This window comes from Strix uralensis, chromosome 13 (genome assembly GCF_047716275.1).
Source record: "Strix uralensis isolate ZFMK-TIS-50842 chromosome 13, bStrUra1, whole genome shotgun sequence".
NCBI classification, from domain to species: Eukaryota; Metazoa; Chordata; class Aves; order Strigiformes; family Strigidae; genus Strix; species Strix uralensis.
Window position 1 is genome coordinate 8,263,253 of NC_133984.1, and position 72,089 is coordinate 8,335,341.

At 41.8% G+C, this 72,089-nt stretch overlaps 1 long non-coding RNA gene across 1 annotated transcript; it reads right to left on the reverse strand.

The window, feature by feature from the left end:
- Positions 1 to 21,251: 21,251 nt before the first annotated feature.
- Positions 21,252 to 41,461, reverse strand: LOC141949468 (uncharacterized). The gene is made up of 3 exons (XR_012630783.1): positions 40,747 to 41,461; positions 23,002 to 23,154; positions 21,252 to 21,335 (listed from the first exon to the last, which is right to left on the reverse strand). It is a non-coding gene; the product is annotated as an uncharacterized LOC141949468 (long non-coding RNA).
- Positions 41,462 to 72,089: the final 30,628 nt, after the last annotated feature.

Consider the following 72,089-nt stretch of genomic DNA (forward strand, 5'->3'; position numbering starts at 1 on the left):
GCAATTCAATCAAAGAGGAATGAATGTCTGTTTATTAGTGTATTTTTAAAATGCATTTAGAGCATAGGTTGGGCACTTATTGAATAAAACTAATAAATAAGATTACAAGAATCAAATCACTGCTCTTCAAAAACAGCACTTTCTGTGGCAAGGAGCGATTTACAATCATTACTGATTTGAAAAGGAATGAAAAGATGAAAGAAAAACATCAGCAGCAAAAGGGGCAGAGTAAGCCATTTATTTTTATTTTTTTAAGAGGATTTGCTATCAGTGTATAAACATCACACAGGATCCCAGAATGGTATTATTTCTCACTGCAGATGTGTACCACAAGACTGGTCCCCTCAGCCTCCAAAACTGGTTCTAATATTTTTCTTGCTTGGGTTGCAACTTGACCCACACCTTCAATTCATGTTTTGTTCATGTATACCTTTCATGCTGGATGACTTTACTTGTCTTCACCACCTCAGCAAGTCAGAAGGGAAACATTTTTAAAAGCTGTGGCATTACTCAAGCTGTGAGGTGGGTGACTCAAGAGAAGTGACATCTTAAAACATTCTGCACAGGGGCAAGTAAAAAGTCAATAAGGAAATACCATAGTTAGGCTCTTTTTAACTTGCTGAAAGTGTGAGACAGCAGTTCATTTCCTGATCACTCATGTGGAAATGGTAAAAAATAATTAAGAGCAATGACTAATCACCAAATCAAAGCAAATATTAAATAAGCAAACTTGCTTTCTACCATCAAGCTCTGTCTGCAAATGAGCAATGGCATTCAAAAGTTTAGCCTTTAGACCAATTAAAAAGGGTACATTAAAGGAAAAAAAAGATCCGGTTTATAGCTGCATCATGTTAGAACATCAGCAACAGGAGTTATGGGAGCTGCTGGAGTCATGTGGTCAAGACCGGAACAAAACACAAGTAATTGCTTTAAAGTCAGAAATAAATACTATACGAAAACAAAAAGGGAGTGTACGTGGGAAAGGAAAATTCTCCCCTTTGCTCATATCCTATCCCAACTACATTTCACTGCTGCTTCTGAACTGGCCGTACTGCAATGACAATAATTGGATATAAGGTCCTGACTGGCCTGCGAAAGCTTTCGCTCTATTTCCTGTCCTCCACGTAGAGCTTGATTGGTTTCAGGGCTATCCAGGGGGGCATTAAAGCTGCAGATTAGGGAAATACATTGTCCCCACTTTAGTAATGAGGTGTGCAGTCCATCTGGGAAGAGGCACCCAAGCTGCTCACGGGAAACAGTTTGCCACAACACCAGGGAGGCACATTACTGAAGCAAATGAAATGAGCAGGACAAGCAATGCCTAGACTCGGGAAGCTCTGTTAGATGCACCCCTCTTTTTTTCCCCATGTCCATTTTAGTTCTCCATTGTATATTTTCAGATCTGCCTTAGGACATTGGTATTCACCAGCTCCTGAGCTGCCAGTTAAGCTGCACTCATCTTTGTTAAAAAGATGACCAATTCCACCCTGCCAAGGGCTTGCATGCACTTTGCAGGCACAACCTGCCTCAAAAGGGCTCCACTGAAACCCATCATGAGCTCCCACCACTGTCTATCAGCCCCCATGTGCTACACATGCACTCCAGAGCAAACAAAAGCTTGGTCTGCCAATATCTTGAGGTTTTGGGGCTCAGAGTTTAGTCTAGTAACTTTTATGAAGGCTTTCTCCATCATCATATAGTTTGGCCCCTGAATGTTTTTTTGTAAGCACTATAGGAACATAATCGGGGGGGGGGGGGGGGGGGGGAATAAATGAGCACTACATTGATACAGAAAACAATGTCCTACTTGCCCTGTTGGTGGAGCCTGAACTCAAAATATTTACCTCTGAGCCTACCTGGATTCACAACTCCATTTCCACTTTCTTTTTCTCCTTGGAGCCTGCTCCTCACCTCAAAACAGGTCCTTACCACTCCCCTTCTCCCTAACATAACCTAAATATGAGGATTCAGCCCCTTGTTGCTGAGCATGATTTGGACCTAAATTCATTTTGCCACAGCTAACTATGATTTGGACATTCCAAACAGCAGCTGTTGCACTACCCCTTCACAACACACTGTCTTTGGTAAATCTGTTTACTGAATTCTGTCTCTTTATTTCACTAATAATATCATACTTACCACTAAGATGGAATAATACAGTTCTTGATTTTTAAAGAGAACTGCCACAAGTTTGCAATTCCTGTCTGCTCAGCATAATCCTTTAAAACAATGCATGAAAGACCCACATAGTAGCTTAGTGTCAGACAGGAAAACAGTAGTGGTTCTTACAAGCAAATCCTGTGGGTAGAAGATAAAAACCATACGGATTATGATGGAATCTCTTTTCCCAGATTTGCAAAGTACTTTTTCTAGGGAGATCCTCAGCAAAGACTAGCATCATGCACTGGACTATATTCAACCTTGATATAAGTTAATTGAATTTAAAGAGGGATGAGTGCAGTCTATTAGATGTAAAATTCTCAGAACATAATTTGAAAAGAGAAATCATGTGATTAAAACTTCAGGGGGTTAAGATGAGGCAGAGGAGGGCAAAGATAGGCAAGAAACCAGAACAAGTCACCATGCAAAGGAAAGCTCAGTACAATTGTTTCCAGGCATTGTAAGCCTCCTCCTGCAACTGCTGTTCAAGAAGCCAACCATCTGGTTGTCTTTATGCTGATCCAAAATATATATTTGCTGTGCCATTTGTACCATCAGCTAACTCAAGACAAGGATGCTAGGACACCTGGGGACTGCAGTGTTGAAACAACACTGGGAAGGGAAACATCAGCTTCAGAGGCAATAAGCCTTAAAAAAACACAGAGCAACCGGTGTGGCCAGGAGGATAAGGCAATGAGAAAAAACACAGAGACTGCTTGCAATTTGCAAAACACCAACTCCTCCCAGTAATCCCATTTCCTCCCATTGTTTAGAAGAACTTCTAGCAGGCCAGCATGATCTGAAAGGAAAAGAGCCGCACAGCAATCCTCTGCTGTATGGTTGAGATGAGCCGGCGCACGAGTGCCGCATGGTGAAACTGGGGAGGCAAAAAGATTCTAGGATTTGCAAGTGCACATGGGCTGCAAATTAAGCCACTGCAGCTCTGCTCTGACCCAGCACCATCACCACAGTTGATTAATTCCAAAGTGCTCATAAAATCCCATTGCTGCAACCAGGCCCCCTCATGGACACTCTAAGGAAAGACCCCTCAACGTGATGGAGACTTGTACAAAGCTGCAATACCTTAATTGAATAAGAGATTTCTCAGTCACATAGAAAATGGGTATTTTTCCCTCTACATAGTCTCAGTAGAAGTGTTACTTACCTTTAATTACATTAAAATAAATATCACTTAAAAATAACAGGAAAAAAAACACCGCAGCAAAGCCCACCTAACATGGAGATCAGCTTCAAAAAAGATCAAGGTTATTTATGCAGGACCACGATAGAATCAAGACCAATACAAAATCACTGGATTAGACTGAAAATTATGGATGGTGTTCATCTGGTGTCCCAAAATGCGAAGAGGAGAATGAAGACTAGTGGAAAGCTAACACATAGCCACACTGAAATCAGTGGGAGTTTCTGCCATTGATTTTGTCACACACAATATTTATCACGCCAATAGAGATTTTTCTGAAGTGTCTTTTCCTAAGTTCCAAACCTGAAGGGCAAGTCAGTTGGAAAGATACTAAGAGGAGCACGTAACATGCTGGTGGACACCATGTTGCACGAGTCACAATGCACCCTTGTGACAAAGAGGACCATAGCCTCCTGGGCTGCATGACGAAGAGCCTTTCCAGCAAGTGGAGGCAGGTGATCCTTCCCCTCAGATCAACACCACTGAGGCCATATTTGGAGTGCTCTGGGCTCCCCAGAAGGTATTTAAGGGAGCATCTGACATAAAGAAGCTGAGAGCTGTTCAACCTGGAGAAGAGAAGGCTTGGGGTGAATTTTATCCATGTGTATAAATGGATTGGGGGAGTAAAGGCGACAGAGCCAGGCTCTTCTCAGTGGTGTCCGGTGAAAGGAAAAGAGGCACTGGGCACAAACCTAAATACAGTAAATTTCACTTAAATATAAGAGACTTTTATGTAAGAGTGATTGAACACCGGAATAGGGTACCTAGAGAAGCTGAGGATTCTCCCCATCCTTGCAGATATTTAAAACCCAATTGGACACGGCCTTGAGCAACCTGCTCCAATTTACCCTCCTTTGAGCAGGGGGGCTGGACAAGATGATCTCCAGACATCTCTTGCGATGTCAAATATTCTGTGATTTTTATATGTTACTTGAATACAATTTCAGTTGCAAGACTGAAAAAAAGCCCCCAAATTCAAGTTCAGCTATAGAAAAGAAAAGTGCAATTCACCAGACATCACTTTATTTGGGATAATTTTTTTGGAACATCATGCATTTTACTACACGCTTGGGAAGTTTTTTGGAACAGCAACAAAAGCTGTCTTTCCAAGCACATGATTAGAAAGCCAGATACTAACCCAAATGCTTCCTACTGGAAAACTTATTGCCAATGTGTGCTAGGCAGAGGAGACTGGGGAAACAAATTCTTCTAAACTTTGGGATGAAACTTTCTAAGTTTACATTTGCATCCACTTTTTGGAACTTGAAACTAGTTTAGCTACTGATTCCAAGGGACAGTTTTCTGAATATTCATCATTCAGCTAAATTCACACCAGGAACCAGCAACGATAATGAAGAAAATGAGACTCCCATCTTGAAGCGGCAGCTGTTCTCATACCTACTGCTATTGTAAAATATGCTGACAGTCTGGCCTTTAAAATGAGGCAAAAGATGGTACTAACCCAAATTTATTGTTACAGGACCAGCTTCCAAGATGTGAGGTTGCCCAGAGAGAGCGGGGCGTGGGGGGAACACCAACAAATAGAAAGAAATAAAAAAGAAAAAACAAACACCACTCACAACTCTGAAAAGGAAAGGGATAGTGGTGGGCCTTCATACAAACGTTTAAAAATATTCCTCAGTTTCAGAAGACTGTTTCTTACAGTTGAGTGGTTTTCAGTTTAAAACCAAATTGACATATGGTTTTTTAGATGGTCAGTGTTCTTTCACACACAGTGCTCTTTCCAGCTTTCAGACCTTTAGCACAAGAATCACCTCAGCCTTTTCCCCATGTCTCACCTCACTTACCCCTAAATGACAAGTCAATCTCTGTTCCTTCCACATAGGATGTAGGGCCTTTGGAACTGCTTAGCTATCAAAAAAATTCCCTTTCTGGGAGCCACCTTCCAACATGACCTCTATACTTTTCATCAGCTGGATGGCTGAAGAACCAGCAAAAAATGCCATTTAGATGAGGTGAGAACCTAAATTACACAAACCCACTTTTTTTTGTTCCCAATGATAAACCTTAAATTTCATTTTATGTTCAGATATGAAAGTGGATTGATGTGCAACATAAAGAGGTTCTGTAAAAAGAGGTTTTACAAAGCATAATATTTTTCTAATTGCTATAGATTAATGGTTATTCCTTCAGGACTTGCTCTCTGACCTGAAATAAAGAGCATATCAAACCATTTTCTTTTTTGCATTTAAGAGCAGAATTTTACTTCAGAATTAAACTTCATGCTAAAAAATGAAATATAATATTCTTTATAAAATTAGTTTTAAAAAAATTTTTTTAAACACACTGAAAATGTTTCCCCAAAGTTTTGGGTTCTTCCCTAAGGAATATTGCACACACTTACTGAAAAACAGTTTTTCAGTAAAAAAAGCTTAAAAATTATAATGTTTTATTAAGAACATAATGGAAATTTTGTGTTAAAGACATTGGAAAAAGGTTCTTTTCACATCCTGTAAATTGGGGGGGGATCTTTTCCTATTTCCACAAAGTCCTGTCACATTTTTAACCCATCCTAGGTGACCAGGAAAAGGATGGATCCTGGTTTTTTACAAAAGACAACGTGCTCTTCTTGTTAAAGCAGTCACTGAAAACAGCTCCTCTTTTACTTAAAAAAAAAACCACCACAAAAAACCCCACCACATCTCAGATATCTATCTCAGACATCAAAACTGCTGTGAATAAGGTAACAGTTGTACTGAAGACAGATATGGTTAAGGAAAATGAGTCAAATTGGTTGCTTGACTTCAGCCAAGTTAGAGGACCTCTTAATAAGCTGAGAGCAATGTTTACTTTCTCTCTGCCTACTCTCATCTTGAGAAACAGACTTTTCATTCATATCATCAGGGTGTCACAAAAGGCCAGAGAACTATATGGGAAATAATATACTAAAATTTTGGGTGGTGTCACCACACAGAGAAATTTTTATCTAGAGAAGTGAATGAGGAAATTCAGCAACAGCCCGTGTCTCACCTCAATGTATTCCAAAAATACTTGTATAATTTTAAGCACATTTTGAAGAACACTTATTACAAAGAAGAAGGTTGTACAGAAGTGTGTATCTAGAGACAAGTTTATTTTAAAAGATTTTGAGACATAACAAACACTGTTTTATCAAGTAAGCCAGATACTTAAAAATGGCCCCATATTCCAGCCAGCTCCATAACTTCTCCCAGTATATGGCAGCTATAGACTTGACCCAGGTTCCCATTAACTCATTGCATGAGTTTTATTCTTTTGTTAAAGTCAGGGTGCAAGAACATGCTTAAAGAACTGGGAGATCTGTAGGAAATATGGAAAGACATATTTCAGTGTACTAAAAGCAAATAGTGGTCAATGTTTTAATGAATCAATTATATTTCAAAATGGACTTCTGTTTTGTTTTACATTTCCTTCCCTTGTAAATGGCATGCCAACTTCAATACTTCACTCAATAAATGACTACTAAATGAGCACAAAGTTACAGGCACGTTGGTCTCTATGACAGGCCATACATAATCACCATAGAAATATATAATTACACCTGTCAACCTCATCTCATGCAATTGATTCAATAACTAACAATGTCAGTAGCAGGCTAAGCTTAGGGGTCTCACTGTGTGAAAATACTCATACATGGCTAAACATCTTGGTATTTTAATTGCCTGTCATACTGCCAAGGTTCCTATATTGTACCTATCTCCACAGCAACAGGCTGGAAGGAGTAAAGCACATTTAATAACTGAAAAAAGTGAATTTATAAGCTTGCAGTTATTTTATGGCTCTTACAGACACTGAAGAGTAATATGAAGACAGCTGGAGATGTAGTTGTATTTGAGGAAAACAGGGTTTTTTCCTTTTCTGGGCGGATTGTGTGCATGTGCACACTATGAAATAAAACTCATCATATAAATCTGAAAGTTGTTTCTAATTACAGCTACTGGAGAGGTCAGCTCATGCCTGGAAGTGTACACATGTCCAGCTTGACAGGACATTTAATCTCAACACACCAGGAATGGTTGTGTAAAAACAGCTTTTTAAAGGCTCCTAAGGACTTAATCATGACATGTTTGTTAGTAATAATTATCAATATGATTCCATCCAATATTCTAAATTACTTGTAAGCTATGCTGCACTGAAAGGCTCTAATGTCCCCAAATGCTAACCCCACTGAACTCGACGGCCAGTGCCCTTAGCAGCAGCAAGATTTACATTTACTGTCTAGCAGTCTGTGCTAATTGCACACGAAGACAACAAGGGCAAAGTCTTTGTGGCTGAACTTTTAACAGTGACAGAGTAAGACCAAACAGACTGGGTCAGGGAGAGGTACTAAGCAGAGAGCCACAAGTTGATGAAAGACCAACAGACACCAGGAGCTGATGGGAAAGAGAATTAACTCTTCCCCAGGAAATAGACAGGAATCAACAAAACATCTGGCTGGTAAAAAAAATAATGTGGAAAATGAGGAAGTAAACAAGTGGAAGAACTACTCTACATGTTAGCAAGGGGTAGGAGGCTTCCACGCTTCAGGATTTTAAAATCAACATCGCAATGTAAATTCTGTTCACATTTTCCCTAGCACAGAGAAGCCTCCACCTGTATGAAATTTCTATGTGAAAAGTTAACTTGCTTTTAAACAATTCATAAGCTCAAATACTAATGAATAAAAGTAAACAGCATCACTGAAGAAATCCTTCTACTCACCAACACGGTAACAGAGCACTAGTGGGTGAGACTGCACAGATGTTTAGTTAAAATATAGTAACATATCTCTACCACCTTTCTTGCTCTGCAGACCTGTCAGGCCATACTCTGATGATGTACTCTGGGCCTCTTCAGTCCTCCTCTGTGTTTTGGCAGAGTTTGGCTTTATTTCTTAGACTCATCCAATATCATCATGAACCAAAATCCTTAAACATAAAGAGAAAAGGTTGCAATTCCAGTCATCACAAAAAAAGAAAAAGCAGTGACAACTTTCATCTACAAAAAATGGTTATCAAATACTTTGCAGTCAAATGCTCAAGAAGAGCATAATATGGCAGAAAGATGAGCCACAACATCTGTGCTTATTGATGCATGGTTTGATATTGAACGAACACAGGAAGGGGATGGAGGGCAGATGTTAAAGCCCATGAATACAGAACACAGGAAAGTAGGAAAATAAAAACTGCTTTACCTTCTTGCTTTAATTTACTGTAAATAAAACATGCCAGAACTTAGAAAACAGCTAGGTGGCAAACACCATTTTTATAAGGACGTTATGATCATCCTCATGGAACTTATCTCCAAAGACAGGATTTTACAGAACAAAAGAGAAATAAAAGTCTCCTGTAAAGCCCAGCATAGCCTCTTGTTTCCCAACTTAGGTCTGAAAAGCAGAATAAGCCTGGTAGTGCCAGGCAAACAAGCCTTCCTGTTGGAAACTGGAGCAGCAGAGAATTTATTTATAGCAACATCCAATGGCCAGATCGAAGGAGGATTTCTTACATGAATCTTAAAGCCCTGAAGCATTTTTAGACTTTCTGGAAGGAGATCACTTCTAAAAAAGTCTGCCATGAGCACAGCAGGACCCATAAATGCACCCTAACCCCAGCAATTGCTCTATCTCCTGTAGAGGCAAACAGGTCAGTTGGGAGTGGGAAAAAAGTTGGCAGGATGCACAGGAGGTATATGGGATCCAGAGCGTGCTGGGACAGACATTCACGTGGCCAAGTACTTGCTCCAGCTGACTCCCAGGCTGAGCAAAGCTGAGAGCCAAGCCACGGTACTGCCACTACCCAGTCTGCTCAGAGATGACAAGGTCATTGTATCCCACTTCCCAATATAGCCAAGTACTTCCCTACACACAGGACTGATTTCTGACTGAAATAACGGCATCCAACTTGCTTCCACTATCTTTGCCGGAAATAAACACTCAAGTGAGAGAAAAAAAAATAAAAAACAGCAAAAACCAGCCAGTGGTGTGCATACATAAGGAGGTGGAGACTCAGATTTTCAACTGGTATAAATCAGCATCACCATGTTGAAGGAAACAGTGCTATGCTGATTTTCACTGTTGTGGAGTAAGCCTATAAACACACAACTCAGAAGCAGGTACACATTTGCCTCCCTGATTTTCAGGGTAGGTATAGTTGCCATCACACACTGGCCAAGTATTCTTGGAGCTGCTCCAGAACATCAATCTAGCATGCTTTCAAGCCTGTCCTTGGAGAGCTCAACTGGCCAGAAGACTTCCCAAAGGATATATATTTTCTATATCCTTTCAAAGCAGAGAAGCCAGAATAAGTCTCAGCCCAAAGAATTTTACAGGGTCTTTTATACTCATTGTAGTACTTAAACAGGAAGGGTATCACAGCTCTGAGTGGTTCATAATATAGATGATCTACAAAATTACATTCAAGAAGTCTTTCATCCACATAGACTTACTGTCTTCTCTGCCCATTCATCCCAAGAAAACCCCAAAGCAAGGACACTTCATAAAACCTTTATAGTTTTTCATATCAGCATTTGCAGGAAGAGTTCTGCAAATTTATAAGAAATGCTTTTTCTATCAACTTGGTTTATTTTTATTTTTGCTAATTAGGCTTATTTCTCCCTTGCAGCCAAAATAAAGCAAAAGGAAAAGATATTGTTCCTTTACAAACAACGAAAAATGTCAAACCACCAAAGTTCAAAATAATGATTATTAGAATCCCTTTCAAGTGAAACATTTTTTCCAAAGATAATTATACATTTTAAACACTGTTCACAGAGCAATTTAAGCTCCTAAGTGAATAGTTGAATGAAGAAAAACCCAGAGCTCCCCCCTGAATAGAAAGCACTACTGAAGCGTGTGTGGGACCAGAGCAGGAGTTCAGGATAGGGTGCTGCTTGCCACATCCTCAGCGGGGTAAGTCAGAACGGCTGTCTAATTGTCAGGAGCACAAAACCGGGTTACATCAGCCAAGGATCAGCCCCAATATCTGCAGCTGAATTTTCGAAGCAGACAAGGCCTAATTCAACTCCCATTAAAGTCAATAAAAGCCTCCCATTGATTACAGTAGCAGTTGGATCAGGGCCACACTGATGTTTACTAGAAGCCAGATACAAGGTCTGATTACTTTTATACTGTTACACATCAGGTCCTTATTCACTCCATTATTTACAGGCTTGCAAACAAGCAAGAAATTCTGATCACACAGTCATACAGACCTCCATTTGCATCCTTGATTGGCATGATGAGAGCTGCAGAGAAGGGTTTGAATATGTATTACACAGAGCGGTGGTGCACAAAAACCTGCAGGACGCAGTAAAGCAATCAGGCAGCACAAAGAAATTGAAATGGAATTCCTTGGAGAAGGGGATCATTAAGTGCTTAACAAGCATCGCTCCGTTATATCTGTTTTAGTGATGTTAGCATAATTTTAATTGTTACCATCCAATCTGTTGTGATAGCTTTAGAGTTATCAAGATGCTAAATATTTTATGGTGACATTTGAACAATCAGAAAGATTAGCCGCAAAGCCCGCTACCCAGTAGCCCAATGCCTGTGAATAGACAAAAAGAGGGATCTATTTTCTATATGGAACAAAGACAAGATAGAAAGATCAACACAATTAAATATTAAACAGAAGTAATTACATAGGCAGCTAACAAATAACTCAAACACCCTGTATTTTATTATGCATTTCCAACCAGCCAATTAAATTATACAATATTCTGAATGTGCCTGGTGTATCCTGCTCCATGGTAGGTAGTTTAGCCAAGTTTTACTTCTGATATAGATGCTCCTTACTAAAATTTATATTGAGCCAAGGAAAGCATGCAAGATAGGGGGTCCTACTTTGTGCTAAGCTGACAAAAAGCATAGCTGCTCCTTCTAAGAAGCCTCAAAGTCCTATATAATGCTAATGGATTGCCAGGTTCAGCTTCAGTCTCATTTAAGGTGCTGACTTAAGATATGACACACTTGGCAGTTTTGGGCCTCAGTGTCACACCTAGTAAGTAGGTCATAGAGCCAAAACAGTATGCACAATTCCAACCTGCATGCAGGCATTTTTCAGATCTAGGGTTCACAAAAATCAGTGGATGCTAGGCACAAAACATAACTGAGGATCTGAGCTACGCAGACTTAAATGGGCTCATTCACTTGCTTTAAAATTACACACCTGCTAGAAATGTTTGCTGAATCGGGGCCATAAAGGTTATTTGCAACTGATCCATAATTAAATGCAAACTAGCGCTCCCAGCAGAACAGTAGCAAGTAATAATAAAGATAATAAAGCTAAACATTATCCAGAACAGAGGCAAAGGACATAATTATTGCCATATGAAATATGGCAACACTAGGGTTTAATATGCTTGTAAGAAAAGCTTGCAAAAGCTTTGGTAACATAGGGCTGAGACTTCCATCTGGACAAGTAAGGATCCAGGCTGAGATCTGACATGTTTTCAACTTCAGTGGAAAAATTCAGAACCTAGCAGCATATACTGCCCTTCAATCAAATGATACTACTATCTAACAATTTTCATCTTAATAGGTCATCTCTCTGATGAGAATATGAATGTTTTTCCCGTTATTCAACTCATGCTCATAAATGGGTATTTGGAAGTAATATTTCTCAGGAAAAACAGTATTCTTTACCTGGGAGGAGAAAGAACAAGCTTCAGGGTTTTGGATTAATCTGATTAGTTAGGACATTGCAAGGCTCGGGCTGGCAGGGCTTAGAAGGGCCCTGCTAACTCAGGGTCATGCTAAGATACCAGAGGATCTGGGTATGTTAAGCTCATCAAGGTCAGGCACTGGCCTACAGACTCTTCTGGGTGGGCTTGCAAAGGCAGTGGCAACACACAGCTAAAGAGGACACACTCTGAGTTTGGTCATTCAGCATCAACTTTGCTTCTGATACTGGAAGCTCAGAAGCTGCCAGCTCAGTACTCATCAGGGAAGAGACTTTCCAGCTGATGCGCAGTGTTTTCAGTACATGTTTCCTGCTAACTTGAAAACAGGAATCACAAAAGGTCCTGTTGAACTATGAACGAGACAAGGGCAAAGGTTCAGGGATAGCTGCTGATCCACACATTCCCCATGATTCTTAAAGGGAAATCTCTTCTATTTAGCAACTGTAGCAGCTACTGTCCTTCCCTCAGATGGAGTCCCCAGAATGACATCAAGGTACTCTATTGTGGTATAGAGCTTGCTCTGTAGACTGTTACTGCACTCTCCACTGGTGATGGGGCCTCTGAGAAAAGAAATTATCTAATGCTATGAAGGTTGTTGCTAAGATTTTTCTTTTTTTCAAGCTCAGGTAGTAGTGTTTGTTTCTTTTACAGTCAAAGGTCAAAGTTCTGATTCCTGCTGCCAAAGGGAGCAGGGCAGCGTGCTGAGTTAGACCATGGTAAATTCATCTGTGAGACAACATTGCTTTCCAGCTCACAGTGGATATATTCAGGAAATTTATGGTAAGACTTTTTAGGCAATTTCACAGTCATTGGTACTGGGCACTAGACCAATGCCAAAATATTGGTCAGTTCCTGACTGACTTACAAGGCCCAGTGACAGGAGTGGCTGCTAGCCACTTCTGCTTTCTTGAAAGCAATGGTACCAGTTTCCCTCCAGAACATGTGCTAAAGGTGTTGCTTCTGAATAATGTGATTCAAAAGGGTAGCGACAACTTCATATGCAAACAAAGCTTCAGAATAATTAAGAACAATATTTTTTTAATTATGCCAAAAGACTACAAGAGGACTCCACTTAGACCATCTAAGGAGAAAATTAACTAGTAATTGGACATCTTCCTTGATACATCTAAACCAGTTCTGTGTTGCACCCCTGGCAATGAGCTAGAAGCACCAATAGCCTTGACACTGACTGGCATGTTCTCCAATATTTTTGTGCATGTTTGATAAAAAGACGACAATTTTCCAGAAGTAGAAACATAATAACCCAGTGGAACATTAGGAAAGGGGGCTAAAGACAAAGGATTTGGGAGGCCACACATAAAAGGAAAGCCCAGAGTTCTGAGAGAAGAGGCATTTATGCTCAGCTCCTGCAAATCCTATGCAAAGACCCTACAGATAGTGCAGCCTACAGAGAAGAAAAGAAATGTAGAGGGAGACCATAACACTAGCACTGTCTGAGTGACTCTCATAGCAAGCTCTGACTGCGCTGAACACTCATGTGGTGCCTGTCTGACCTCTTTCCTGACATATCACTGGCAATGGCAAGAAGAACCCACAGGTCATGCAGAAGACCATGCTGCCACTCCAGGGCAAGGGGTGCAATACTTGCTGTCTGCATCAGCAGGAACAACTCAGGACCCAAAGCTGCTTCCCAGATGTCTGGGTAATTTAGAAGTTTTTTCTTGAATCACATTTCTTATAACAATTTTGCAGCTACTCCAACTCACAAACACTTCAGCCAAGTCTCAAGAGTGCCATTCAAAAAATGAAACCTCTTTAATCTTTTCAGTAGAAAAATCAACTTAAGTGGATAACTACCCTTTGTCATTTGAGCTGAAACTGTTAAATATTTGTATCATAAGAAAGCTTCAGAGCCAAGATATTAGCTAGAAAGAACAAAACCAAGAGTGAAATTCTCTAGCCTTGATGTTGAGTCTGCAACATTTAAAAGATTAAATAAGTATTTGATATATTATTTTTAGCTAAAGAAAAACAGCATTGTTGCTATTAGACATTTCAATTTACTTAAAATAACTGTGCCTCAGTAGTTTACAAAGGACTGATTGCATACAATGTGACAATTGTATTACTTACTACCCTTGACATCACTTCAGTGAGGGTCACTCTAGTTAAATATTTCATTTGTTATAATGTCTATCTTCATCAAGCTATTTTTGAAGTTATCTGAAAATCTTAAAACATTTGTTTCTTTATCTTGCAAAAAAAGAGAGCCCTGTTCATTTGTTCCCTTTAATACCTAGCAAATTGCTGTAGCAATTCACAAAACCCTTAAAAGAAAAGGGCATGTAAGAGAAATGCAAAGTAAACCATTGAAAACATCCTTTTCTCACTTTGAGTCCTTTTTGCTGTTAAATACTCTGCCTAAGTCCAGTCTCTGTCAGAGAGGCAAAGATGCTTTATTAACAGTATTCTCATAAATATTCTGTGTTTGAATGAACAAGACGAAGGATACTTGACATTTAAATGCTTCTTACGATTCCATTTATAAAGCAATTCTGATATCAAAGCATGCCTCCATAGTTACACATGAAAAAAAAACACTGCATTCTTATATTCCTCCATGTATGTCTTACACATCAGAGATACATCACCATTTTCTTAAATCCGTAATGAACCAAATTCTATTTGTTGAATCACAACCACCAGTGTAATACCACTGAAAAGTACACAACACTAAGCTTTGCTACCTACAACTTACCTATAAATCTTCAAAACAGGAGTAGGTTTATGTCCTGGTCAGACTATAGAGAGCTGTAAATTATGACTTATTGCATGGAGCACTGGGGAGTGGAGGAAATAATCCAACAGCGTAACCAATATCAACTATAGTAATATCTCTTTCTCAGATGGACTATTAGGCATAAGATTATTTAGGGGCTTAAAGGTATTGGGATTAAGTGTATTTGCTTTTGTTGTGGTCCTGACTAATTTCTACTTTGTCCACCATGGAGGAGAGACTATGGCTTCCCAGAAAGAATTCTCCCTCCATATGTGAAATAGATAAAGTCACATTTTCTGCCTCCCGATGTTTCTCCATGAGAAGGTACATGAGTTATGCTAAATTTGTTTAAAGCCTAACACCAAGCAAATAAGACATTTTTCCTATGCCTGGAACCTATCATCACTTTCAAGTCTTCTAAATGTTTCTGGCTCATTTTTTCTTATGATGAGACCTTAGATAGGAGGTAGATGAAATTCCTGGAAATTCAAGAGAGAGTGAGTTAGGAATAGGAGGAGTTCTCCTCATTGTGCTGGCAAACCCAAAGTACTTGGGTTAGAGTAGTGGCAAGATTGCTTTTTGAATTTTGATGATTATTTCAGCTTGCACTGAAAGCCCAGTCCAGGCTGAGGCTTTCTCTAAACCAATACCATTTGCTAACTGAAGTCAAAGATAGGCTACCTTCTCTCTATTCTCTGTTTGATCTGCATTACTACTTACAGAAGCAGGGGAGGGGGAGTAAGCCCAGATGGTTACCTGCCCTGAGGAGAAGCTGTCTCCAGACCAGCAGAGCAAGTATATTTCCAGCTCAAGAGCAAGAATTCCAAAGCCATATAGTAGCTTTCCACCAAGTTGCAACCATGAGTTTGCATCTGTACCAGAGTCTGATACCGATTCCTACAAAACCTGAACTCTCATTAGCATTCCATTACTTTTTGTAAATTGGGAAAAGTCCTAGTAAGTATTTTGAGACTTAAGGATGAAAAGAATAATTTTAAAAATACACTGCGTTAGTATTACTTATTATTATTAATACCACTATGTATCTTCATATGGTAAATATTACTTCCTGCTTCTCACATCAGCATGAAATGAGCCACAGCATGGAAATGTCATTGTGCAGATCTCAGCACAGGCAGGCTGACCTCAGTTCTCAAGAATTAATGCACAGCTTTAAAGCAAGTCACACCAGAAGCATATATTACTTTATGGGTTTCTCTGTAAAATAACCTATCCCTCTTTGAGGCATGGTTTAAAGACAGAGCCCACAGGACATAAATCACAGCTGCTAAAAATACAAACCCCTTTAGGACATCACTCCTTAATGGCAGCAGAAATCTTCACAGAAAAAGACACCTGCCCCAGTGACAGAGAATAATCACCTGCTCAAAAGCACGTTTTGGATGCCTGCTGGAGTTAGCAAGTTCAGAGTGCCAAGTTTTCCTTTGGAAGAGAAGACACGTTACAAAATGCAAACCAAAAATCCATATTTCCCCTCAAAAATGTAACTACTTTTCAAAAGGGTGAAGTGTATTATTAAAAAAGGCGTAATGATGTGCTAAGGTCTCACACACAACTCCCTGGGAAAGGCCTCCCCATTCCTGCACCCCAATTACCAATGCAATCAAGCCAATACCATTAGAATCGGCTGCCTAAGTCACCCTCACTGATTTGCTTTACTTCCTTAAGCCACTGGTTAGAGATGGATTCAGACAGTTAATTGTAAGAGGTCCTTCTCCAAGTTTCTTTTGATGAAAAAAAGAATCTCATCAGGCTTTTGCAGCAATACTGACTGCAATATCAATGATTTTGATCTAATGCTGATTTTCTTACTCTTTCTACCAAAATAAGAGTGCCATATTACTTAGGCCATTTTCTTTGGTCAACAAGATTTCCGAGCTGCCATGAGAAAAGTTAAAATGTTGATACACAGTTTCATCCCAAATTTGAATAAAATATTGAGTATTTATCCTATTTTTAAACTGGAGAACTTTATCAGGCTTTAAGCTTTTGATGAGCTTAAAACACATTGCTTTAAAGTTTTCCTTTCCTCATCCCATTCACATTCTTCTGAACATTATAATAATTTTACGGAGCATAATCTATGTGCATCCACAGGATACAGAAACATGCAGCAGAAAGCACAGTTTGAAAAACTCCCCACAAATTTTGCCAAATCAACATTATCCTACCAGAAAGTTATTTTACCACAAAACGTCTGACACATTTTGCTGATATTATCAAAACCAAGAAGAGGAGCGTTATCAGATATTACGATAGGAACTGGGCAACATGCAACTCAAACCAGACAGTGGATTTGGCACCAGCTTTCTCCTCCCCTCCAAACTGACTTCCATTATACAGGGCTCAGCTCTGTAGAGGCTACAGCATATATTCACCTTTGAGACACAGCACACTAACCCTCCAGCAGAAAGCTGCTGTTGAAATCTTCCAAACACCTGAGCAAAATGCATTTGGGGCTAAAAGCAGGTTTTTTCTCTAAATGCACTGATGCAGCCTTTCTGCTACCTACTCAACTTGTCTCCATCACTCTCCTAGAACAAATGCTCAGTGTGCCAGACCCTCAGCTAGTGGGTGCCAGCAGAACTCCACTAACTTCACAGGGATGCAGCCGACTTCGGGAATTTCATCTGTGATGCAGAATACTGCCAGTTCAGAATGAAACCTCTTCCCAGGATCTAGCAGGGGGTACTGATACTTTATGCCCATGTGCTAAGGTTGATTTGTTTAAGTTTTTTTGAAGCATTTCATGGTTTTTAAACTTTCTCTCCCCTCCCCCTTTATTGAAAGGCCTTAAATTCCAAAATAATGATTCAATTCATGAAGAAAAAAAAGTATCTGCATCATCCAGAAAAAAGAGAATCTGTTTGATATGAAGCCAGTTTATCCATGGGTAAGGCTGGCCCGCTGCAGAAAGCTCATAATAAGTGAAGCCTAACAGCTCTGATGATGAAAGGTATAAAGCTAAAAGGGAAGCTATTTGTAATACCTAGCTTGGACCACAGAACGGCATTCCTTTCCCTACCAATTTTCCCACCCATTTGGAAAATGCTGTCCTTGCTGCGTTATCATGTATTCATAGGCACAGCAAAATTGGTTTTGTCATATGGTTTTGGTGGGTTTGCCTTGTGTTTTTCTGTTTCTGCATTTTTGCAATTATATTGCTTAATATCAAAAGTCATTGCCATACAAAGCACAGCAGAGATAACAAAGTTAGCCCACAATAACAGTGTAAGGCAAAATAAAAAAAAAAGAACACTGTATTTCGGTTTCACAGCTGGAAGTGAAAAAAATATTGAGAAAGCTTAGGAAAACAAAAATAAAGATAAGAACAGTCATCCAAAAATCTGTGTTTCAGAGGAAATACCCTGATGACATTATTAAAATATTCTGGATAATAGGCAACCATTAGGTTTTACCCAAGAGCAGCACTAAATCCTGGCATACCTCCTGCCTTCAGCCATCTCAGAGGACATTCCTCCTGTGCACAGAGCCAGTACGTACACAAAACTTTCCGTGGAAACACTAGCCAGGTCCCAGAAGCAGTGAAATTATCTTGTCAGCAGGGCTCCCCCACTTGGGTGTAATATCACGCCGACAAAGCACTCATGCTCCAGAATCCCACTCTTATCTGATTGCCTTCATTTCAGAAATCTCCACAATGTGCTCCTGGATGGGGCTAGACATAAAGCAAATGGAACCAAGCCTTGGATGGGGAATTGTCCCAGAAAGCACCCATGCTAGACATTGTATAATCCTGAACCAGATGCTTCTCAAAAATGTTATCCTACTGGCATGATCCACCTAATTTCCATGTCTCATTTAAGATCCCACGCTTCTTACATAGTCTATAGAACAAGGCAGATGCCTTTCTGATTTGTCAGGGACTTTATTCGCCTTGTGGAAGCCTCCCTGCTGACTGCTGAATACTCATATGTATCCAAAAGTAGACCTTGTCCCCATTTATACTGACTAAGGAGGGAACGAAGGTCTCACACGAGAAATAATTTCTTACGTATGTCTTCCTTTCCTGCCAACATCCCAGCTAAACCAGCACCATTTTCCTTTGGACTGGGCAATAAAGACAACTGAATCTTTCAACCTAATCTTGATCTCTCTCTCCCAAAATGACTAATATTGAAACTGGTCACAAATTATCTCCCACCCTATCTTTACCACTCTTTCCAAGTAGGTCTTAAATTCTCCCCTCCTCCTCATAAAAACCCCAATATTTTTAGCAACTTCCCTCTGTGACTTTAGGATGAGTTTAAAGGCCTCTTTCAGTTTTGTTTCACACATCCTGAGGAAAGAGCTCTCAAATATTCACATTCCCAGAAAATTTGCTGTGCTGCATTTAATCACTCAGCATGTTTTAACATGCAAGGAGGAAATAAAAAGGCGGGAGAAAAGATGGGAGGTGGCTGTGGGAACAAGTGAACCTGCTACATCTAGGAACAGAGGGCAAGTGTACCAGAGACTAGGAAAGCCCTTGGGCTGGCTCTCTTCAGATATAAACATTCAACAACCAGTGAAATACATAAGCATGGAAAAATCATCAGGAATTCACAAGTCAGGATTCTCCTGCACTTTTGCACCTGACTAGATGGGCTATCTCCAAGGAACAGGCTCCAAACATACTCACATGGAGATTAAAGACAAAAGCCCACTTTGATTGCAGCAGTACAGTCCTGTGCCTGGCAATACCCCAAGCACAAATCACAAGATGTGTGTGAGTACCCCACACAGGCTAAGGGCTGCAGACAGCCTGCCTGATCTTTCTACAGCAGTAGAAAGTTTACAACATAAAATGTGACAACATCCTCATTGGAAATTACAGTGCCTAATATTACTACTACAGATAAGAAAGCACAGATAGCAGCGTACCTTATACATCCTTCGTCATCCACTGAAATAGATACACAACATTTTACAGCACTTAAGACTGCCCCTTGAGACAGGACTGCCACTCTAACACCCAAAGCTTCAGCTGAAGTTCACATTCCCTAACAGCTGTACGTCACCTACAGTAGAGAGGTACCAGAGAAGTGTTTTTAACCATTCCCTGCTCCCACGCTCCCTCCTCAAATTAAAAGGCCGTGGCAAACATGGAATACAAACAAATTCCCCGTGTTCAGTGGCACACACCATATTTCTGCCCATTATTAGATGTGACAAACACGAGAGGGGGCAGAGCAAAGGGCAGGACACTTGGCGATCTTGTCATACAAAACTTCTCAAACATGCTCAGTGCAGTGTGGGATTACTCAAGGCTTCCCATGCGGTGGGTCAGGAACACCAGACATGCAGGAAAATGTCTTCCTGGGAAACCTAGATGGAGAAAGAGGAAAAAACAGCCCCATGAACACCCTTACAGGCACCCAACATCAGTGTGTCACTCAGGAATGATTCACCACTTTGGTCTCCTCCTTAACTATCATCTTGTTACATTAAAACCATACCACTGGGAAAGATTTCTTCAGGTGTAGCAAGAGATAAGGCTAATGCCAAGAATTTTGGGACAGAAAAACCTTGAGTTCTCACAATCTTTTCCATCATTTGCTCAAGATGAGGAAACGCTACTGGCACACCCCATTAATGCCCTGCTCCCCAGAGTAAACTGCAAGCTGGTTTGTGCTAGGGCATTTGAGCCTTCAATAAACAGAAAGCACAGTCTGACAAAACGTACTCCCCCAATCGTTGTATTGCCTGCAGCATCTACCTCTACCAAACTACCTTCCCTGTAAACACTACCCTGAGTCTGATAAGTACATGGAAATGAAGACTCTGCCATTCAAAAGAGAGGGGAAGGCAGGCTCTTGCCTATCCCAAGCACAAATGGTTTCTCCTTTCCTCCTTCTCTGGGAGTGCCAGGTAGCTGCCTCACACTGTGCTGATGTTCCATTGTTTATTTTTCAAGCATCTTCACAGAGCAGCTTTCCCATGTGGCAGCTCCCTTCCGCAGGCTCTGTTCTCACGCAGACAGAAGGCTGCACTGCTGCTGCCTTTTTGATCTTGAGACAGAGGTGAGGGGGCTAGAGGAGGGGGATGCAGTGGGAATTCCCACCCTAATGCTATTGGTTTGCTTTTCAAGATGCTCAGCAGCACTGCACATGGCAATCTTGTGCAGCAGAGACTTTCTTTAAGACGATATCCTCACTTTCCTCTGTGATCTTTATTCCCACTGTTTGCTTTCCTCCGAGGTTGACTCCAGCTGTAACCGATACCAGAGCATCCCCACCCCCATGGCTTCTTTGTACTGGCTCACAGATCAGGATCTCCATCCTCTCAACTGCTTCTCCCACTAGCAGATGCTAAATACAGAGGGAGGGGTGAAAACCCCTGGCACAGTAATGTCTGTGTGAGCAACTGCCCTCTCCCATGTGGTCCTCGCAACTTGCTTAACCTCAGTTAAAGCATGCCAGGGATGACGGAGCTTGCAGGACAACATGGCTTTCCTCAGGAGCATTTGCCTTTTGCTCCTTTGCTGGGAGCTCCTTCCTCCCAGTGGAGATCCCAGTTATGCCTTTTCCAGCAGTTCCATCTAGGTGGCAGAGCCTAAAAAACAATGAAAGGGATATTTAAATGGCTTTCTATTACAGAAAAAGCAGCAGCAGTGACTATCAAAAGAAAATCTACTTGAATTTTTTCAAAGGTATTAAGCAAAAGTAAAGACAATCCACTCAGGGTCAGAAGAGGAAAAATCACATGACCAGCATGCCTTACATGCTCCTGGAGAATTCAACTCATTACATTTCACTTGCATTTCCTCCACCTCATAGAAAAGGGCTGATGACTGCTGAAAAGTATGTCTTGGACTTACTCTGTATTGGTATTGTGCTGTGAGACTGGTGGACAAGAAAATCTTTAGAAATGCTCTGAGACAGAGTTGGACCTGAGGTCTTCCAGTTGCTTTCTAGAAGTGACACCAGGGGCGTCACTTGGACATGAGGAAGAAGAGTCAAACAGAGGGTTATAGTACAATGAACAGGCTGGGACAGGAAGGGAAGATGGGTGTAGGCTCCTTATTGACATTTTGATAAAGTCTTGCTGCAGTTCATGCCTACTGATTCAGTTGCTAGTGCTGCACAGAGGAAAAGAATTAAGTCTGAGTTGCTTTAGATCTGATCCAATCCCCTGCCCCAGCCACTGCCTTCTGCTATTCAATCAAATATTTCTACCATGTTGCTTCTGTTTGTACAAAGTTAATTACACTTCCTTGTCCATAAGTCTTTCTGAAAGCCTCAAAAATCAAGAGCACATTTCAAAATCACCAAAACAACCTATTTAAACTGTGCGTGGGTTTTTTTTTTTACTGTGTCAAAATATTACCCAATATAGAGAAATAAAGGTACAATTTTTGTAAAAGAATTGAAGCAAAACCAAGAAAGTTAGAATGAAGGTCCCCAGATTGAATCCAAATCACTTCAGAATTTGTCCATCAAGAGTTTTCACATTACCACAAACTTTTTGATCATGATTAAACTTATATTTCTACAACACTGACCAAGATTAGTACCAATTTCTTATGGCTTCAAGTCCTCAAAATATATATTTTTCCCACTGACTTTTCAAATGCTCAGTATTTTCTTTGCAGAGCTTTCTAGAAAATTCACCACTAGCTCAACATTTCCTTACAGCATTTCATATTAAATTATCATTGCAGTCATCTTTAGCAACTTTAACTTATGGAAATCGGTCAAACCACAGAAAGTCACACCTACAGTTATGCTGTATATAGATACCCAAGCAGACAGTAGCTCACACCAGGCAATGTGTGGGAGGAAGTGGCTAGAGATGTTCACAGACTTTATTCCCACTTTTAGAAACCAAGCAGGGATCTAAATAGATCCAACAAATGCAGCTGAAGATCTATGTGGCTTTACATGGGAATTTTGTGGCAGTCAGAGCTTCAGATCAGTGTTTCAAGTGGAAAGCAAAGTAATTATTATAGTTTGTTACTAGTTTGCAAACAGCCCATTTCCCACCATAAATATTAAGTGTATCCTGAAGACTTCTGTGCTGTATCCACTGCAGCCACAAGGGGAATAAAAATCCAGCAGTAATATGGGCAGATTACATGTAAAAGCTCAGAGAAAATCATGTTACCAAATACCATATTAAAGCCTATCAGAAATCAGCCTCCCACACAGCCCAAACAGGAAGGTGGGGGGGGGGGGGGGGGGGTGGGGAGGTGTGCAGAAGAAGAGTAATTCAGCCTTACATCCAAACAATCCAAAAAGGATGCTGTATAAAAAGTCCTCATTGAACCAGCAGCACTGCACGTTCTCATGGTTTCTTCCCAAGTCTTGCAACGGCTGGTGCTTTTCAGGAAGCCTCAGAACCTGCAGGCACGTGACTCACCCAAATCTAGGTTCTGTATAAAAAAAAGGACATGCACCATAAAAATAAGTTTCTAATTCTCAGTTGCAAAGAAAACCTTGAAATAGGCAACACAGGCAGACCTAAAAGCTCATAAACATAACAACACATCCAACAGCTTAAAAAAAACCCCAAACAAGCAAAAGACCCCTTCCTCATGAACTTTGAGGTAGAACTCATTAATTTTGAGCACTTAAAGCTGGCAAAGATGTACAAACTCCTTGTAAAGATGCACAGCAACTAGGCCTCAGAATTCCCAAGTCACAGTTACCACCCGGGTTCCAAAAACCTGAAAATGGCTGCTTTTCTGCATCCTTCTTTCCACAACTCATTCCCACTTCTGTCAAGTGCTGCTTGTTGATGGTGTAGGCCCTGATACAAGTCTCTGGTTGATATATCCCCACAGGGTACGACAGTTCTCCCATAACGTGCATCACAGCCCTTTTCCTGGAGAAGGAAAGGAGCTGGCCATTCACGTAATAAGACAGGGATTTACCAGGGAGCAAGACTGGGAAAACCCACCTGAAGTCAGCAATACCATATCTCTGACAATTTCAAAATGCAGTCACCTTTGGGAGAGACCCATAGATTCCTCCTCACAGCAAGTTTGATAAGAGGAACAGTTGATAAAGATTTGTTTTACACAGTGTGATGAATCTGCAACATTGTCTCCTGCTCCCCAGTGTGTCCATAGCCTACATTTTCAAACAAAATCCCTTTTGTGCTTTTCTCCCTGCTACCCCTCCTGCTAGGAAGAGCTCCCAACAACCATCTACAAAGTGACTTCACTGTTTGCCTTCAAGCCAGCCTTCAAAGCCTCCTGAACCATCATGCAAACAAACAGCTTGTCATCACTTAAATAGCTGTTTTCCTGAGAGAGGTCCATAGACCAATGTTCTCATCAACTCCTTACACACCCCCATCTGACTATTTCTGTTGCCTTTTGTCTCGGGCTTACTTTGGAAGCCGTCTGAGGAAAGGACCATTTTGGTTTGTTTCAGTGCATTCCGTGACATCCTGGACCATGACTAAGACTCACTGGCCTCACAAAGCAAGTAACAAATTCTAAGAAAATGCACCCATTAGGAGTGATCTATGAACGTCTGTAGACTCTCTGCATGTGTTATTAATAAAAACTGGGAAACTCTCTTGGTTTGCTCTTGTTTTCAGACACATGGTAGTTCCCCAACAGATATAAAACATGACTTGGGACACATCACCATGACCTTTTCAAAACAAACAGAGAGAATAAATCTGGAGTCAGAAAATTAAGCCATTTGGGTGTCTAATCGGCCAAGTGCTATACACAAGTGAACTACCACTGCTACAGCTGTTTTTTGATACCGGTTTGTCTGCAGGACAGGACACAACTGCAAAATACTCCATGCTTTATTTATCACCTACCATGGAAAGTTTCGCTTGCAGGGACTCACGGCGCTATTTTCTTAACCACTCATGAGACCTATTCCCACCTCTCGATTCATCTTAGGTCTCATAGGAGTCAGTTAGCTCCTCAGTGGAGCAGTTCATCCAGCTGTGAAGCAGGGACAATAACTCACTCATGCCTGTTAGGAAGGTAAGTTTACCTCCATTTGGGAATTATGATTTGATGACAAAAAAACAGGAGGGGAAGAAACCTGCCACCAATCCTCTCCCTGTTTTTTGGTCTTGTTTCCATCTTGTCTAACAAAGTAACATATTTAGCTGCATTCAGGAAGTGACATGTTGGACATCTGAAACAAGCCCACAACACTGTCCTCCCTAACGGCCAGTTAGCAGCCCCAACTATGTGTATGACAGAACAGCTGCCCCTGTTCTCAGCAGGCTCTCTGCCAGCTCTGCCACCAACCCGCTGTATGGCTGGGACAAATAATTTTGCTTCTCTGTGCCACCAGTTCCACTTCCAGCTTTTTCAGTCCTAAGTTATCTGGGACAGGACTTGCTTCTCTCTTTTTAACTGGAGGCAGGAAGAAGATCTCAAAGTTTATAAAGATCATTAGATGCTATCATGGTATATAGAAATAATAATGACCAGTTTAAAATACATCCAATTGGTTTTGCTCAGCAAAAAATTATATGATAATGAAAAAAATTACGGCAAAGTGAAAAAATATCATCGAAAAAACCATGAAGATCCCACAGGGAGAGAAGCATGCATTTGGAGATATCATTTCTCCCCAAAAGTCATGGCTACTGTCAAATAAAGCTGACATGCAAATTCACACGCTTGCACTTCTTTTAGAAGACAACCCATTTCTCGGAGGTATCATAACAGTTTGTGATCTTGCAGTTGCTATGGCAGCTGCTGTGTGTCGAACAACAAAGTACTGTGTGTAGTTAGATAAATCTGCTTAAGTTATATCTGTCCCAAGTTCCCAACGCTACACTAAGTTATTATGCACCCTTAAAAAAAAGGAATGTAAATCGAAGAAACATGTTTCAACATTGGACAATGGTATATAGAAAATATCTTTCCATAAACATTGCCTTTCATGGTATTGTCATCATGTACCTTTGCTGACTTTCTCGTGTCAAATTCCTACTACATGATTTTCAAATACATGTAATTTATTCAAATAAACCAAAGTGATATTAGGATAACGTCTCACTACAGTAAAAACAACTGCACGATCTCTGTGCATGTTTTGATTTTAAAGTCTGGTAACACAATAGGCTTTCTCTCTCACATTTGGTATGCATTTGCTACAAAAAATGATGCTTTAATATAAAATAAAATGCCCTGAGATGTACCACTTTATCGTTCTATGTCTTTCATCTCCTGCCTCCGAGAGCCACAGCATTCCATGGAAAGCAGACTTCTATTATCATACCCCAACCATACAGCAAATGCACGTTGCCCTCCACTGAAAATAATCTCACTAGAGCCCAGGCCCTCCATTTCCTTCTCCATCCCATTACTTTTCATAAAGGACTTCCTGCAGGAACACAGATGATTTGCAGTTCGTTTGCATACTACAGGGAGAAGCTGTAGCACACTTCACAAGTGCTTCATTTGCTCCAGTTGCTGGCTTTATCTCAGCAGGGATAACCAGCACATGAGCCAAGAGTCTTTTCCAGATGAGAGGTATCTGCCAGCAACCAGCTGACATTTTTTCATTTTAAAAAATTACCTGTTTTTTGTGGTAATACCTAAGCACAGATCTATTCTGAGAAGACAGCAACAGAAAACCAAACCATTTCACAAAGGCAAAACAATAGATTCAGAGGTTATTGAAGAGTGAGGCCTGGATACTGAAACAAGAATCATCACCTATACAAAACTATTGAGGTTTAAGTGCTCAGTTCATTAAAGCAGAGAAAGCCCAAGCCAACATTTCTGATCTCCTCACCAAATTCCTTTTATATTTTCTAGACAAGAGAAGACACATCATTCACCATTGGGGTTTCTGTTAGCCTAAAATCATCTGCATTGACAAAACCTGGAAGACACAGGCAGTGACACTGCAGGCATGAGGAAGGGGACTCATCATCACAAAGGGTGATGGCACCCTATCACTTCTAGTCACAGGCTCAACATGCCCAGAGGCGAGGGCAGAGCTTCAGCTGCCAGCTCCTGAAGAAAGGAATGAGCAGCCACTTGGCCCCAACGCAAGTGCTCACAGACACACACGTGTACAAAAGCAAACATTCTGTAATCCTCAGACCAAAATTAGATGGCTTCAAAGTTTGTGGAAGAGCAGGAGAACCCCTTCGGAGTCAAAGTCTTACTCTTAGTGGTGTGGTATGGTATTATTTTGAGTATATTTGAACACATGTTCTCCTCAGTGGGCTGGGCCTGAGCAGCATTTTCAGAAGCACAATTCTTCGGGACAGACATCTCCTTTATGGACTAGGCCTGCAGCTGTAGAAGCCAAAGAAGGATACCAGTATGATTTTGAAGACATCCTTTCCCCACTTAATACAGTGTCCCCAGAGAGCTGAGAGGAGCTGAAATCTGTCGAGGCTAAAACCAGCAGAGTTAACTCTGCCCTCCCGAAGGCGCAGGGTCTCTGGCACGTCCTGACAGTGAGCACTGCAGCATTCCCTCTCACATGCGTAATGGAGAGGAGCTTCACCTTTCACTGTTCTTCCACTGACACCACAAAATTAGATGAAAGAATTGGGTTTATTTTTATATTTTTATGACTTTTCCCACCCCTTTGCTACCATGTTGGCGGCATTTCCCACCCCCACAACCGTGCCCTGACCGACCCCACAAGAATTCCTGTGCCCAGGAGAGCAGTTACGGTTTCTATGGCAACACTGCCTCCAAATTTCCTGACCTCCATGCATGTAACATATTAACCTTATCATTTAATTGCTAGATATGTTTCAGGGTGGCACATGGATAATTATTTTTAAGTAGATTTGCAGAGGAGAAAGAGTCATTTTGACAGGTAGTATTTATGCACATTAGGGCTATTCTCTTCACTACCCTGTCACTTGACCTACAGCATATAGAAAGCACCTTCCTCCCTCCAACAGCCAAAATCCTCCTGGAGAGTCCCTGCTGAAGCCTCCTGCTCCCCTTCTGCCTCACAATCCAATCCAAAGCAGTGAACACTCTTTTTACCCCTTCCTTTTTAGTCAGCTGGAGGCCCCATGCATGGACAGGGTGGGCTCGCACTGTCTCCCACCAAAGTCCAGCCAGAGAAGCATCTTACAGGACTGGGTCCTACAAGAAATAAGTACCACAGCACTCAGTGCCTTCCCTGCTTAGCCCAAGAGTGCTCCCTCAATAATCTGTTATTGTAAAGAGCTCTCATGGCAAAGACCTCTCACAACAGTGCTGGGGAAGTTGGCAAAGTAATTAACCAAACTGCTTCCTACACAAGGATGCCAAGGAGGCAAGGCTGGGACCTGTCCCCTTCAGTTACCCATAAAGCAACATAAAATCCGCCTCAGGAACGACTGCCTTCCAACTGGGTGCTGGGACTGGGACGCGGCGGTGGGATGGCTGCGTCACAGCCCACCACACCACAGGAGGTACAACACAGCAGGAGGTGTGAAGGAGAGCCTGGCACCTTGCCTCCTCCCACCAAACCCACTGCTCACAGCTCTCGTTGAAACCGCTACGAGAGAAAACAAACCACGCACCTCCTGTTGATCCCAAACCTCCTGAAGCACGTGACCCTACCAAAAAATTCTTGTTTTCAACACGCCTCCTCAGGATAGAACTTCAGAGATTAAAAGCCTACTTTGACCCCAGGGAGTACTGTGCAGAACTCCTTGGGCTTGTGGACTATTAAAGCTGGAAATCGATTTTGTTGGCTCTGTAATTTTCTTGACCATTTGCAGAAGTGAGACCCAACCACTTTTTTTTTTCCTCAGCCACTTATTATGAGCATATGGGGGAAGGAGAGAAGTGGGAGGAATCTATTTTATTTGCTGACCACTTTAACTTGTTTATTCTAGAAAATAGCATCCAAACACATTTTCCAAGAAAACAGAATGACACTAACTACCATCAGCAGAAGGTGTGGAGAGCTCTTTGCTCAGGAACTTTCCATGGGCTGGCAGAAGGACTAGCTTCTGCCAGTAAAGAAACCTGGACCAATACAAAAATAAGAATATGTGAGCGTATTCACAGTTACTGTGACCAGTAACTCCTCACTGAACCATTTAAGTCTGCAAAGCTAATGCAGTATTACATACAAGATACTTCCATCCATTGCTTCTCAACATTCCCACCACAATTTTGGTATTTCCAATGTAATGCTTTATGCTATTGTTGTATGTGTAACAAATCAATGTGTTATATAAAAACTACTACCACAGAAGCAGAATTCACTTCTACCTTCCCATTAGTGTCTACAACCAAGGCTGTGTTTTCTCTGTGAAAAACAAACCTCTCAGCTGTGTTGAAGGTAGGCAGGTCACACCAGCTTCGAAAGTTCCAGATGCAAAGGGACAGCTCTCTTTGGATACTGCCAATTTTATTCCCAAGGAAACAGAGGACCAGATGGCAGAAGATAAAATTTGTAAGCTGGTTAAATTTGGCTGCCTCTGTTCCAATTGTGTGTCCACCATCATGGTAGATCTTCTTTCCTACTTCTAGATGTTCTGGACAATAAATATTTACAGGAAGGTCATTGGGGCATGGCAAATCCTGACAGAAGGGTTATATATCATCCCTCAGCCAGCAGCACCCCACAGAGGGATGGATTTAGTAGTACATGGGATATACAAGATACCCTAAGCAGACAAAGGCAAATTCCTCATACTCAGGTCTGTTAAATCACACCTACTGTGCAGATTGTCCTAGATACCAGCACAAGGGCAAGGCAACCATGTGCCCACTCCCCGTTTTCTGAAACTGTGCTCAAAGGGTGTGAGACAGAAGCAGCTGCTGTTGAACCCACCTTGAGAGAAAATCCCAAACTCACCAAGCAGGAAGTAAGTTTTCCATCTGACAAAACCCCACCTTATCTCAGATCCCTACAAACAGCTCACAGACCAAATGGTATCATGCAGCCTTCACTGGGCAGGGGTATGTAACAAGATGCTGAATGTATGTGGTAGGAATGCTGGAGAGGAACACAGCAAATGCAACAGTTCCCCCTTAAAAACAAAATCTTTCATCATTTGCACCACAGATAACCTGCAATTACTCAGCAATCAAGGTGGAGTGGGAGAAGTGCAGCAGCCAGGTCTGGGCTCCTTCCACAGCCTACTCTCCAGTCACTGTGGGCTGTACAGCAAATATCAAGAAATGCAGCATTATCCTTTCAGGTTCCATTTACACTGGGCATGGGTTGGACAAGTGAGAGGAACTTGCATAGGCTGATAGCCCAGCATCACCCATTTTATAAAAAGCAGAGCCTGAACGTGCAAATGAAGCATAAGGAATACACCTCCCTGCATTTGCTATGCCACAGCTTTCCTATGAAGAATTAGCAGTAGAAAAAGACCACTGTGCCTAACAAGCCTGCCTGCTCTGTTTATTCCCTCCCCTCTCCTCTGTCACCACATCCTTCCACCTCCCCACTCCACCCCTCATAAAACCTCTAGCTGTCCCTTAAGCTCGTTTACACACCCTCCTTCACTGCCTTCACTTGGCAGCCTCTCTGTTTACTACACTCAGAAGCAAACAGCTCCGCTGATTCTCACGTTAAACATGGTTTGTGGGTGGGTACTTCACCTCCTCAGCAGTGTACTTCCACCGACCCCAGCTCAGGAAGTCACTTGAGCATGACCAAGTGGAACCAGCTCACACCCCAGAAGGGAACACAGGAGGGAGGGAAGGAAAGTGTTGAGATTTCCATGGGGCACTTCACTTCTGTGGGTCACTGCTGAGGCAGACACTCTCCAGCAGAGCTCCCGGCAGGACTGGGGCCCTTCCTTCCACAAATCTTCACGGTCAAAATGCTCCAAACCCTTTCAGGTCTCTCTCACCCTTTGCCCTGTGCAGAGACATGATCGTGTTTCCTCTTCCTCCACCACCCTCCTTGCGCATCAAAGTTATGAGATGTCTCCCCTTCTACCATGAATCCGCTCCGAGAGACGTCCTACCTAAAACCCACAGAGCCTACAGAACCCTTTGGAGCTGGCCATACCACCCCCAGAAAAAACTTATGACACTGAACACAGCTCTGCCTCCTTGTATGGACTGCAGCAGTGTTGTGATGTGTGCTCTTTCCTCTGCAGATAGACCCCATTAACCTGTTTGCCTATTTTACAGCAGCCATATAATAGTCTGATCACCGCAAGGATTTTTCTATAATAACCTCTAAATCCTCTCACACCTGCCTCCTGCTAAAGTACTCCCTATCCATGCAGAGACACACACTCTCTCTGTCCACTCTTATTGCTGTAGACAATTGGACAAATAGTCTTCAGCTACCTGCAAAATTAGAGAAATAGGCACTCAAACTTATTTTTAATAATGAAATGTAAATTGCCCAGAACCCCACATATTTGAATGACAGCCTGCACATTACCCACTTCTTTCTCAGCCAGCCACTGCCTCCTCATCTGTAAAATGGGGCAATCGCACTTCTTGCATCTGAGTGACAGTGTTTGCAAACATCAAGAAACGACTCCACAGAAGCCAAAAGGGAGTACTCTATTTGCATGCAAATTCATGTAAAAAATTAATCCTCACGTGGTTCCAGAAACATGATGCATACAAATACATTACTGCAAGCCTAAGAAATTTAGCTTAAGAAATGCAGCCAACTGTTTTCTACACTGACTGGGGGCAGGGGGGGGGGCAGAGGGGGGAAGCACGGGGGAATCTGACAATGCGTCTTCCTTTCTTTAACTGTTAACTCCTTATTCTAAATCTAATATTGATCCTTCATTTTCCACTGGCATTTTGACTGCAAGAGAGCAGGGGACAAACAGGAATGGCAAAGACAATCCATTTACTTCACCCTTTCTTCATTCCTTGGGTCAGCTACTCCCTCTCTGAATCAGTGCTAGACCTGCTTGAATAGCTGAGAATGAACCTTCCACAAAGTGTGGATTTACTTTTACTAAATCCTCTAAGTATTAAAGCTCTTCACACCATTTGGTCTTGAAGTGATGCAAGAGTGAGGTGTGGACACCAGTGACAATAAAGAACCATCTGGCAAAGTGAACTCCAGGCAAACAATGACAAGCACAAGTGAAAAGAATTGCAATGATTTCCACAAACATGTGAAATACTATAAACTGTGTGACTTAGCAGCTTCCTCCTCCTAGCAAGTAAATAAACACGTCTGAAGCAGGCTGTTTGGTTCTGTCTTTTATAAGAGCTGAGAATACACAGAGACTACCACATTTGCATTTTGCCTTTAAAAAAATATATGCAGATTGGTGAGCAAGGGGAAAAAAGGCAAGAAAGAAAGAAAAAATAAGAACTAACCAGACTTCACTTTTTCTTGGTTCTTTACTGTCAGGGTGATGTACTGGAAGTCTTTATTTCTTTCAGCTTGGGCCCCTCAGTAGTTCATTCTCCTTCCAGCCTGTTCTCATGCCTTTCTTATCACCTGCTGAGGCCTTGATCATGGACAGAGCAGACAAGCAGCAGGGGACAATTAGAGAGGAGTTCAGACTTTGATCATTTGACCATATGTGAATACAACAGCTGACCACATGTTTTAAAAGACAACTAACTTAAAAGTATTAAAAAAATCACAAAGCAGGCATAGATACTTAAATTTACATTTTAATTATCTGGCACAATGGTGCATTCAACTTTGCAGAATATTGAATTTTTTTCCTAAATGTACACATCTCCAAAAGGAAAACCAGCAGTTTTCTGCTTCTCCAGAATCTAAATAAGCACACTCTCACTAAAATAAATATTTGGATGATTTTAAAAAATAAACAAACACATCTATCTAGTAACCTGCAGTTCCTACTGACAGATAAATTCAGAAATAATTTCTGCCCTGCAGATAGCCCAATTTAAATAGAGTAACCCAGTATTACTTTACATCTAAAAATACCATGTATTTAATAGTACACAGACATACCACCCTGCAGTGCTTACATAAGTGATTTTTTTTTTCAGAACCTCTCTGTTAGCCTTTAAAACTTAATACAGAAATACAACAGGATTTAAATGTTCAGCTATTGTAGGCACTCAGTTCTGATTGCTCACCCGCCTGCATTGTCTTTAAAAAAGAAAGTAAAAAAAAAAATCTTCACTTGCAACACGATGTTACTTTTGTTAAATCTTTAAGTTTAAGTTAAGCAGAACCAGTCCAGTTGTGAGCAGTTTAACTGCAATCGTCTGACCCCAAATACTTGGAAAAAATCATTGTTGGAAATTTTTGTATACAATAGAACCTTTATCATCATTTGGGGAGATATACCATCCACTTATCTTCTGCACCTACCAAATAATTAACATATTCATGAAATGGCTATTTACTCTCAACTAGGAGGATAATAGAAAAATAACACTAATTGTTTTGACGGCAGTTTGCTTAGGAGTTATCTGAGGCAACAAATGTTTCTTTTGTAGTTGTAGGAAGGCAGAAATGCTCTTTTCTGTAAACACTTCTGACTTCAGCTTTCCTTTCTCTCTGAATTTTGGACACTACCAAGGAAAAACTGTGGAATCAGTGAAAGGAGAAGGAGGAGGATTTAAAAATTAAATTATATTTAGTTTTGTTTGGACAATAATTGTTTGCATATTTTTATTATAATGCAAACCACAGTATAACAACATTTTGGAGAATGAGATGTAATGCGTTTTGCAGAGTACAAGCAGAGCTATACTGCATGCTAACTAAATGAAACAATGATACTTAATGGTGCATGAAGGGTGTGTACATAATTTTTTAAGAGGTTTGGGCTATTACGACACACAGTCTTTCAAAGGCTACTTTTTATGTTTCTCTGACTGGACTATAAAATGTCTCCTTCCTGGCCCAAGTCTGCTCCTGATGAGGAAAGAGGGGTGAGTGCTGACAGCAGGTCAGTGAGCATGCTCTGCCTTTGCCTTACTGCTGCAGCAGGAGACAGCAGCAGCGACCCATCCGCGTGCAGGATCAGGGCCTCCAGCAAGAAGGGCACGTGCTGGCTTTGCTGCTGCACCTCCTGCTCGGCCGTGCTCAGGCCAACTGCAAAACACCGTCAGCTTCCTCCGTTCTACTCTGTGCAGCATCGCACCCAGGCGATGCCTCGAAGTGGCCTCAAAAGCGGCCAAGGCCACTCCAGCAAATGGCCATTTCTCTCATGCTCTCATCTCTACCCGCTGCCAAGGCCAACCCTGCCAGCCTCACGAGCCGCCTCGGACCCGCCATCAGCCCCAGCAATCCAACCGTGCAGGGCGGGAACGTGACGGCCATTTTAACGACATGTTCCATCTCCATGCTGGGATTCAGAGCCAGAAGAGAAGGAGCACAGCATGCAGCTGGAAGAGGGGAGTAAGCTCAGAGAATCAAAAAGGAAACCTCTCCAAGCCTGGCATCTTATCAAAAAGAAAAAATAATCAGTGCGATGTTTGTCTGCAACCCACCAAGTCTGTCTCACTCACAATATTAGAAGTTATTAAAGCTAATCAGATATGAATTATCAGCAAATTTGCCACTTGCTTTTCAGCCTGAGGGTGGGAGGTGAGTGGCAGAGGGTTTCTGGGCTTTCCCAGGTTGCCCTGGAAGGAATTTGGGTTTGTTTTTAAAACCAAAGTTCACCTCCTCAGCACCATACAATGGCTCCAGTACTCAAAAGCAATTGTTCTCACTGAGAATCTTCCTCCACCTAAGGGCTCTCCGCAATAAAATATGAATGCAGTATTAATTAAATATAGATGCAATTTCCTCCTCCTTTTTCTCCTTAGCTGCTATCAAGAACATTAGTGCAGGCGCCTAAGGAAAGCATTGCTAACGGAGAACAGCTGCCACACTAATTAAGCACCGTGGTCTATTGGCCAGGCATGGGCCCAGGAATCAGCCACCTGACTTCTCCCCTCACAATTCACACACAGTGGCTCCAGGCATGTGGCTTCAGCTCACGCTCAGCCAGACATTTTGCGCTTGCTCAACTTTAAGCACAGGAGAAGACACCATTGACTCCAAAAGAACAGGATTATCACTGACCCCCAATGGGTTTTGATTTAGCTCCTTAAATGCAACAAGCATTGTTGCATTGCTCTATACTGAAGATACTGAGAATTGTTCAAGTTTGCAAAGCATTTGGAGATATGCTTGGCAGCATTGCCATCTTTGGGAAATGCTAACGGAAAGCGACTGCCAAGGAATAGTGTTGCTGTGTAGGAGCTGCCAAACATTCCTGCCCCAGCAGACAGTCTGTTCAGAGCGCTCTAGCAAAACAAAGCAAACCCTGAGCTGACAGCTGCATTTTAGACTGCTGGGCCCATCCCCAGCTCAGAGCCACTGAAAAGAGGGGATCAAACCCCCTCCACGAAGAGCAAACCAGCAAGCAAGAGGGAAGGATCCTGCCACTAAGAGATCCTCTGCTTTCACTGACAGACTAAAGAGGACTCTGACCTCCGTCTCCATCCTGGCTGGACAATTTGATAGAAGCTTTTACCTCTGAAATTGTATCACTGGGACAAAAGTATTTTAAAACAAGATTCAAGATTGCAGAGGCCAAAACAGTGATAGGGCATGACTGGGACCTCATATTCTACTGGCTACAAGACTCACATGTGAGTGGGGAGACCTGCGTTCCCAATGCTGCACTCTGGCTGATGAACCATTTCTTGTGATGCCATTTTCTGTACCATGTGTAAGCAGCCTTCCTCCATCACCACCACCACCTGCTCCCAGTTTAGCCAATTACCATTTAATGTTCTCCATCTGTACAATAGGAGCAATGGTACTTCCTGACCTCACAGGTATGCATGTGTGTCTGCATGTGTGAAGATAAATATATTAAAGATTGGGAGGCATTCAAGTCCTGGGCCAATGGGAGCCATATAAGTGCCAAAGAGACTAAGACAAATGAGGGCCATATAAATAGATGGCTGGAGAGCTGCAGCCCTGAGGCTACAGGCAAGAAAGGGGCAGAGGCAGAGACTAGCACAAGAACCGTGGGAAAGAGCCCTGCTTGAAGTATCTAACAGAGCACGCGAGTGCCAAGGGAACGCGGAATAAAGGCCAGCTCCCTCACACTGGGAATCTGTGCTGACACCCCTGCCATCAGGAGGCAGCCCATGGAGGAAGAGGTGGGGTTGTCAAAATAAGCCTGGATAATGGAGCCTGGTCACATGCATAAGCCCTCCCATGACTTCTGGAGAGATACCAGTGATGTAAAATGAAGCGCTGCACTCAAAACAGCTCTCAGCAGAGACAGGTCCTGAGCTCACCTGGGACTAACCCACCCTCTTGTTGCAGACACTTTGAGCAGGGAAGCAAGGACTGAGTGAGCAGAGGTGTCCCCACTCAGCCCACGGGTGGCTCTGAGGCACAGGGATAGTCCCCAGGGGCAGATCCATCCCCTACCCGCCTCTGCATCCCCAGTCTTGGGTGGACTTCAGTCTCCAGCTCTGTCAATCCTGCTGCGAAATGCACTTTATAAAGTGTTATAAATCATAAAACACATCTCCCCCTCAGATTCACTGCCTCTTCTGCAGCTACTGAGGAGGAAAAAAGGCACCTGGGAGAAATCTGGCCCACAAAGGTTCACAGAAGACTGCACACAGCGCCTTACTGGCAAAGAAAGAAAAAAGAACAGAGGAAAGGTAGAGACTGTAAGAGGTTAGAGGGAAAAGCAGCAACATCCTTTGAGAGCTCCCTGAGCTTTTCTGCCTGGCAAGCTTTGGGGATCTCACAGCTTTCAAGAAGAAGGCAGCAGCATTTTTCAGGGAAAAAAAACAACATCGAAGGGCCACAGATTCTAACCATCAATGTATTTATAAAGGAAATAGGATGACGATTTTGCCACAGTGGGTCTTTTAAAGTATCTCCCATGCCCCCAGCTGGCTAAGAAAGGGGAGAGACTAACAGGATCTGCTCTCGATTTATTCACTGGTACACCCAGATACTGTTAAAGCAGCATCTCTTCTGGGCTTTATTATTTAACATATTTATTAAGGCAGTACCCAGAGGCCCTCCCAGGTCCTCAATAATGTACAAACATGCAGATAGTCCCACCCTCAAAGATATTTAAAGGAAAACCACAGAGCACAGCAAGGAAGAGGGAACTGGCAGACAGATAGTAACAGAAAATACCTCTTTAAATTTGGAGCAGCTGAGAGCAGAGTCACACAGCTGATTAAAGGATGTGGAGATGCATTTTTGTGAGACACCTCTGCCTAATTAGCTTATCAAAGCATAGGTTCATACACACCTACATGGGAACCAAACTGTGATAACAGTTCCCCAGTCTAGCAAAAGCCTAACAGAAACTGAAGTTAAACACAGTCTGACTAGGCTGGAAGTCATTCACCACAGGTGACAGCAATGCAGATCCATCACTACAGTTTTTCAATGAAGACAAAGCAAATTGTTTGGAAAAGCATCCTTGTTCAAACAAATTCATTCATTTCAGGAAAATCCTACTGCCTATTTAGGAGGGGTGATCAGACAGGGTGATCGCAATAGAATTAAACACAAATTTCTCTGCACTCCAAGGATTAACCAAACGGAAAAGTATTTAACAGTGGGATAAAGGATGGCAAAAAAATACTAGAATGTAGCAACCAATACATATTTGCTCCTGTTTATTTCATAGGGAGAAGGATGAGATTTGCATTTCTCTCCAGGGTCTTAAACTGCTTTAAGATAAAAATGAAGTTCATCAAATATTCCAGACAAACAGACTGAAATATACTGATATTTAGTTTTTGCCTAGGGCTTAGAAAACTTCCCAGCACTGCCATGCTCTCTAAGTCTTCAGTTTAAACACTCTCTCCACCCTCCCAAGAAAGGAAAAGAGATCTGAATTCACTGAAATTGATACAGATGCAAAGCAGAGGAAGCTTTTTCTAGGAGAATTAATCTTCCCTTTTGCTCTCCTCAAAGAGACTGATGCAGCAAAGCCAAAATCCCCACACATCCATACAGGATGATGGGGTAGTTTAGGAACCGGATAACCCAGACAATTTTGGCCTCCTTGATGCTGGCTGCAGAGGCTCAAATGTATCAGCTCTCAGCTCTATCCAAAAGCTACTAAAACTACCATTACCATGCAAGCTTAGAAAAAAGTGTAGTTTTAAGACACAAAGTCATTTGACAGTATGACCAGATCTCATGTACCCAAAACGCACCACGAATTTTCTGAAAAATACATCTATCAGTACTTTGGCTCTAAACCATCACTTTGTTTTGGGTCTGGGGTTTTTTGTTTATTGCTTGGTGGTTTGGGGGGGGTGGGTGTGTGTGTGTGTTTCATTTTTGGTTTTGTTGGTTCTGTTTGGATCTTTTTTTTCTTTTTAAACCACTAAAGCTCTTAAAAGCTCCCCTTCCAAAAAAACCCCAAAAAACAAAAAAACACCAGTGCATTACAAAAATTATAACCCCAATCCAACTAACCTCCCTGACCTGGGTCTGCTGAGCTGGCTTGGATTCAGCTGGTGGCACAGGACTTTATCCAAGTACCTCCACCATACTCACCAAATCACAACTGATCATTTTTAGGGCAGGCTTTAAACACACCATGGGTCTTTCATGGTCTTTACCTCACTTCTGTTCTTGTATTATATCTTCTCCTGAGTTGCAAAACAAAAGCAGAATGAGGCCCCTATTTTCATGGACCATACTAAACTATTTTCCCCACAGTCATATATACAGCTGAAATCTGTTGCATTCTTATTTTCAGCATTTCTGCAGTGTAAAAAAAAATTATCTGAGGTAGAAGAAAACACAGTAGCAAAATCCAGCTGCCACTCTTACTTTTTAAAACATAATAAATCAAACACTTCACCTAGGCTTAGTCAAAAAAGTTGAGGAAGGAAAAAAAATAAATACACCATCGCTTAAGCCTCAGGAGACATTTATGCTGTTAAAACAACGATGCCTTCACTGACTAGGGAAAGCATTGAGTTTTTACAAAGAGGCAGGAGAAAGGACTGCCAGCTAGAAAGGAGATCTTTGACAAACAAACAACTCCAGGGCAGCAATTGGAAGGGCATTAGAGGTTTAAGAAAGAAAGATACTATGTACCACCCTCTTGGAGCTGGTCCTTCATTATTCATGTTGAAAGTAAGAGTCCAGTGCACTGGGAGGCAGACCCCCCCCAGATCCAGTCCTGCCATTTCTGCTCTGTACGATTTTGATTAAATCCATCTCCACTTCCTTGAATGTAAAACAGGGATAACAACACAGCACACCAGAGCCTGTGGTGAGGACCACTGGACTGAACCATTTTGCTTTCTGCCCAGTGAAAGGGAGAAACCATCTCTTGCTCTCCTGTTGTAGTGGGATGCAATTCAGTAGTTCTTTAAAGTTTTAGTTCAGTTTTTCTCTCCCCTCAAGACCAGCAAGGCTGTGCCCATTCCCCAGTCACTCTGAGTAAAGCATCCCCACCACTGACTGCACCCTCCATGCAGCACTGAAGGCAAGCAGTGCTCCTGCCTAAAGGCAGAGTACCCTGGCACATCAGAGCTGCATCCTTACACAGCCACACTGAGTCAAGGGCTGGTCCAGCTAATTCAGCTGGTTCCTGATCAAGCCGCGGGCTTATACAGAGCTCATTTCCCTTTGTTTGCCCTCACAGGCTCAACAGCAGCACACAATGAAAGGGCACATCCCCAACAGGGTCAAGTGAGCCAAGACAATAAGGAGAACGAGATACACAGAGATGTCCCCTTTGTGGTGTTACTCTTGATTTTTCAAGCATCCGCAGTTACAGAAAGAAGACTAAATTTGAGGAGAAAATGAAACTTGGCTCTCTTCCCCATGTTTGCATTTAAAAAAAGAGAGAGGGGGAAGAAAGAGAAAAAAAACCTCTTGGTATTTGTTCTTTGCTGGTTTCGTATTTTAGAAACCCGGACTAAAAATAAGCATGGCTAATAGGAGCTGTCAGACTTCAACCATCACATCTCTCTGGCTCCTCTGAGTGACACACACTGACAAGAAGCTTCTGGCATCGTCCAAAGGAAAAATCAAGGCAAGAGGTGAAAACTCAGCTAAATCTAAGGGAACTGGAAACCTCTCACACCAGCGGATCCCTGACAGCAGAGATCCCACTCCAGATCACCAGATCCCAGAGCTAGCGCCACATCACCCCGGGCCAAAGACTCACCCCTGCCAGGAGCTGCCAGAGGCTCTCTGTGGCCCAGCCACCGCTAGAGGAGGTCAGAGTGCCACAGAGAGAAGGGGTGTGACGCTTCCCAAAGCTTTGGGAGACAAATTACAGCCCTAAAATATCATAAACATACTTTGTACTCCCTTCTTACCTTTTACGTTTTCATGACTGAGAAGTCTCCTCAATTTTACTGAGGATCAGTACTAGTTAATGGGGGGGGGGGGGGGACAGGGACCCAAGACATCCCCAAGTTTTATTTAAAACCCAGAGGAACCCAAACCAGTAGTCATCACTTCTAGACAGTAGTCATCACTAATGATACTAAATCACAATATTTCAGAGAATTTCAGCTGCAGAAATCAAGAGGCCAAAAGACAGTTATCTCTTTTCGTTTTAAACAAAAGCTGAAAGTTTCTATTCCTTCTATTCCTTGCTATAATCCTCACGGAAAATCTTCAAAACATGAGCTGAATGCAAAATAAAAGTTGGCAAACCAAGACAGCAGGACAGCCTTCAAAAGGACTCCAATTTAAACATAAAAGATAATCTTCCCATTTTAAAACCATCTCATCATTTTGGGTGGACCCAATTGCTAATTTTCAAGGGTGCAGGACTGCTTATTTTGTGGGCAAGGCTCTGACACTGGCAGAACAGAAAAAAGCTATCATTTTGAAAGATAGCAAGGCTGCAGACTTCAGCCAATTTCAGACTGTGGCTGCAGTTTCAGAGTCCCATCTTGTTTACCTATCAAGTGTTCTTAGAACCTTAAAAAGAACAGAATGGTTGCTAAACTTGAAGCCTACCTTTCTGAAGAGTACATTTGACTGTATCCCACTTCAAATGGTGATATGCTGGAATTTAAACTCCTAGCCATGCTTTGAGCATGTTAATATCCAAGATCCCATCACTCTGAAAGACTCACCAAAGACTCAAGACTCACCGTTATGCTGCACTGTGGAGCACTTCTTTGAGGACAGCTGATGGTTTCATTCTCTGCAGGAGATGCTTGGATGGAGTTCCTGAATAACGGCCGCTCCAGCCAGTCAACAAGCACATCACAAAAACAGCTAGTCCTAGAGCTCTGTTACAAACCCCAGAAAGGGAGAATTCCCATGGTAATGCCTTAAGAATTCAGCTGGAGAGAATGGGAGAATGTGCATTACTAAGTAACTGTCAACAGCATGAGTAGGCATTATGCATTATGCCAACTACAAGTCTAATTATTTATGTCTATATACACAGACACACACACATATAAACACACACAGGCATACATGGATACATTTACAGAGAACAGCTTCTACTTTTTGGCACTGCAATTCCTTCTGTAATTTTTTTCCACTTAGGAAACATGTATGATCTATTCCTTTTACAGAACAAGATCTCTGTTTAAAAAAAAAAAACAAACAAAAACCAAATTAAAAAATCTTTCAGTTGTTAAGGCAAGTCCTTCTGCAGCAAACATATCAACTACAGCCCACAGTGTTAAGACTGAAATTTCAGCAAAAAGCAAACAATATACACTTATTTTAATATATATAATCTAACACAGACATTATATTGGGAAACCAGAAACAAAAAAATAAGATCATTGATAAGAAAAAACTTTTCAAAGCACTGAATTTAAAAATCCTGTGTTCTTCCCCCAGCCTCCAGAGTGTTTTCCCACCTGCAAAATGAATCACAGTAGCCAGAACTCAAGAATTAGGACGCAGTAGAGCACTACTCTTTAAAATGCATTTGAAATGCTAATAGCCAAACTAGACTACAAGTCTATTACAAGAGCATATTTTCTGAAACATGGTATTTTAACACAATGGTGGCTATTTTTGAACTTTAAATAAACACTACTACTTAACTGTAAAATAAACTCTACAGGCTCTTGCAAATAGCTCCATCAACTTGGATTAAACAGCATACATTTCATGTGGCAAGAGGTACACCATATTCAGTGCTGAACTTAGCTATTTTAAAAATTAATTAGGCAATTATACTCATGGGGAAACTGTTCTAGTAATTTAGCTGCTTAATCAAATCCCAGGTACCAAATTATGGACCTGATCCTGCAGTTCTTATTCAAGTCAAACTCCTATTGATGTCAGTGGGAGTTTTGCCTAATTAAAGATCAGGACATACGCGTGTGCAAGCTTGCTTTTAAACGATGGCTTTGAATTTAGTCTTAGGAATATGAGTATAGCTCTGAATCCCAAATCGTTGCCTACAAGTTTCTCACGTGAGACTGCGGGTATATTAATATATATTTTTCCTAAGTCTGGCTCAAATTAACTTCTAGCTAAGTCTGGAGATTTATCTAAAGAGTCTTACAAGGCCCAATGGCAAATTGACCTAGTTTTGCATTTTTTTTAAACCAATTAGATACTGTTACAAAACGAGAAGCAGGTTGTAAAAATATTGGCTATGAATCATGCTCAGCAGCACTCACAGGGTTTATGTTATTGTTTTGCTCAGCGCAGTCCACACAAACTGTCTCCAAGGGGTTAGATGAGTAAGTTTGGTTGTGTTGTTCCCAAAAGTGACTGTTTCAAACACAAGGATTCTGGGTGGTGTGCCCAAGTCTCTGCTGAACAGGCCGCAACACAGAGAAGCAAGGAGGAGTATTTGGGGGGAAGGAGAAGGAACAGTGTCCTCCCTCATGCTCTTCATACCAGTCCCAACCACCAAAGCTGCCTTTGTGGGGTACATGTCAGGCAGGAGCAGGCTGAGCTCATGGGGTCATGCAAGAGAACTGTCTTCACCCCTGGCTGCTCATTTTGACGTTCCTGACGATATCAAACCTGATGCCTTCTGAGTGGCTGTACTGACATACTCTGCTGATCTTGCCTCTTCAGATGCCTTGGTGATGTGTCAAGGGGCATACACTGAAGCGTCACAAGCTAGGGAAAGGTAAACCAAAATCACTCAACAAGCAAGAAATCTGGTGGAGCAGAAGATTGCTAAACACTGACAGTTGACTGATTAGTATTAGATTCTTAAAGGGAAATGTCTGCCTGCCAAAAAACACAGGAGTGGGCATATATCCCACATCCCTTCTGCTCAACAGCAAGGAAGAGCAGCAAGCCTCATTTTTGTTTAAGCAAAATAGAAACTATATTTGTCAGAGAGCACTGGGTTGTCTGTGCACTTGCTAAGTTATGTCCATAAAGCAGGAAGGACAAGAATTTGTGTGTGTCTGAAGACAGAAGGAAATCACATTTCTGTCTAATATACTGGAGCAATTGACCATGAAAAGGTTACATGTTAGGAAATAATTATCTCTAGACACAGCTACTGACAGGGTCAGTGTCCACAAGGATTATTTCCTGCTAACCCAGTGCCCGCTGCCTGGAAGGGAGGTGAGTCTCGCCCAGCCGTATCCTGCACGGCTCCCCAGCCCCACATTCCACTGATGCTAATGGCACTTGTGCACTGAGTGGCCCAGCAGCTGAAGCAGATAACCAGGAGTGAAGGGGTTAAGTGCCTGTCACAATAGAAACCTCTGGGGGCACTTGACCTTTTCACATTTTTTATTCAGGAATGAGCATTTTGTGCCTGTTTGAGGAAGTTCATCTACATTTGTCCTCATTCTTCACCCTGTTTGCGTATTGTCCCTTCCCTTCACTCAGTGCCCGAGTGTCCCATTAAGTACCGAGCAACCTCTGTTGATGAATATGAATTTAGGGCAAAGTTACAGAGGGGACAAATACTGCACATTGATCAAGTGACTTACAAGGAATTTTAACATATTCAGGGCATATGTTTCTGTTGAATAGCTTCCTACACATATAATACTCACCTGTCAGTACTTTAGCATGAAGAGGAAGAAAATCACACATACATGAGCAGAAGCACTATGCTGGCTGGAGCAACAGTCTCAAGAGCATTAAAGATATTTAAATACTAAAAAATGCTAAGTCACAACATTGACTTTCACATGCTAAACAATGTGCCACAAGAAAAGGCACAGTGATACCTGCCCTTGGTTGTTCATTCAGCAATTAGACTGTGAACTCCCCTGTCCCAAGAGGGAGGATCTCCAACCCTCTCTGGCTGCAAATCAGTTAAGGAGGATAAATCCAGAATGAGTTTGTCACTGTTTCATTTAGAGGCAGATATTTTAAAAAGGTATGAGCAATATTCAAGAGTTTGATCCTGCTGGGATCAAGGAGAGTTTTGCATTGGCTTATATAAGAGTGGGCTCTAGTCTCAAAGCACGTGTGTCCAATTTGTTAATGTTTTGGGTTCAAATAAAAAACAAATCTCCAGTCTTCCCTGCATGGGAGTTTCAACCACATTCTTCCACTGGGGGAGAGCATCAGGGCTTAGACAAGAAAGAGTTTCTGAATGATCTAAGTGAATTGTCCTGAGGAGACTGGCATTACTGTGAGCTTTGAACACAACTACAGAGGGTCTTTTATAGATGTACTCCAGAGGGGAGATCCTTAGATGGGTCCTTTAATGCCTGCCCCCATATGCAATCCAGATGAAATTCTTTATCAGATGGGGCCCGGATCTTGCTCCCATTAAAAGTTCTGCCACTGAATTCAGTGGGAGTAGATCTATTTGTCTTAGATGCTTATAGAGCTTCCCTTATCTCAGTGCCTCAAAATAATTATCCTTCATTCTTTTGAGGCAGGGGAATACTATTTTCTCCACTTTGCCCACAGAGTACAGCCAGGCTGGGTAATGTAGTTGTGTCACATGCAGATCCAGACCAGGAAAGGGACTTAACTCCGGGTCTCCCAAACTTTAGACCAAAGTACTATCCCTCACCCTGTCACCATCATGAAACCACCTTCCCTAAGTGGAGAGACAGAAGTCAGAATAAAGCAACCAGCTTCCTTCTCCTGTTTGAATAAGAAGGAGCAAAACCACATGAGAAGACAACATTCAAGTATCTCTCACTTCTTCCTTCAAATAAGTATTTCCAACAGGTCCCCTTAAGGTACCATTTCACTGGCCTTCCTCAGCCACTACTGCATGAACAGGAGCCAGTCCTCAGCTGCTGAGCTGTCCTACGGTTCTAGGAAACATCCTGCACAACTTGCACATCTCCAGTGGCAGCTTCCCAGGACTTCTCAGTTTGGCAGCCCATCCCAAGATAAAAAACAGTGCTCTAGTAGACCAGTAGGTATAAAACCAGCACTCTAGCAAAATGCCAGGGACCTTCATTCACTGTCCACAGTGTCCCAGAGGTAGCAGGTAACAGTGCATTGCCACCAAATCATCCCTGAAGCACACTCACAAAACACCTTTTGGGAGGATTCAGTGCAGGGTAGGAGGCAGGTTCTGGACTAGAACAAAAAGTAACTGAAAATGCCTCAAGCTCACACAGGAATGTCCCCTGTGAGTGAAGACTGCAAAATCCCTGAAGTGCTGGAAAACCTCCAGAAACCCCCCTTTGCATAGTCCCCACTCCCAAGGGCCAGGCACACTCCTCCAGTCACCAGTCACTGACAGTCTCACCCCACATCTCCAGGGATGCGTGCCAGGACAGGGCCAGGCAGCGGGGAGGAGCAGCAGTACCGCAGGAAGCTGTTTGCTCCAGGGACTCTTGCACACCAGCACAGCCAGCCCATGCCGTGCAAACACACCTGCATGTGCAAGATGTCACAGCAGCCTCCTGGAAGGCGGCAGCATATGCTTCCCAGGCAGCTTCACATCATACCTGTCTACAAGCCATGCAGCACACTGCTGCACCTGACAGCTACTAATCTTCATTTAACCCATGGCCACTTGAGCCTTAAAAAGGAAGGCATTTTGAAAGCAAAATTACCTTCCCAAATGTTTGTTATTGCTCACATTTCTGTTAGCCCCAAAAGGGCTCCAGCTGGAAATCACACCAGTCAGTCCCTGGGCGCTGAAGGTTCTGTGTGTGCAGAAGCCAGAGCGAAGGCTGTTAGCACCCAAAAGGAACTTGGGGAAGATATGGAGAAAACGTCTCTGGGAACACTCAAAGCAGAACCCAAGTTCCCCATTTCCAGTCTAATACCTGCCCAACAGCTCCCTCATCTTCAAGAGTACTGACCCAAATACACAAATGAAAGCAAGCATGTGCTGTTTATTTCCAAGTATGAATGGCATGGTTTCCCCTGCGCTCCATGTTCCTTGGAATTATTTGAACTGGAAACCAATCAGTCTGTATTCACTATTGATTTATTTTCTAAAATTCTCTCATCCCTAAAGTAACAGTGCCTTCCCATGTCTCAGCCTGCTATTTAGTGACACAGTAATCTAAAAGCTATTGATCACTGGGGTCTCTATAGCCATAACATACCTTTTTAAGTGCCTTCATGTAAGACTATATTTGTCACATAAGTACTATAAATGGCAGGGCTGCTAACGCAATCAACAACGATATTAATAGAGATGTAACACTTGCGTAGTAATGCAGCATAGACCAGGGCAATAGAGGTCAGCATCAGGAGGGAACAAGTATGGTCACTATGACAGAAGTTGCATTTCTCTTTGAACATGAGATAGGTTGCAACCAAATTTCAGTCTAAACAGGAACCCAAGCCTGGACACAGACTGGTCAAACTTCCCCCCAACCTGAGCACAGAAGTATCAGTGCTGGAGAGACCAAGATGGTCTTGTTCTGCTCCAGCAGTTCTATTTGACTTCGGGTTTATCTGTAGTTCACAATGTCCTGCATATACTTTTACTTTTCTACATTAACTATCAGGGTTGGTGTCCCCCACAGGATCTGGGTCAGGCAAGGTGTTTACACCTCACAGGAGACCTGACGTTGCAGAATTGCTGCACACTCCAGCTCCTATTGCTTTGAAGGGGTGTTGTTAGCAGGTAGCACCTTGGAAGTCAACCTCCTCATTACTTTTTTCCATGCTCCTCCACAGTCTGTATGACCAAAAACATAAGAGCTTGTAGTCCCAACTAATCTAAAGACAGCCAGCACAGCAGCTCAGATGACCTGTGGATCTGCTTCAGAGTCACGCAGAAAGAGCCTATGTTATTTAGACCAGGTCCTGTTCCAGTAGAAATATAAGTACATCAAATTAAGTCAGAAACAAGGTCTCCAGAGAGGAGAGTCTAAGTGCATTACCCCAGCTGAGACATCCCATGAGCTACAAATTCAAATTAGAAACATGTTGCCCAACACAGAGATAATGTGTCTGCAAGTCAATAGCTTTCAGCACGCACCACTTTAGACAGCAGAGCAGCAGTGAACTGCAGCTGTCCAGTCCTCCAAGAGCCGAGATGTGCTTATTTAACATGGCACAACTCAGCTCTGCAGCCTGGATTCTGCTCCACGCTCTGTGCAACAGTGTTGTCTTCGTGACCAGAACAGGACACTTCCTCAAAAAAATACTAATCACAGCAACAGGACAGCTCTCCCTGACACTGTTAGGCAGCGTGCCTGGGGACCGCAGTGCTCAGTAACATTCTTCCAGAAGTAGCCTTCAGGAGACATTTGTAACCATTTAAAATTTCCCACCCAAGAAGTTTTGCACTTGTCAGTTTACCTTATGCCACAGGTTTTTAATTTAGTTGTACGGGAAGAAACTTTATATGCCTCAAATTTTATATGTTAATGCCAGATGTGAACTCACCAGCACGTGTTCCCTCTCCACCAGGCTGCACTTCTTGGGATAGGATGCTGTAACACTGCAGCTCCAAATATTCAGACAATCAGCAAAACTAGTGGCAGACCAGAACTAGAGCCAGAAGCCACTGTTCCTCAGCATTTCCCCCAGTGCCCTGGAGAATTCCAACTGGCAAGACAATCTGCTAGCACATACTTCCCAGCCTTCTGAGCAAGAAACATCCCTGGATGCAAAAGGATTAAAGACAAAAATTTGATTTGCCAATTATGAAAGATAATAAGGAAATTGCTGAAGACCACGCACTGTCTATTGCAACATGAGAATGCATTCCAGCTGCTTCAGTGTATTGAGGGAGTGGAGATTATTAATGCAAACAACCTTTAAAATAATGCAGGTGCCAGAATTTTTCTACTATGTAGACCTGAGATGAACAAACATGAAAAGCTGTAACTTCTTTTGATTATCATTGTTCTGCTTTAAATTGATGAGCTCCTTTGCGCATTTTACTGTTAGCTTTTTTCCTGAAGTTAAATATTTTTGCAACTTTTATCAGTTATTAAACTGTAACTCAATACATGATACCTGCATGTGCCCTCCTGGACTTTTAGCGCTCTTCCCAACGCATTCCTGAGGACAAGCCCCAAGCCCATCTCTCATTTTCATGTTGATCCTTTAGCAAGAACCACCCCTGCACATTCAAGGGAAGCAACATAGGTCCAAGGGACAGCCAGGGTGAATGACCAGGCAAAGCAGACATCTCTTCTGGCCTCTCTCTGTACCAGTGGGTACCCACTACCTGCCTCAGCCTCCAACTTGAAACACTGTAAACTAACTCATTGCAGAGCAGAGTCCATCCTTAACAGGACACTTGTGCAATTCAGAAGCACATGTGTTTGCCCCCAACCAGCCTGCTTCGAGCACTCACTCAGCATTATAACCTTCAGCAAAGCGGGGGGAGAAGGGGCCCAGGGCAGCTCGGCATGGTAGTGCAGAAGCCATGAAGGGGCCCATTTCAGTTTGATTTGTTGCGGCACTCTAGATGCAAGATGAAATCTGAGAGATGAAATCTGAGCAATTTCTTGCTTCTCTTCTTTCTGGACAGTTATTAACACTATAAAGAAGGCTGAACAGTGGGGCTTCCCAACTCCATTATTGTCAAGGCCTATTTCAAAGGCAGTGGCTGAAATGCCCAGTACTGCCTTTGTTGATCCTGAACTCAGGTCTCCTCCATGTTGCACTTCTGTCAAACTGCAAGGCTGAGCAAATTAAAAATAAGCTTTCTCTGGAGGGGTGGAGGAGGGGGGAGACAGAAGGAGTATTGCCTGAGCCTACACACAGTGCCCACTACATTCACACTACTCTCAAGTTCCACATGTAAAAGTAGTGGAATAAGAAAAGCCACAACAGATGCCAGTTCTCCTACCTGAAGTCCTGCACCTGACTTTCCAGGGACCAGTGTGAAGCCAACCCATGGTCTGGGCTGTAAGTGGGTGCTGCAGTCTCACTAGCACTGTCAGTCATTCTGCCATATCTGCCACCAGCCATTCTGGTCAGAGAGAAATACCAAATGCATGGACTCTTTATTTTCCACCTCCAGGAGAGGGTTTATTTGTCCCCAAGACCCATGACAAGCTTATTACAGACCGTTTCAATTCGAATCAACTTGTCAAGAAAAGAAAGTGGAGAAAACGCATTAATTAAACAGCTTTACTCATGCAGAAAAGCTGCCAGCATGAGCATTTTAAATTACCTGGGCACACCTAGTGGATTTGCATTCCCTTGGCACAGCTTTACTCTGGCCCACAAAGCATCATCCACTTCATACTTCCATCTGAGCAAGGAACAAAAGAGGCTGACAGCCCAGCACCACCTTCCCCGCTTGGGGGCTAGCACCCGTTCCGAGGGATTTTTGTGTCAGTTTACTCCTGCTAGATGCAGGGACAGGAAGTTTGGATTCTTCTATAAAACTAAAGACCAAGGCAAAAAGAGGCCTTCCAGAAACAAAGGAGGTGGAGCCGTGGCCGGCAGGGGGGTAACTGCATGCCATTGTTAAATATTAACATAAAATAAAGCAGCAGAAATGGATGTCCATCAACAGAATTAGAAGGAACTAAGTGAGTTTAAGAACAAAAGGTTTACTTATTTAAATTACAGGAGATGAAAAACAGCTGGGAACGCAATTTATAGCACAAAGTACAAAGCTACAAGACTGTTAAATGTAATTATATTTCAAAGTACTTTTTCCCCTCCATTTTAAACTAAACATGTACAATTATTTTAACTAAAATAAAACTAATGACAGTGTTGCCTTTAGATGTTCCATCCCTTCCCTCAATCGCTTTCAAATTCAACTCATCCGTTTACATTAACTAACTAGTTTGATTCCCTCATCCAAATAGAAGTTGGCCTTTCAGACAGGAGACTAAAGCTTGAAGAAAGAAAACTACTGTGAGCAGATCTTTATTTTTAAAAATTACCTCTTACTATTAAATTCATGGTCCTTAGATTGTACTTCCATATTTGTCTTTATCACTTCTCTGCACAAAGGAAGAGTGAAAAAGTAGTTGACTTATTAACTTTACTATTTGTTAAATTTGATTTGTACATTTAGTCATAGCAAGGATGCTTATCAGTGAAGATATTTAAAGATATTCAAAAGTTTGAGGCTTTAGGTGGTTTTTCCCTGCTTGAGAAAAAGAGCACCAGTGTTCAAAGCCTCTGGGCCAACAAGATCTAGCACTAAGATTTAGTCTGCATCAAGGGCTAGGTTTTCAAAACCACCCAGTACTGCCTTTATTGCACTTCCACTATTACCTGCAACAAAACTCTCCAGGTGAAAACTCTGCCTTCACCCGAAACACTGGCCTGTTTTCCTCTACTTCTGCAGAGCTGCTGTTTGGTTCCACTGGACTCAGGAGCAGCAAAGTCCAAATCTCCATCACTGGTTCCAGTGAGTCCTGTCTATTAATGCTATTTTTAATTCCAGGCGTTTCTAGCACTGAACCACACAACTGGACCCTGCCCTACAGAGCCACCTCTGCCTCTTGAAGCTGCTGCTTTTGCCTTACCTGATTAGACCCTTTATTTAGAAAAAGTGGGTTCCACTTCAGCATAACAAAGGGTTTGATGCCATCCAACAGAGGTACATCCCTAATGGTCACTGCTTAAGGCCACGGAACATTCAAAACTAGAGCCCAAATGTTTTCAGAAACATCAAAATTCTAGTACAACCAACTTTATCCCACTATTAGCTTTTCCAACAACAAAATTCAGGATCTTAGTCACACATCAATATATTACATTTTTTAAAGTTTGCTTCTATTGTAATTTTCACAGTTAAAATGTGTTCAAGAGCTATATGAAACCCTTCTGTCTCAGTAAAAAAGAACTTATTTCTTTCAAAATGAAATGGCTTGCAACTCCTTGCTGTGACAAATTTTTCTTGGTTTAGGTCATCTTAAAAAAATATTACTCGTTTCAGATGCCAAATAACTGCTAAAGGAAAAAAATAAAATCTTGGACAGATCTTTTTAAAGTTAGGAACATACTTCAAGTGTTCTGGGCTGCAACAAGCCCAGAACAGGTTTTGATTCATCTAAAAAAAAATTTACCAATTCACCAAAAATTCACCTAAAAAAGTACTAGCCCATGCTAACAAGCTATAAAAAACACACATGCACATATAAATTAGTTTATGTTGTTCTTCTGACAACAGCTGTACCAGATGTTTCAGAAAGACACAAGAAGCCTTGAAGTAGACAGATGTGAGATAATCTGCTTCCCACCATGGGTGTCTTCCTAATCCCTTAAAACCTGAAGCAGAAGGTCGAGCATCTTTCCAAAAACATCGCAGCAGTTTCTGTTTGCATTAACTACTATTAAAGACAAAGCTATCAATGACATGTTTTACAAGACCTGTTTTCAGTTACTTATAGCTTTCAAAACTTTGGATTGAAAGTTTCATGCCAGGTACCTTTCTTGGACTAAATTTTTGCTTTGTCTTTTGATAGTCTCTGCAAGAGATATTAACGTATGTTTAAGAAAATGGCTCAAGGAAAATACATCATTCCATAAACATTATACAAATTCTTCCTGACCACCTCAAAGCACAGATAGCCTCCCAACAGAATAGTCCCTTATACTTCAGCAGAGGGATTTTGCTGGTGACAGGGATTTTGCTATGCCTTTTGCTAATTTAAAAGAAGGAAAAAGAAGAAAAAAAAAAATCACAGTTGGCCAGGTTGTAAATCTTTGGGGAAGAGAGACTCAGCATAGTTCTTTTAAAACACCATATGCACAGAGCAGCCTCCAGCCTGGCTCAACAGGGGCCAAGCTGTATTTTCTCTCCCCCTGCTCCCCAAAGCAGCAGGCAGAAGAGCCAAGACTCAGGATGCTGCCACTCCCAAGATCCCGCTGCTTCTGGTACCAGCACAACATAAACAGGCTGCAGAAAATATGGGCAGCAAGAACCACATCTAGGAGAGAACAAACCAGGGAGAAACACCCAGTGGGAGAAGCTGGAAGCTGGTAACTGCAGATGAGGGACTGATGCTGTGGGTAGGACATGGGAGCATTGCCTGAGGACTCATGCATGGCACTCATGAGAGAGAATCAGGGAGGCGGTGCTGGAAGAGCCACCGTGACATGGTGAAGTCCCTGAAGGTGATTGAGGACAGGGACAGAAGCAGCAAGTGCAGGGCTTGGTACTGATATAAGAAGCATAAGAGAAAGCTGGACTGTTACAGGGACAGGACTATCACAGGGAAGAACTGGAAGAAACCCAGGATGATGCCATGCTCAAAGAGACAGGGAGTGCAATGAGACCACTCTACTGCAGGAACTGACATGGAACCAGAGGTCCCTCCAACAACGAAATATATCATATTCCTAAAAAGTTTCAGTCCTCCCTGAGTAGTTCACACATGAAGGTATTTGAGAATTTTTCGGTTTGTTCTATTTCAATTACAGGAAACACACAGAAAATCTGTCAGGACACTGAAGTCTTGATTACTACAAAGTTGCAATGTATCAAAGAGTGAAACCCTGGGGAAAAAGCCCTGCTCACCTGAAAACTACTGCAGTGCCTTGTGCAGAGGTCATGTCAGTATCATACAGATGGCTCCAACACCAACATTTGTTCTCTTCTTCACTTCCATACAAACAACAATGGACTTCATTTTTTCTTTCCTTTGTTGGGGTTTTTTTGGGGGTTTTTTTGGTTGGTTTTTTTTTTAATTTATCTAGGCATTTCATTCAATACCAAGGTCTTAGTAGGGTTCACTTCCATCCAGCAGTGTGGCCATGAGCTCCACAGATGAACACTTCTACACCCCAGCCTACGCTGCACCTACTACTAGACAGAACAATTGCTCAGACAAGGGGACAGAGCAATGAGGACCACATTTCACATGCACGGCTTGTTTATACACACAGTTTTACTGGCTTAATACAATATACAATCTTAAATCAGTTCAGCCATCAAAAGCAAAAGGCTAAACAAACAATGGTTTTGTTTGAAGTAAGTCTTATTCAGGCCTATCTTAAACAGATTAGGAACAGGTTAAATTTAAGATCTCTGCTGGACCACTCCACACTGTCTTTTGGTTTAAAAGTGAAAATACACATGTAGGCAATCCACAAGCAAGATGGGTTTTGCCAGCATACTTCAGTAAAGAAGGCCAGATGCTCAGATGCTGAAGTAGTTACAACCACAAAAAGTCAGCTCCTAAAGCTTAACTGCAAACAAGATTCAGACAACATAAGGAGGTGCAAAAACAGTTATTAGTGTCCTGACCAAAAGAAAAAGGGAAGAAGAAATCTAGTTCCCAGGAGATTACTGCCAGAAGAGAGGCCTTGTTAAAACATTACTAATTCGTTAATTTTGCAAAATGAACTATGGAGTCAGCGCTAAGAGATATGGTGTAGATGGGAACTGGCAGTGTTAGGTTAATGGTTGGACTAGATGATCTTCAAGGTCCTTTCCAACCTAGTTGATTCTGTGATTCTGTATTCACTACAATAATTCCAGATACTGTACTCAACAGAAAGGAGAGGTTCCTTTGTTTAAATGGATGCATTTTCTCTGCTTTATATTGGATTTGCTTGAATAACAATTTGTTTTTAAAGTTGTAGCTCTACAGAAGTTTTTTATGTCTGAAAGTCAGAATTCACAGCACGAACATATGAAAAAGTCTTTAAAGGACTGGACTCTTCCTGTATTTCCATGTTACAATCTATAGTCTATACACCAGAGACACAGCAAAAATCCCACCAAACCCAGGAACGCTTTAATAATAAATAAAAGCTTTCCTGTAATTGGAAAATATTTCCACCACGAAAAATAATATATTTTTAATTATAATGTTGAACATCCCTTCAACATGGGGATGTTTGCCTCTGAGTGAACCTTTAGCACAGATGTCACTGAACAATGACCCCATCCGCTCAAGCAGTGAGGAAACACCACCAAAGCGAGCTTCGTCTTACAGCACTGTAGCATATTTGCACCAGGGGGTCTCAGAACTGCAATTTTATCGGTCTAGGAAAAGCAGATAGTAGAGCTTAAAACTCAAGAGATGGTCTTTGCACACACACAAAAAAAAGAAGGTTGAATTTGATTCATTTGGACAGGGAAGCAACCACTTTACCCTACCTTCCCCTAACATGACATTTATGAATATGTTCTGCACAACAAGACTGGGTGACACACATCTGGTTTCTGTGTCCTTTCCAAAGGACTTTTTAAGCACAGAGACAAAAGAAAGCAATATACTGAAGTGGGAAAGACAGCTTCATACAAGGTCCACAGGCATTGCTGCTGAGGGCTGGCACAGCAATGATGGGGGGCACATGCACAAGAGCACAAACTGCACACCACTGCTCTGCGGGGTCGCCAAGCCTCTCTGTAAATCCTCCCCCCAGAACAACGAGAAAGCATGTGTGGGGAAGGATGAGCCATATGGTACGAGACCTTGGTTACCCATCTTGGACAACCACCAAGCTTAGCACTGATAAGGCTGTGGTCAAATTGTGCGGAGTGATTACTGTAAGTGGGAGCATGATCCTTGTGTAGATTACCTGCAGAAAAAAGGATGGTTTAAGTGTCCATAAATGATGTACACTCCACTATTGCTAATTAAAGCTGAACTGGGCCCTCTGAATTACACACCAACCTTTTCATATACCTTCTTTCAGGTGGGTAATTTTTTTTTTTGGCCTGGCTACTTTTTAAAGCTTATTGCTGATTTTCCACTCCATTGCATCAAAAAAACCCTGCAAACACTGTTACAGACTATAGCTAAGCATCTGCATGTTATAAAACATTTAAAAGCTTTACATTTAACCTATCTATTGGCAATAAAACATACTCCAACACAAATGCACTATTTGAGACAGATGTTTGAAATATGAATGAATGTTTGAATATTCAGTTTTAAATACTCATGATAAAAGAAGCTGCAGAGACATGCCATTGATCTAATACTTGTTTGCACATTCCTTAGGGCTATGCAAGAAGCATAATGGGATTTCTATGTTCCTAAACAACAAAAGGTGTAAAAATGCCTTTTCAGTTGCAAACTTTGTTCATTTATTCCTGTGGCAAAAGAATGCAAATCTTAAGTCATTTTTTTTTGCACTGACATCAAGTCTTTCTCACACAAAAAGTTCCTTAAAGAAACAAGAAGAAAGTTCAGAATAAAGTCATGCTTCCTCCCCCACATGTCCCTTTAAAAAAAAAAAGAGGAAAGAAAAAAAAAGGGGGAAAAAAATTTCACTTAACTCAATTGTACCTGGCAGCTAAAAGCAAAGGCTACTTAAGTGAGTGACTCTAAGCTATTAAGCATGTATGTCATTAATAAGAGTGGGTTTGCAAGGTCCAAGCAAAGCATTTGTTTTGGTATAGTTAAGCCTTCAGTACATCTATTGCATGTACTTCTGCCCAGCTCTGTGGTTAAGTGACAGAACCTGTTCACAGACAGAAATAGCAAAACAACTCTGCATTAAGGCATATGGTAGCTGGTATCTCAAACATGAGCAAGAAGTTATTCTGTAAAAAGTACCATTCCCCTGTTAATCCCTCTAATTTTACTTTTTCAATCTTGTATTTGTAGAGTGGAAGCAGAGCCTTTTTACTACGAAATTGCAGATATTTAAAATTAATACTAAAGTAGGAACTGAAAGAATGGGGTGGTGGGATGCATTTTCAAGGAGTGTAGGGAAACAGTGTTAATGTCAGAATCAATCCTTGAGCTATGAATAACTTAACTTCAAAGCTGATGCTACTGTCTGACTGAGCACCCTATGTCTTCAAGAAAGATAAAGCCACATATGTAGTCAAACCAATGTTTAATTCAGATTACTCAGAACAATACAGAAACTTGACTGGAGCAAATTAAACAAAGCTTTCACTGACTGATAAAAATGCCATTTTGCATCCTTCTGTGCACAGCAAGAAGCAGTTTGAGAGTGTTACAGTTCTGAACTTACATTTATTGACCTAAGACATTTTTGTACTTAACACATCAGTACCAGAATTTCAATTACGACATTTGACATTCCCCTTTCAAAATGGGAAAAACCTTTACTTCTACCAGGGACAAACCCCCATAATGTTGTAGGGACTATGTGGAAGTACAGAGAATATTTTCCAATGAAGAATGCAGTTTCTGTAGGAGATCATTAAAAAAATGTGATGTTTGGAAAATGCAAGATACTTTGCTCAGGCACCATCCATACCGTCAAGTGCATTTCTCCTACCAGTCTTACTACTGTAATTCAAGAAACGTAGGCAAATCCAGACTCCATTCTTGCCCATGGCCAGACTTTGGGTAATCAAACACCCACCAACTGATCTGTGGCGCCTCGTGGGAGACATAGTCTGGCCCAGGGCTCCATCAAACATGAAGAACAAGGATAGTTGTCTCCCAACTCACGCCCCTGTGCAGAAATGCACCACAAGAAGTGGCACTTAATAGCTGAGCTGCCTAGAAACAAAACATTTTAGGTTGAGTTAGAAAAGTGTAATGAAACACTTCAGACTTAAAAAATAAGTACTGTGACTGCACTGAGTCATGGCTTTTCAGAATAACAGTTACTGGCACTGCTGGCAGTGAACACAAAAGTATTCAAATCCAAGAACTGAGATTTAACCTAACTTAAACCTTTGGGATCTGATTCCATGATAGCCAAAAATTTTATAGGTAACCCATAGGCGTCTATAAAAGACTACAAATTAGCACAGCTGTGCATCAAGATAGGCTGGTCACAAAGCAGTCAGGTAGGAATGGCAGCATCTAAAACTTGGAAACAAGAACCTTCTTCCCCGCAGAACTAAGCCAGAAGATTACACTATTGATTATGTTCAGCTGCAAGTCTTCCACAAAGCCCTATTACTAAAGGGCTGGCCCCAGTGCTCCTCAGTTCCTTAAAGATATAGTTTCCTTGTGCTTCAAACCCCACCTGTAAAAAAAACAACTTTATCCCTGTTGTACACATTGCCCATCTGTCTATGCAACTGAAAGATCTTTGGGGTAAAAGAACTACAGATAGGCCTCACACTGGGGTTGTGGCCTTTAGGAGTAACAATTAAAAATTGTGTATGTAGGAAGCAGTGAAAGATTGTGAGCAACCCTTGGAAGGGAGCAGAAGTATGAAAGCAGCTGCATCACCTTAAGTCTAAACTTTGCCATTGGTATCAGACAAATGGCATGCAAGCAATGTTAACTGCCGGCAGTAAACTTCACCAATAGGCAGCCAGAAGTGGAGGAAGAGAACAATTGAGCTACTTTCCAAGAAATTCTGTGATTTTCCAGCTAACTGTGCAGCTGTAAAACTGAAGAGTCCAGGCTGGTTTATGTAATAAGAGAAAGCCAATATTATAGGGAGTCAACATATTTCAAAAAACAGTGGTGTACTTTCTTTGGTATTTCCTCTCCTTCCTTCAACCTTATCTTCATTTTATTAAAATTTAAAACCCACACCGTTGACATCATTTCCAGGGACAAGGTCTGTGCTGGCCACGGCTCACTCGTCTGCCAAATACAGCACCCGAGCTTGCCGATGCCCTCTCGTAGGAACACATAAACCAGAAGGGAGAGATTAACAAAGAGGAGAGCAGCGTTTCTTAAGAGCTCTTCACAATGGACAATGTCTGACTCTATATAGAGGGATAAAAGGAGAGCGATAAACTCTGTTGTTGTCAAGAAAGAGAAGAGCGCTTAAAAAGCCTTTCAAATAAGCAATTTCCCCTCTCATCAGTATCCTCTTGACTACTAAGCTCCCTCTTTTGTCCCTTACCTTGAATGGTGATCAGCAATGCATGATTGGCCAAGGGGCATCAGCTGTAAGTCTAACAACACGAGCCAGCTGAAGCCACGGAAAGGAAAGCCGGCTCTCCTAAAGCCCTACTTCGTGGCGAAGGAAGAAAAGGCAAAGCATGACAGCTTCATTTGCCTTGCCTGTTTTGGCAAAGGGTACAGGATTTGCCATCCCCCATATTAGGTTTATTTAGCATCCCATCTCTGAAACAAATCAGATTGAATGTGCAGGTGCCAGGAACCCCACTACCAAACAAGTTTCCACCCTAACCCCACTACCAAACAAGTTTCCACCCTACAGTCCTTAAGATGTTTTTGCTTATATCCTCAAGGATAAGAGTCAGCAGCCCTTCCATTCTGCACGCTGCCTGTTCTATCCTCAAACAGCTGCACTGCAACCAACTTTCTTCCTTGCAAAGGGTGTTGGCACCTTCTGGTCACATTCGTCCTGGGCTTCAAACTAACTGGCACACGTCTAACAGCACCCTGAGTGCAGTCAGAGCACACACTGAGTTAAAGATCAGCAAAGGTCAGCTTCATGCCAAATCAGAAATGTCATAGCCAAAAGGAGTCAATTTTATTCTTTTTAAAAGCTTGGTTTCTCATTCAGAATATTTCGCCTGTGATACTTTAATATTGTTGTTTAACCTGGCTGCACGATGAAGGGCTTTCCAGAGTTGTTAGCCATGCAGAGATTCTGCACTAAGCCAACTCCATTCATGTACAGAGCAAGAAACAGAGTCAAGGCTGAGAGTTTTTACAAGACACCAGAAATTTGCAGTAGTTTGGTGCATAAGCACTTGTCTTACATCAACCAGAAGGCAGTGCAGAGCATCTCTCTCCACCCAACCAATACATTTTTTGTCTATGTAACAATGTTCATGCAAGACCATTTAGACACATAGCTGTCTCCAGTCTAGCCTTACATGGCCAAGCAAAGCATCTCTCCAGCCAAAAGAGCCACTTTGCCCATAAAACAGTTGGCCTCTAAGATAAGGTTTTATTAATAGAATTTAAAAAAAAAGTAATAATCTTAGCACAATTCCATCTGCTGCAGCAGTTTTAGCCAGGGCAGTTCCCTTGCTTCCAGCAGGGCTTCGCCTTATTTTGAGGAAGCTGAAGCAACAGAAGGGTGGAAATGAAGACTGCAAGTGTGCTTTCCTGGGCTTTGGAAGGTCTAACATCAATGGCCTTAATACATTAACAAACTGACTGTATAGATTTGAATAATGCCAGCAGAATAGGCTTCTGACCACAGAACATCTGGGAGGAAAAAAATTATTTGGAGGCTACCGGAATGTGTACCCCATTTGAGACATGTGATCTACAGAAGAGTTGAGTAGTTCAAGAGGTAAACAAGACCAACAAGGGCTCTGCTCTGAACTGAACATACCAACAGTATAAACTGGTATGACTCTGCAGTCATACACATTCTCTAAATTGGACATCCCCCAAGGTAACACCATCTCCACTCCTTAGTTTCTCCATGGTGTCTATGTCACCCTCTCAGCTCAGCGTTGTCATGAAGATTTATATTTGCGAAGTGTTTACAAGCCAGAAGCATTTAAAATAAAATTAGTAACTCTGTCCACAGCCCAGGGTTGGTGTGGCATGCTGTGCTTACACAGTCCATGTATACCAACCCTGCACATCTGATAAAGAAACCTGGCACACAAGCCTTGCTCATTCACTCAGGGGGATTCACTGACAGCTGCATAGGCAAACCTCAGTCGTTGACTTGATGCAACCCTAACATTTGATTAATGTTGGGGACTGTCTTTGATACTGTCCCAGTAGGGTAGGCAAATGCTCTGAGAGTTGCCAAGCCGCTGAGCTTCCTCAGTTCAAAGAGCTGAGGACTTTCCCTGCATGTTCAACTATGTAGAATGGCATATTTTCCTCAGAGTTATATACTAGGAGTTAATGCTGATCACCAGTGTGTTACTGTGTTATTTCTTCATGGGCCAGACTCCCGTTTCTCATGAGTCTTAGAAGTTAGAATAAAGTTTTAACCAGAATCAACCTTGCTACCGTCAATACCAGCTACTACCAGTGAGATGCACCACTTGACGAGCACCTTCAAGGGGATACACTTTGGGCCAAAGCCCAGGAAAGCAAGTGTGCACAGTAACTTCAGTTCATGCCTTTGCTTCAGAGATTTTTAAGATTTTATGTACTCAAAAACCAAACTGCCCCTTCCATGGAAAGTTCTCCATGTCTTTATTGGTACTTTCACAAAATACAACTTCCAAAGGCTGCTTTTCCAATTTACACAGATATTACCCACAATTACTTATTCAAACTCTCACAAAGCCCACAGTCTCATAGGTTACATGCAGAGCACCACTGTGCCAAGCAACACAAAGTCAGAGAAAAAGAGACCCTTCCTTCTTCCTCTGGCTCCTCTTCCCAGTAACATGGTGGGTTACAAACAAGGGGCTCCTTCCATCAGGTGGAAGAAGTGTAATCATGACCCTGAACCTCCCCAGCTCCCACTGACTTCAGTGGTTGTTCACAGTGCTCAGGTCAGAAAAAGTATTAATCTTGTCCTTTAAAGTCTATGCTCAAGTACACACCACAGCTCCCAGTTTCCTTAAGCACCCCCTGAAGACCAGCAGTTCAGAACATAGACACTTCGCTCTTCTCTAACAAACTAATTTTCAAAGATACTTTGCTGGGGGAGAGGAACTACACAAACACTAATTTTTGTTTAGAAAACAAGAAAGGAGCACACAGTTTAAGTAAAACAAAGCAGAAATTAATACAATCTGCTACTTTTTGAGTGTGGTCATTTTTCTAAAGAAAAATGTTACCAGGACAATTCTCTGAGCAACAATGACCTAACAAAGACATCACATATTATGCCATTTGCACAAATAATTACACATCATTTGGATATTAGTCTTCCTTCTCAAGGCATCACAAGGGAGTCTTCACTTTTTGAAAACATGCAACTCCTATTAACATTAATGAGAGCTGCTCACATATACAGGATGGACAGTAGATCTCTTGAGAATCTCTGCATTCATCATACCTTGTCTGGGGAAACAACGGAAACGTAACAAAGACAGACCCTAAGTGAAGGAGGATTCAGTCACTGAACTGCCACACCTGACTCTCAGCATTTCTCATCACTTACTGCTCCCCCAACTCCTTACAAAACATTGCTGTGGTGCTACTCATCATGCTCCTGAACAGCGCACCTCTGTCTGCAACTCGGCCTGGAGCTTGTCTTACTCCAGGTTACACAGGGCAGCCCCACATTCCCTCCACCTTGGGAGTGAGCAAGGATAACTTACTGGGGATTCTGTTTCTCAAATTCAAATTACTGGATCAGATCCATATTTTCAGACTGTCGTTTTTTCCATATTTTGTGCTCACTAACAAACAGAGCACCGCAGCTAGATGTTTTTGCCAGAAGTTTGTTAGGGTTATGTCAATCAACATCATCATTCCTCTGTGGTGTTAGTGCCTTCAGAACTGACATATGCAAAGGAGAGCAGAAGTGCTAATGCTTTTCCACACAGGTGTAGCAGGCATATCACACAAACAGTAGGAGCAGGTATCTTAAGCCCTCCTTTTCCATCTCTTCAGCCCCGTCACAATTGTAGTGTACTGAACAAACTATACTGGTGAGGAAGATGCATTTTCATGTGCTATACAAGCCTCATGCCTGCTTATAATTCAGCAGGAGCTCCAACAGAAGGAAGATTGTGGTGTCACTGTCAGAGCAAAGGAGTGACTATCAGGGGCTTTGAGGTCTATAGTCAGTTTTCCTGTTGGGAAGGAAACCTTTTTCATCGGTCTCAACCTCCAAAACAGTGACTGCACTACTTCTCAATCCCTTAGAGGAGCACTGAGAAGGTAGCCAGTCTTTGTGAAAGGCATTTAAAAAGCAGAAGTGCTTGTTACCCTTGTGTGTCTACACCATGCCTTTTTTCATACCCCTTACAATGCCTCTCCAGTCCCTTGCTTTTATTGCACACCCAAACCCCTGTGACTCTAGCTCACATCAGTGAGGCTCATGGAAAGCACTCTCTCCCCAGCAAGCAAGTCCAGCAGTAAACTTCATAGGGCTTAATCAAATCAACAGAATTTCAATGGAAAGTGAGACACTTCAGAGTTACTATGCTTTAAACAGTAGCATTAGTTACAGCCTGAACCTCGCAAGCTATTATAAAATTATCACACTTAATTTTTGACTTTTATTAGTAGGCTCTGTGCTCAGTAGATAAAAACAGCACTGACTTCCATGACTGCATCTCCCTGCCGAAACTGGATCCCTCCCTACAAATGCTTCCTGTGATGTGCAGCACTTTCATGTCCTAAGAAGTCCTTCACTTACATAAACTGCTAATCTAAATATATCACTTTCCATAGACAACAATGGTTGATAAATTGTGTTCCCTTTATTTGTACCATTCCATAGTAATTATGAGACTTGGTAAAGAACTTTCTCCAGAGCAAAGTTAAGCCTGATCTAAGCAGCTTCAAAGTGCTGATTCAGCTTGCTGGTAGTTTATCACTCAGAGGAAAACACAATTGTGTAACCTAAGAAGATATTACAGGAGAACACTCCAAAGAGGAAGAGAAGCAAAGTTTTAAAAAAAATCTACTTAGCTTCTCTTTTACTAGTTATCACAAAACCAGAGCTTACCTTTAAAAAAACCAAAATATATTATTTCAGAAAAAAACAGCTTCCAAGATCACAATGCCATACTAAATTCTTTCCCAAGTTCAATAAACTATGACTTATAAAACTTGTAAAATCCTTACTAGACTCTTGACAGCTCCACATGTGTCTGTGGCAAGAAGAATGGAACCTTTTGCTAAACATCTGCTAAATCTTGCATCTTGGCTAGAACGACTCTACCCGATAGCAACACACTGTCTAATGTTTGCTGACTGCGGTCTGGGACTGTGATGGAATCTGTCTTTCTGCATGAAAACACCACACTGCCTTGCCATGGTGCTTTATCACAGCCTGTATTCGCAGCAGCCATTTCCAGTAATATTGCATAGTGGCACATCTCTTAAGGCAGCCGTGCCTCAACAGTGGCACATTGTTTGTCATGGGCCAAAATCATACAGCTGCCAGCTACATTTTCAAAGAGGATGCATGCACAGCATCTCTGTAGACACTGCTCTGGAAGTTAGGAGACCACCAGCTTGCTTTGTGAGCAGTCAGGGTACAAATCTAGAGGACTGCTAAAGAACAGCTAATAAGTTTAGTCAGATTTCTGAGAACAGAGAAGTTAGAGAAAGTAAATTTGCTCATTTGTGCAATATATCTGAGAGATTCCTCTATGAAGCATATTTAAGAATATTCTCTCATTCTACAGAACGGTGACTTCTGGTTTTCCAGGACAGATCAACATGTATATGTTTAGCAGTTCTACCTATATTTAACCAAGTATTCTGAAAAACTAGTAAGTCTCATATTTCTAAGTTCACACTGTCCTGTCATTACTTGAAACACAGAAGACACTCAAATAGGGACAGCATCCCCACATCTGTCAGGGGGTTCTCACATCTGCTTCAGAAGCATTTTACAATGGACAGTGCTAGAAACAAGGCATTTGGCTAGTAGCAACTTAGGCCTGGTCTAGCACAGCAATTAAACATTTCCTATTTGATCCTCTATGAAAGATCTTTAAGAATAATCTTTCCTTGACACAATTCGCATTTTCCTTATTTTAAGTCATCATATGACTCTTGATAAACCTTCAAAAGAACCCAAGTATCTTGTGTTAATACTAGCTGGAATAAGTTGCTACACCAGTTCAAAACATGGAGTTTACAAAAGCTTCCCTTGCTTATGCTCAGAGAAGCTTTTCAGCTTCAAGAAGCTAACAATTTTACATTGTCCTACAGAGATGCAGAACAAAATCATTGACGTTTTCATAGTCTGCTGACTTTAGTTTCAAAGCACAAGTCTGTACAGCGCAAGAAACAGATCTGCTGAAAGGGAGCTTTGCCCATCTACACCCTTTAGATGTGCCAGTCCATGATTTGGGTGTGGAAAGAAGTTGTACATCTACAGACCGGCTGAATTTCCCAGTCTTTAAAGATGTGATCCCTCTAGCTCAGTTCTGCTTCCTACTTTGAGATACTTACAAATATTTTTTTGAAGTCAGTTATGCTACAAGAAGCTTCCCACTTCTTGTAAGCATAACAGATAGCCAGAATGGTATTTTGTCATTTAATATTTTTTTAAAAAAGTATTTTTCTTCCTGACAGCCCACCCAGTGCCATGTGTAATAAATAGGCATTTCTCCCCACTGCACCTCTGCATAGCCATATTACTCTGCCAATATTAGTCTCATGGGTTTGACTGCTTTTTGACAATCATTTCTTTCCCCCTATTGTAAAGCCTTTTATTTTCTGAGACTGTCCCTAACACTGGAAAAAAAATATATCTAACCTGAGTAGTTTACCTTGGAGTACAGCAATGCTCAAGATATTCTTTCTGGCTTGCTCTTCAGCATGTGGTGCATCATAAGGCATGAAATCCAGAAGCATTTCTCGCTGTATATCACAAGGTCTTTGCCTTACTGGGATGGATTTTTTGAAACTGGTAAGTCATCTTGACAATTTACTCAAGGAGACCCTTCAGAAAGATGTGCACTATACCACCATGTTTATCCCATACACCTCCCTCCGTTCAGATGGCAAGAGGTTAGAAAGACAAAAAGTGTGTCTGCATTCTTACAAGACACAAAAAAAGAGATCTCACATCTAAAAAAGAAAATGCTATGGCAATCTGGGAACTCCAGTGCATTGGAAGATGAAAGATAAATCGTGTTATGTGAATGTTGCACATGTTGTTGTTATTATCTCCAAGAGGAGGACCCCATTGTGCTAAATACTACACATGCTCAAAATAACAGACAGTTCCTGCCCCAGAGGCCTCATAACCTAAGATAAAAGCAGTATTGTTGTCCCCTTTTTATAAAGGGGAAGTGGGACACCAGAAGATTCAGTGACTCAAACAAGTTACTCAATGAAATGCCAGATCTGAGAATTGAACCCAGATTCAAGTCTCCATCCCATGATTTAATCCACACATGACTGCTCAAAATCGCTTTTAGTTAAGCAGCAACCTCTAAGCTTCAAATTGGTATCCATGATCACTTCTACTTATTTAACGAGAAAGCAAAATACTTGATCTATTGTTCATTTCCCCATTCATTTTAGATTCTTGTAAGATTCACATTCAAGTATATGTCCAAACGATGCAATACAGCCACAAAGAAATAATTTGTATTCACTTCAGTCAACTCCTATGAGACACTGAGTCCATTCATAAGTGGAATACTTTGTCCCTACCTTCATATTTAATTTTGTAGGCCAGTGCAAAGGGTTAATTTGAAAATATTTATGCTGTTTCTAAACATGGGACACGATCATAAGACACTGCAAGAGCTTCTAGCTGACAGAACACAGAAGAGGGGAAAAGGCTCAAAAATATCACAGATTAAAAAATAACAAAACAGCGATCTGAAGATGTTTGATAGGTGAAGGAAAGGAAGTTGCTGCAGGAGGTATGGAGACTAAGAAGAAAGAAAATGGCAAGACCACCCAAAGGACAGTCAACTTCAGGAGGAAGAGGAGAGCAGAGCAGGCCTGCTCTAGGCCATGGGAAGTGAGGACACAAGTACTTGAAAGTTCTTGTTGATAACTTACATTCCATAAATCCAAGTTCAATTCTGTATAACCATGTAATTACTGTCAAATGGGGAAAGAATCCCTCTCCAAAAGAGTCCAAATGAAAGGCTAAATTGTAAAGAATAACAGACTACAATAGGGCCAGGTGTCTCAGGCCCCAATGAGGGGATACAAAGGCTTCTCCTTCTATGTTACTATTTGAAAAGTTGCTTAAAACAGGAAAGCTCAAAAGCAGTCTGGCTGCTGAGTACAAGCAGAAATGCTGGTAGCATGCACAGAACTCAACTGGGACTACAGCACTTAATGCACCAAGAAATGAGAGTGTCCAAAAAAGATGGCTCTGCTGAAGGAAAGATGAGTAAAAGTACTGGCCTACTAAAAGCAAATACTCACATATTCAAATTCAGAGAGCACTGACATCTATCTTTAAAAAAAACCACATTACATGCAAGTGCACGCAACAGTAGTATTGTGTTTCACAGGTGGTCACAACTTACAAAAAATTATTGCAACCGTTGGGAATTGAATAGGAGCAATTATTATGTTGCCCAGGAGCCTCAAGAACAGAGTTGCTCAAAATCTTCTCAAAAAACAAGGCAGTATAAGTTGGGTACCTAAAAAAACCCCACAGAACTAATGGCTATCCCATCCCAGCCAGTAGCTTCAAATTCCTGCTTTATTTCACAGTATGAAATAAGTTGTGAAATCACACACTTAAGCTACCTAAACATTTGTCCATCTAATATCTGAACCCAAATCAATATTTCAAAAGTCTTGAAAATGTTTTCTTCTCTTGGGAAATTAGAGACAAAAGACTTGAAACAGAGTGAGGACGGATGCAAGTTCTTGGGAGGTGCACAGAATGATATTAGAATTTCTAAACCTAAAAATAATGTGAGAGCAAACTCACTAATGTAGAGCAGCTGAAGAGATGCACACTGTGAAACTGCGACCTTTAGAAGAGTTAACCCTGGGCCTAACAGAAAAGCTGAAGTGGAAGAAGACATTTGCACAGCAACAAGGCTAGACAGGAAGCTGCACCCTGGGGAACCATGAAGTTCGTGCAGGACAAAGAAAATGAAAACTCATGATGAAGTTCAAACACTTTGGGATGGGGGAGAGCAATACAGTCTCGCCAAACTGGAGGGCTCTGCTAGGCTGGAAAAGGGCCCTTCTCACAATCCAAGAGTTGTCTGAACTGCAGCAAGTTCTTCCAATGATTTTATACTTGCAGACTGCATTCTACTCCCATCCAATGGGCTTTACATACCTTCATGAGACAGCAATCAAATTTGATTTGTTCTCAATATGCGATCAGAGATTTGGTTTTGGCCATGTTTTAAGAGAACTGGTCATAAAAGGTCAGGAGTATAGGAGGAGGGAGCAGGGTTCTCCCAGCAGAGTGGACTGCTACTGCATTAACCTGAAGGTCACCACAGTGATCAGAGCAAAAAGCTAACCATTTTTGAAAAAACACTAGATTCAACTCTTTAGAGAACTGATTTTTATTCATCCCTCTGGAGCAGAGACTGGGAAGTGCTTCCCACTGCAACTCTTGGGACCTAATGGAATAAGAGCCAAATAAACCAACACCAGAAACTGAGATTATGCTGAACATTTTGAAAGTGCATGTGAGTGGACTGCTCTTTTCACTGGTGGCATTAAGCCATTCTCCTAGCCCAGTTACGATCACTGAGCTCTGTTTACTCCTATGGTCTTCTCTGTCTTCAATGAGTGCATTTATTTCCTTGATTTTAAGAAAAAAAAATACACAGGGCTACATAATGATGCTAGACACTGTATTTGGCAAATTAAGAAGAGTAAAACTATGTTGGATGACTGAAGCTGTACAGAAAAATTTCCCTGTTAATGTCTGACATTTCAACTTGGTTCTGACAGCTTTCTGACTTTTCAGCAAGAAACCCTAAGACAAATGTTTTTCAAACACTACCTCAAGAAAATTAAGTTTGCAGAGTTTTTCTTTGGACAGGCCTTTTTTTAAAATTAAAAAAGCAAACTCCAATATAAGTTTGTTTTCTTCTTAAAGAACAGAACATTTTCTTGTTAAAAGGCTTCAAAGACTAGCAAACGTTTTTCTGAGACATTTCAAGCAACTCTAGAGGGTAGTTCTGGAAACCTCACTCTTCCTATGCAAACTTCTATCCAGTATCAGCATCCCCATATAGTGATCTCAGTCCTCCACTGAATGAAAGTATACATGAAAATTAACAGAAGTTTCTGCCAATATGCTCCCTTTCTCCAGGGAACGCTGCACCAGCTCAAAGTCTGCCTTCCTTGCTGTGTTACTTCAGTTATTGTCTGGATAGCAACATGTAATTCTTTCATTACTAAGTTTGAGAGAAAGATCACTCATCTCTCTCAATCTTCTCCTTGGTGATATATCATCTAGTGTTTGGGAGGAAAAAATAATATAAGAGAGAAACACTGTATTCTCTCAGGAGAAGTCAGATCTGGGACACTACACTAGGAAAAAATAATTGGTCCCATTATTATCATTGTCTCTAGCTTTACACTTAAGGGAGAAATATGTCTGAATAGCTGGTTACATCAGCAATGCAGATAGAGAAGAAATTCCCACAGTGTGAGTAAGTCTTCACACACTTAGAGAACGTGACCACACACAATACACATTACAGTGGAGGAGAACAAAGCAACCTCAGGAAGTGTCCCTGATTGTTTTCGGCTGATTAAGGACATATGCCAACAAGCCTCTAGTTGTTCAGGGAAGCTTTGCAACTTGGGTAGGTCAAATTTACATAACGCAATTAAAGATATCAAACGGTTTGGCTCTATATAAAATTCGCATTCAGAACAATGTAAGGTGCAAGTTTAAGACAATTTTGTTTTTTCGTACCAGTTCAACGAAGGGACAGCTTTATCTTTCAAGTTAAAAGAGCAGGGGAGAGATGAAAAGTCAGCTTAGCTAATGTAAATAGTCAATTTACATTAACGTCAGCCATTTGTTTCCGAATCAAAACACACACAGACTTCAAGCAGTAACAGCAGTTTTAGAAAACAGCAGTAAGCTGGCATGAACATCAGGCCTTTGAACAAAGATACTGTCTATTACTTTTTTCAAAAGTCACTGCACAAAGACTTAAAGCTTGTTGGATAAAATAAACTTCTAAAAGCTGCAATGAAGTTAGCACGGATTTGCCAGGTTGTTTCTCCTTCCAGCAGAGCAGCCAGAAATGTCTGTACCAGGTGTTGAGCAAAAGCAGTCATCACCAGCCCCAAAAGCTTCCACCGAGCTATCCAGCAGGGTGAAACATCCCCTCCTCTGGGCATTGCTGATGCTGGTATCACCTCAGAGCTCATCGACAAGAGAAGTTTTTACTTTGAGTTAACCAACTGCCAGCATGACCGCAGTGTTGGGCCAGGAGTGCTGAGGGAGGTTTTGAGAACAACTCACCTACACAAGGATTGCTCACTTCTCTCCTCTCTCCCCGAGCCAGCCAGCCCAATAAAAAGGTATTACATTTCCCTTCAAATCATTCAGTCTTCTGTAGAGAAGCATTAAAAAAAGCCACAGTAGTTTTTAAAAAAAGATAAACTAAACATGGTACTTGGAGAAAAATGTAAGGCTTCCTGTAAATTAAACTGAACCTTTTTACATAATAGATCGCTCACAGCTATTTGTAAGGAAGTGACAAAGCTGCTGCAGATCTTAAGATACTGTAGCGAGGTTCACAGATGCACTTATGTAAATATTTTCTGACAACTCAGCTGCTACTGAAAACATTTTTGAAGTTATCAAAAAGAATTTAAAGTATTTTCCACTCTAGTCATTAACTCTTTATTTGCAAAAAGGTGCCACCAGAACTGTTAAGTAAAATAATCCCTTCTACAGAAGGCAAAAGCCCAGACAGCAATGATTTTAAACATGACATCAAAATCTGGGCTCCAGCACTGCTATCAGAGGGCAGTCTACTGCCAGCTTGTTGTCTCAAGCCAACAAGAAGCAGGTTTTTGCATTCGGAGCAATCATGCTGCACAGCCCACGTTCAGTCCACATACCACACCACACAAGAAGCACTCTCGACAGGTTTCCCAGTCATTAGGCTCCCAGATAAAACACTACGCCAATTTAGCCAATGCAGTTAGCACTGTATGGTGAGACAGCTAGAGTCAGAGCCTGACCATGCTCAGCTTTAGCAACCTGAAAAAACAGACAGAACGCTTTGCCTCAAAGCCATTATCTATTTCTTGGCATTACAAGGCAGAAATACTACATGGCCTGGCAGCAGTCTATTAGCATACATATTTTATCTACTGTCACATATGCATTGCTATTTAGCTGCAGTTTCTTTTGGAGCTTATTTTTCTCTCCAGACATTTAAATTGCATAATATTTTTTTATTGTTAAGCACATACAAGAAGACATCTACTAAGTGAAGACTATACAAATTAGAGACAATTAAGAGCAGCCCATTAATGGTTTGTTCTCTCAAGCAATCCTCTGGACACACCAGATCCTGTTAGATTCTGTATTTGGGTCTCAGATTTGAGACAAAAAGCTTTGTGAAGACGTCTACAGACAGCTTTCTCTACTGGGTACTTATCCAAGCCACCTCAAGCATGCAAGACATAAGCTATTACTGCTAAGGTCAGCAGGAATTCACATTACTAAAATGAGCTTCGTTACAACTCTGTTTCAGATGGTACAACTACTTGGTGCTTGAGGCTTGATACCAGTTGCCTTGGTTTTGCCCAAATAGCACACCCTTTGCGGGGTAAGGGCAAAGGATAGGATGAGCCCTCATTGCTAGCGAAGATCAGGTGATAGCAAATCACCAGGAGACCACATCTGAGGTACAAAAACTGCTTGACAGCTCCTCAACCATGTAATCCATTCCTCTTCTCAGAGCTACACAGGGCAGAACTCACAGTAGAACAGATCTTCAGGGCAATCTGCTTTCCAAGTTCAATACTGCATAGCACTAGGGATGCTTAGAGAAGTGTAAAAGACAACTGGACATATTTACAGCACCATCTCCTGACCAAAGTACCCAATTAAAAAATCATACATTACAGCAAAAAAGTTGGAAATTAAATCGATTTACCTTTTTTTTGGTGTGTACTCACATATCAACCCCATACAGAGATTTCTGCAAGTGATTGTTATTCTAATATAATTAATTAATGCCTTTTTAGTTGGTTCCTTTTAATTGTTATTTGATTTCCCTATATGGGTGAGAAGTATTCCTAATACCATTCACTGCATCAAGCAGATCAGACAGGTCACACGATCCTGGGGAGATGAAACAGATTCTTTCCTCCAGAGAAAAAACCACATTTAAAGTCAGGGACTGGTCCATGCTGGAGCACACTCTCTCCTGACTAAAAAGGAAAGCAAGGAGTTTAACCCTACAAACACTCCCACAGGTTTTTCCTCTGTTATCTGAACATGCACATGTAAGTTTGAGTGCTCTGGTGCTGCAGCTGTGACACCTATTTTCTATAAAGGTGTTCATGCTATAGAGCTTCAGCAGCAAACACCACAGTGGACATAACTCCAACTCTTTCCCCACACAGCTGGGATAAAATCTTGATGCTACTGAAGTGCAGAACAAAACTACTGCTGACTTCAGTGGCGCCTAAATTTCACCCTAGTTTTAAAGGGATGTCATTTTTGGTTGGCAAGATTTCAACCCTTTTTAATTCCCAGAAGCTCAACCACAAATCCCTCTTCTCCTCCCACACAGCTGCTCTGAAACTCCCCAAGATCCTCTAAGACAGCAGCCAAGCAGGCCTCCTTGGGAAGACACAGGGCTTTGCTTGCAGGAGATCCCCACCTCCCCAGACCATCTCCCAGTCCCAGAAAGCCAATCTGCAAAAATCTTCAAACTGATTAAGAACAGACACCCCCTGTGAGCTTACCCCTTCCCCCTCAAGCTCTGCATATCACTGCCCACAGCAACTCGCTCCTTCCCATTTTTCCCACGCCACAGTCAAGGGAGCACAGACTTGGCACAGGCAGGACTACCAAGCTACATAAGCATGGCCCAGAGTCCGGGGTACAGCAAAGGACTCCAGGAGGCAAAGGACCTGGCACTGAGCTCAGGAATCTGTAACAGTCCCATGGAGTCACAGTACTGGGATCTAATGCAGAGCCTGACCCTCCCCCAACATTTGTTTTTAAAGAAAGCAAACATTAAAAACAGATAAAACAAAATCACAGTGACAGAACAAGATAAATCAAGTACCATCCATCCAAAAATTAAGAACCCTGATTTTTGGCGCCCCCTCTGTGTCTTCCAGATACAGAGCTTACCCCAACTATCTGGCCATCAAACACACAGACAAGACAGAAATGGCCTAACAGAGGGAGAGATGTCAGAGTGACAAAGCAGCATTTAACAGGGCAAATAAAAGGATGAATGAAGCCTCCTGAGAAGAAAATGTCACTGTGATTGGAAGGAGAAAGGCATGAAAGTCAAGGGAGGTTTTCAGACTAGAAGCTTACAAATACCAATATCCACCAACCATCCACAGGGTTTGGCACATCCATTTTAGGTTCCTTGGACAAAATCTGGTAGTCCCAGCAGAGTGAACAGTTGGCATAGCAGGGGGACACAGGCACAGCGCTGTCAGCAGGAGTCACTGGGCCGGAGAAACTGGTGTCACGTTTGGTTTAATGTGGCTGGAACACTGCACTGGTTACATGGTGGTCAGTTTGTTCAACTGCCAAACTCAGCATTAGCAGATTGTGGAGG